Raw genomic sequence first — 70,273 nt, 5'->3', positions numbered from 1 at the left:
ATGTTGGTCACATGGCGATGTGACCTGTGAGTGTTAATCACATGGCAATGTGAACTAGATTATTGACTCTAGTGCAAGTGGGAGACTGTTGGAAATATGCCCTAGAGGCAATAATAAATTGGTTATTATTATATTTCCTTGTTCATGATAATCGTTTATTATCCATGCTAGAATTGTATTGATAGGAAACTCAGATACATGTGTGGATACATAGACAACACCATGTCCCTAGTAAGCCTCTAGTTGACTAGCTCGTTGATCAATAGATGGTTACGGTTTCCTGACCATGGACATTGGATGTCATTGATAACGGGATCACATCATTAGGAGAATGATGTGATGGACAAGACCCAATCCTAAGCCTAGCACAAGATCATGTAGTTCGTATGCTAAAGCTTTTCTAATGTCAAGTATCATTTCCTTAGACCATGAGATTGTGCAACTCCCGGATACCGTAGGAGTGCTTTGGGTGTGCCAAACGTCACAACGTAACTGGGTGGCTATAAAGGTACACTACAGGTATCTCCGAAAGTGTCTGTTGGGTTGGCACGAATCGAGACTGGGATTTGTCACTCCGTGTAAACGGAGAGGTATCTCTGGGCCCACTCGGTAGGACATCATCATAATGTGCACAATGTGATCAAGGAGTTGATCACGGGATGATGTGTTACGAAACGAGTAAAGAGACTTGCCGGTAACGAGATTGAACAAGGTATCGGGATACCGACGATCGAATCTCGGGCAAGTATCGTACCGCTAGACAAAGGGAATTGTATACGGGATTGATTAAGTCCTTGACATCGTGGTTCATCCGATGAGATCATCGTGGAACATGTGGGAGCCAACATGGGTATCCAGATCCCGCTGTTGGTTATTGACCGGAGAGTCATCTCGGTCATGTCTGCATGTCTCCCGAACCCGTAGGGTCTACACACTTAAGGTTCGGTGACGCTAGGGTTATAGAGATATTAGTATGCGGTAACCCGAAAGTTGTTCGGAGTCCCGGATGAGATCCCGGACGTCACGAGGAGTTCCGGAATGGTCCGGAGGTAAAGAATTATATATAGGAAGTGCTATTTCGGCCATCGGGACAAGTTTCGGGGTCACCGGTATTGTACCGGGACCACCGGAAGGGTCCCGGGGGTCCACCGGGTGGGGCCACCTGCCCCGGGGGGCCACATGGGCTGTAGGGGTGCGCCTTGGCCTATATGGGCCAAGGGCACCAGCCCCAAGAGGCCCATGCGCCAAGAGATCAAGGGAAAGGAAGAGTCCTAAAGGGGGAAGGCACCTCCGAGGTGCCTTGGGGAGGAGGGACTCCTCCCTGGCCGCACCCTTCCTTGGAGGAAGGGCCAAGGCTGCGCCTCCCCCTCTCCCTTGGCCCTATATATAGTGGGGGGAAGGGAGGGCAGCCTAACCTAAGCCCTGGCGCCTCCCTCTCCCTCCCATGACACATCTCCCTCCTCCCGCAGCGCTTGGCGAAGCCCTGTTGGAATCCCGCTACTTCCACCACCACGCCGTCGTGCTGCTGGATCTCCATCAACCTCTCCTCCCCCCTTGCTAGATCAAGAAGGAGGAGACGTCGCTGCTCCGTACGTGTGTTGAACGCGGAGGTGCCGTCCGTTCGGCGCTAGGATCATCGGTGATTTGGATCACGACGAGTACGACTCCATCAACCCCGTTCTCTTGAACGCTTCCGCGCGCGATCTACAAGGGTATGTAGATCCACTCCTCCCTCGTTGCTAGATGACTCCATAGATAGATCTTGGTGACATGTAGGAAAATTTTGAATTATTGCTACGTTCCCGAACAGATCTCCTCGCCATGTCAATGACGCAGACGGCAGACGCCATGGCATTGGGAAGCGTGTCAATTAAAGCTGGCTAGCCACATGCCAACTGATCGTGGCCATTCCCACCACATTTTCCCATCGGCCGCCATGTTTTCCCGTCGTCACCCGCGGCTACAAAAAGAGTGTCGTTGTGGCCAAATAGCTCACAACCTACACTTTCAACACCACTGCCCACAACCTCCATCTCCCTCCTCGTCGCCATGTCTGAATAGATCATATCATGATGTCCATAACCTCCACTTCCCACCCCGTAGCCATGCCACTTCCCCCGACGACCAAACTGAGTGCCACTTTTTGACGACGAGGAGGAGTGAATCCTGGACGGGGAGAGAATGGAGGAGATGGCTTCCCTCATTGTCGAGGAGAAGGGTCGCCTTTACACACTGGAGGCCATGCGGGAGGATCCCGTTTCCAATAAATGTCTGTATTGGGATCCCAAAACACATGTCGTTGTTTGGGATATCGAGCATGACTACGTGCAGATCATGTATGGGAAGGAGAGAGCCCACCCACGCAGATCATATCGTCCACCATGTTGCGACACTATTAATGAGGCACGTGATGAGTGCTAGGCCTACGCCTTGGCCGTCCGCCCCAGCGAAATCTTCAGGGGGACTGCCGACGGGAAGGTGTTGGCAGTGAAGAGGGACGGTGCCATCTGGCTCCATTACGGGGATAAATATGCGGACTTGGTTGTACAGAGGGAGCGCATCATATGGAGCAAACATTCACCAAGATGAATTGCCCCCCCCCCCCTCGTCGACCGCATGCGTGAATGGGACGAAGACGAGCTCACTCGACAGGCACACCACCGTTCCTATAGGACATGTTAAATCATCACGTATGCATGTGCCACCATCGACATGGTGTGGCTCAAAATCATGATATAGTCAATAAAAACAACAAATTTTTAACCTATGAAATGAAGATGTCACCAATCGATTTTCTCCCCTAGAATTTTGTAATGCAGTATTAGCTAAAATCGGTGTTTTAATCCCTCCAATTGAGTGTGTGACTATTGAATTGATGCAACAGAAAAATTGAAGATAATAAAATAAAATATATGGAGGCAGCCAATATGACGGCTCCAAGTTTGCGCGTCACCTCCGCAACCTTCAAATGCATTTAAAGTGCGCTCATATGCATTATGGCAACTCTGCTAGAGTTGTTCTAACATGATTAAAGTAGTCTATGCGACCGTAGATTAGCTTGGCCTATTTGCAATTATGCTTGTATCGTTTGTTTCAATGTTGTGGTTTAAAAAGGTGCATCTATAGCTTTTTAAAACTTTATGAGAAGGTAGTTGTAATATTTGTGTCCCATGTGCAAGCATAAATTATGTACGCAAACGAAAACCTAAGACGCACTTCCTCCGTCCGGTTTATTAGGCCCCATTGTATTTTGCATTAAATTTTAAATTAGATTTTTCTTTGAAGAAGGCAAAATATTTGTCATTACATTGATTAAGGAGATGTTTGGAACAAGACCTGCAAGGGGGTTGGTGGACTGTTGAATGTGAGCAAGGATGAAGCCATTACTCATATTGGTGCATGAAATCTTGAAGTTACTTGCTAGAGCTAGTTGGACCGGGGACTTCTTTTTGCGGGAGAGCTCGAAGATCTTAGGTGCAACGTCACAAAGGCGTAGTCCATGGAGCCACGAAGAGTTCCAGAATCAGGCAGTGTGGCAATTACCAATGGTGACGCGGGTGCAACCACAAAGAGGTCACGGTCTTCAGCAGTGCCGATCCAAAGGTTCGGTGGCATCCTTCCACTCTACCCATCCCCAGAGGCGAAGGGCTTTTGAATTGGATTTGGCTTGTAAAATATAACTGATATGACATAAAAATATAGGACCGGAATATCAGCGAAGGTCAAATTTTTAGACATGACAACTCGAATGTTTTTCATGACGAAATATGTTTGAAGACGATGACAAGGTTAGTTGACGAGCATGACAAACCCGCCTCAGTTCATTTTTTTATCAGGAAATTGCCGTACTTGCAAACTAAAATTATCATCATCGCGCCAACTTAAATTGCCATGAAAAACATTCAGTTTGCATGCCTAAAAATCCGACGCCAATTTTTAGCAATTCTGAAAATATATTGATCGTATTCAAAAGAACTTTTTAATGGTACTATTTTTACTACATATAAAACTTAATTATATTTACGTAAATGTATGATCAAAAAAATTCTTAAAATATGAGGGGACCAGTTGCAACCAGCTGCGGTGGTGGTAGTACGTACCCCCTCCGTTCGGAATTACTTGTCTCGAAAATGGATGTATCTAGAACTAAAATACGTCTAGATACATCCATTTCTGCGACAAGTAATTCTGAACGAATGGAGTAGTACATACCACATTATTCTTACAAGGAAAATGCTACCAGCTCTTTCTGTGAGCAGAAGAGTCAGAGCACCAGATTGGCCAATCCTACGGGCGACAGATCCGATCTTTTCAAACTCGATGTCCCGCCCAATACTAGCAACCCCTCTAGTACTACCGGACAGTAGCCACTAGCATGACTTGGAACTCGGAAGCACTCCCCCGCCATTCGCGTGTCACCGTGTGTGGCCGCCCGCGAGCCCACGTACCGCGGCCAGCCGTTGGACACTCAACGGACCCAACCAAACCACGCCCCACCTCCATGGCTCCATGCCCTCGCCGGACTTCTCCACGGAGAGAAAAGCTTTCCTCCTTGACGAGGCAACAACGTACTATTACGTACCAATCGGCATGATGTGCTGGAGCGCACGCACCCCGCCGGCTTCCCTTTTAGCAGAGGGATGAGACGGACGGGGCGGGGCGTGCAGGCCGCCGACCGATGAGTCATCTCGCCGTGTGATAGACAGTGTAGCGTGTGCCGGGCTCCCTCCTAACCGCACACGTCTTTCTCCAGCTGAGAGGTGAGACCAGGCAGGACAAAGTTTTGGATTCCTTTGTTTGTGCTAACTTTGGACGGTATGCGTAGGCGTGTAGCTTAGCTGGCCTGTACACGGTGCGTGGCCAGATGTGCTATCTATACTCAAACAGTCCAACCGATTAACAAGCTTGCTTGTTTGGATAGCACCAACGAGGGGAGAACCGGCCAACTCCTCTGCATAGTGTATATATACATGGTGAATTGGTGATGTAATAATAAGTAGATAAATGCTCCCGTGCGCTCCTAAGAAGTGAAAATTTTATGCTACAACTGAAAAAAATTACTTAGGACATGTACAATGATGCTATCTTAGAAGTGCCACATAGGATAAATGATGAGGTGGAGGAGAGAGAAGGCTTGTCTTCTCTTATTTAAGATAAGACAAGAGATGATCTCTTAGCACAATATGTCTCACCACATTTTTAGAAATTGCTAGTTATTGAAGATAAGGCTAAGAGATGACCCATTGTAGACATTTTTCTTTGTCATCTCTAAATTACATGCAAAACTTAAAATAAGACTATCTTATCAACCATTGTACATGCCCTTATATGTTAGTACATCAAGTGGAGGTATTTATGCTACGAGCATGAGTGCCGAGCTAAAATTTATACCACCACACCGTGGCCCCCTTCTGATTTCTTACTTCCATTTGGCTTTATCTCTAGCTCAACCAATATCATGTTCTTTTTTTTTTGCAGGGATAACCAATATTATGGTATCTTGTCCTTTCACTCTACTAGATAGCACTATAAATTAACGTAGTGTCTAGTCACAGTACATGATACTAGAAGGATTGAGTGCGCTTCGTTGCGTGGTTGGTGTTGTTGAAATGTTTAAAAAGAATGGTGAAGATGTATGTGTGTGTTGAGGAACGTAGTAATTTCAAAATTTTCCTACGCACACGCAAGATCATGGTGATGTATAGCAACAAGAGAGGAGAGTGTTGTCTACGTACCCTCTTAGACCGATAGCAGAAGCGTTAGCACAACGCGGTTGATGTAGTCATACGTCTTCACGGCCCGACCGATCAAGCACCGAAACTACGACACCTCCGAGTTCTAGCACACGTTCAGCTCGATGACGATCCCCGGACTCCGATCCAGCAGAATGTCGGGGAAGAGTTCCGTCAGCACGACGGTGTGTTGACGACCTTGATGTTCTACCGTCGCAGGGCTTCGCCTAAGCACCGCTACAATATTATCGAGGATTATGGCGGAGGGGGGCACCGCACACGGCTAAGAGATCAATGATCAATTGTTGTGTCTATGGGGTGCCCTCCTGCCCCCGTATATAAAGGAGCAAGGGGGAGGAGGTGCGGCCAGGCAAGGGGCGCGCCAGGAGGAGTCCTACTCCCATCGGGAGTAGGACTCCCCCCCCCCCCCCTTTCCATGTTGGACTAGGACTTGGGGGGGAGGAGAGAAAGAGGGGAAAGGAAAGGGGGGGCGTCGCCCCCCTCCTTGTCCAATTCGGACTTGGGGGGGGCGTGGCTGCCCCTTGGCCTCCTCTCTACTTCCTCCACTAGGCCTATTAAGGCCCATTAGGTTACCGGGGGGTTCCGGTAACCTCCCGGTACTCAGGTAAAATGCCGATTTCACCCGGAACAATTCCGATGTCCAAACATAGGCTTCCAATATATCAATCTTTATGTCTCGACCATTTCGAGACTCCTCGTCATGTCCGTGATCACATCTGGGACTCCGAACAACCTTCGGTACATCAAAACATATAAACTCATAATGAAACTGTCATCGTAACGTTAAGCGTGCGGACCCTATGGGTTCGAGAACAATGTAGACATGACCGAGACACGTCTCCGGTCAATAACCAATAGCGGAACCTGGATGCTCATATTGGCTCTTAATCTTTATCGGTCAGATCGCATAACAACATACGTTGTTCCCTTTGTCATCGGTATGTTACTTGCCCGAGATTCGATCGTCGGTATCTTAATACCTAGTTCAATCTCGTTACCGGCAAGTCTCTTTACTCGTTCTGTAATACATCATCCCGCAACTAACTCATTAGCTGCAATGCTTGCAAGGCTTTAAGTGATGTGCATTATCGAGAGGGCCCAAAGATACCTCTCCGACAATCGGAGTGACAAATCCTAATCTCGAAATACGCCAACCCAACAAGTACCTTCGGAGACACCTGTAGAGCACCTTTATAATCACCCAGTTACGTTATGACGTTTGGTAGCACACAAAGTGTTCCTCCGGTAAATGGGAGTTGCATAATCTCATAGTCATAGGAACATGTATAAGTCACGAAGAAAGCAATAGCAACAAACTAAACGATCAAGTGCTATGCTAACGGAATGGGTCAAGTCAATCACATCATTCTCCTAATGATGTGATCCCGTTAATCAAATGACAACTCATGTCTATGGTTAGGAAACATAACCATCTTTGATCAACGAGCTAGTCAAGTAGAGGCATACTAGTGACACTCTGTTTGTCTATGTATTCACACATGTATTATGTTTCCGGTTAATACAATTCTAGCATGAATAATAAACATTTATCATGATACAAGGAAATAAATAATAACTTTATTATTGCCTCTAGGGCATATTTCCTTCAGTCTCCCACTATCAGTAGAGTCAATAATCTAGATTACACAATAATGATTCTAACACCCATGGAGCCTTGGTGCTGATCATGTTTTGCTCGTGGAAGAGGCTTAGTCAGCGGGTCTGCAACATTCAGATCCGTATGTATCTTGCAAATTTCTATGTCTTCCACTTGGACTAAATCCCGAATGGAATTGAAGCGTCTCTTGATGTGCTTGGTTCTCTTGTGAAATCTGGATTCCTTTGTCAAGGCAATTGCACCAGTATTGTCACAAAAGATTTTCATTGGACCCGATGCACTAGGTATGACACCTAGATCGGATATGAACTCCTTCATCCAGACTCCTTCATTTGCTGCTTCCGAAGTAGCTATGTACTCCGCTTCACATGTAGATCCCGCCACGACGCTTTGTTTAGAACTGCACCAACTGACAGCTCCACCGTTTAATGTAAACACGTATCCGGTTTGCGATTTAGAATCGTCCGGATCAGTGTCAAATCTTGCATCAACGTAACCATTTACGATGAGCTCTTTGTCACCTCCATATACGAGAAACATATCCTTAGTTCTTTTCAGGTACTTCAGGATGTTCTTGACCGCTGTCCAGTGATCCACTCCTGGATTACTTTGGTACCTCCCTGCTAGACTTATAGCAAGGCACACATCAGGTCTGGTACACAACATTGCATACATGATAGAGCCTATGGCTGAAGCATAGGGAACATTTTTCATTTTCTCTCTATCTTCTACAGTGGTCGGATATTGAGTCTTACTCAACTTCACACCTTGTAACACAGGCAAGAACCCTTTCTTTGCTTGATCCATTTTGAACTTCTTCAAAACTTTGTCAAGGTATGTGCTTTGTGAAAGTCCAATTAAGCGTCTTGATCTATCTCTATAGATCTTAATACCCAATATGTAAGCAGGTTCACCGAGGTCTTTCATTGAAAAACTCTTATTCAAGTATCCAATTCTATATTATTTTCAATCAATAATATGTCATCCACATATAATATCAAAAATGCTACAGAGCTCCCACTCACTTTCTTGTAAATACAGACTTCTCCAAAAGTCTGTATAAAACCAAATACTTTGATCACACTATCAAAGCATTTATTCCAACTCCGAGAGGCTTGCACCAGTCCATAAATGGATCGCTGGAGCTTGCACACTTTGTTAGCTCCCTTTGGATCGACAAAACCTTTTGGTTGCATCATATACAACTCTTCTTCCAGAAATCCATTCAGGAATGCAGTTTTGATATCCATTTGCCAAATTTCATAATCATAAAATGCGGCAATTGCTAACATGATTTGGACAGACTTAAGCATCGCTACGGGTGAGAAGGTCTCATCGTAGTCAATCCCTTGAACTTGTTGAAAACCTTTTGCAACAAGTCGAGCTTTATAGACAGTAACATTACCGTCAGCGTCAGTCTTCTTCTTGAAGATCCATTTATTCTCAATTGCTTGCCGATCAACGGGCAAGCCAACCAAATTCCACACTTTGTTCTCATACATGGATCCCATCTCAGATTTCATGGCTTCTAGCCATTTTGCGGAATCTGGGCTCACCATCACTTCTTCATAGTTCGTAGGTTCTAGTAGCATGACTTCCAGAGTAGAATTACCGTACCACTCTGATGCGGATCTTACTCTGGTTGATCTACGAGGTTCGGTATAACTTGATCTGAAGTTTCATGATCATTATCATTAGCTTCCTCACTAATTGGTGTAGGTGTCACAGAAACCGGTTTCTGTGATGTACTACTTTCCAATAAGGGAGCAGGTATAGATACCTCATCAAGTTCTACTTTTCTCCCACTCACTTCTTTTGAGAGAAACTCCTTTTCTAGGAAAACTCTGAATTTAGCAACAAAAGTCTTGCCTTCGGATCTGTGATAGAATGTGTACCCAACAGTCTCCTTTGGGTATCCTATAAAGACACATTTCTCTGATTTGGGTTCGAGCTTATCAGGTTGAAGCTTTTTCACATAAGCATCGCAGCCCCAAACTTTCAGAAACGACAACTTTGGTTTCTTGTCAAACCACAGTTCATAAGGCGTCGTCTCAACGGATTTCGATGGTGTCCTATTTAACGTGAATGCAGCCGTCTCTAAAGCATAACGCCAAAACGATAGCGGTAAATCAGTAAGAGACATCATAGATCGCACCATATCTAATAAAGTACGATTATGACGTTCGGACACACCATTACGCTGTGGTGTTCCGGGTGGCATGAGTTGCGAAACTATTCCGCATTGTTTCAAATGTAGACCAAACTCGTAACTCAAATATTCTCCTCCACGATCAGATCGTAGAAACTTTATTTTCTTGTTACGATGATTTTCAACTTCACTCTGAAATTCTTTGAACTTTTTAAATGTTTCAGACTTATGTTTCATTAAGTAGATATACCCATATATGCTTAAATCATCTGTGAAGGTGAGAAAATAACGATATCCACCACGAGCCTCAACATTCATTGGACCACATATATCTGTATGTATGATTCCCAACAAATTCGTTGATCTCTCCATAGTACCGGAGAACGGCGTTTTAGTCATCTTACCCATGAGGCACGGTTCGCAAGTACCAAGTGATTCATAATCAAGTGGTTCCAAAAGTCCATCAGTATGGAGTTTCTTCATGCGCTTTACACCGATATGACCTAAATGGCAGTGCCACAAATAAGTTGCACTATCATTATCAACTCTGCATCTTTTGATTTCAACATTATGAATATGTGTATCACTACTATTGAGATTCATCAAAAATAGACCATTCTTTAAGGGTGCATGACCATAAAAGATATTACTCATATAAATAGAACAACCATTATTCTCTGATTTAAATGAATAACCGTCTCGCATCAAACAAGATCCAGATATAATGTTCATGCTCAACGTTGGCACCAAATAACAATTATTTAGGTCTTATACTAATCCCGAAGGTAAATGTAGAGGTAGCGTGCCGACCGCGATCACATCGACTTTGGAACCATTTCCCACGCGCATCGTCACCTCGTCCTTAGCCAATCTTCGCTTAATCCATAGCCCCTGTTTCGAGTTGCAAATGTTAGCAACAGAACCAGTATCAAATACCCAGGTGCTACTGCGAGCATTAGTAAGGTACACATCAATAACATGTATACCACATATACCTTTGTTCACTTTGCCATCCTTCTTATCCGCCAAATATTTGGGGCAGTTCCACTTTCAATGACCAGTCTGCTTGCAGTAGAAGCACTCAGTCTCAGGCTTAGGTCCAGACTTGGGTTTCTTCTCCTGAGCAGCAACTTGTTTGCTGTTCTTCTTGAAGTTCCCCTTCTTCTTCCCTTTGCCCTTTTTCTTGAAACTGGTGGTCTTATTGACCATCAACACTTGGTGCTCCTTGATTTCTACCTCCGCGGCTTTTAGCATCGCGAAGAGCTCGGGAATAGTCTTATTCATCCCTTGCATATTATAGTTCATCACGAAGCTTTTGTAGCTGGGTGGCAGTGATTGAAGAACTCTGTTAATGACACTATCAACAGGAAGATTAACCCCCAGTTGAGTCAAGTGATTATGATACCCAGACATTTTGAGTATATGTTCACTGACAGAACTATTCTCCTCCATCTTATAGCTATAGAACTTATTGGAGACTTCATATCTCTCAATCCGGGCATTTGCTTGAAATATTAACTTCAACTCCTGGAACATCTCATATGCTCCATGACGTTCAAAACGTCGTTGAAGACCCGGTTCTAAGCCGTAAAGCATGGCACACTGAACTATCGAGTAGTCATCAGCTTTGCTCTGCCAGACGTTCATAACATCTGGTGTTGCTCCTGTAGCAGGCTTGGCACTTAGCGGTGCTTCCAGGACGTAATTCTTCTGTGCAGCAATGAGGATAATCCTCAAGTTACGGACCCAGTTCGTGTAATTGCTACCATCATCTTTCAACTTTGCTTTCTCAAGGAATGCATTAAAATTCAACGGAACAATAGCATGGGCCATCTATCTACAATCAAACAGAAACAAGCAAGATACTGTCAGGTACTAAGTTCATGATAAATTTAAGTTCAATTAATCATATTACTTAAGAACTCCCACTTAGAAAGATATCCCTCTAATCCTCTAAGTGATCACGTGATCCAAATCAAATAAACCATGTTCGATCATCACGTGAGATGGAGTAGTATCAATGGTGAACATCACTATGTTGATCATATCTACTATATGATTCACGCTCGACCTTTCGGTCTCCGTGTTCCGAGGCCATATCTGTTATATGCTAGGCTCGTCAAGTTTAACCCGAGTATTCCACGTGTGCAACTGTTTTGCACCCGTTGTATTTGAACGTAGAGCCTATCACACCTGATCATCACGTGGTGCCTCAGCACGAAGAACTTTCGCAATGGTGCATACTCAGGGAGAACACTTATGCTTTGATAATTTAGTGAGGGATCATCTTATAATGCTACTGTCAATCAAAGCAAGATAAGATGCATAAATGATAAACATCACATGCAATCAATATAAGTGATATGATATGGCCATCATCATCTTGTACTTGTGATCTCCATCTTCGAAGTACCGTCATGATCACCATCGTCACTGGCGCGACACCTTGATCTCCATCGTAGCATCATTGTCGCCTCGCCAATCTTATGCTTCCACGACTATCGCTACCGCTTAGTGATAAAGTAAAGCATTACAGCGTGATTGCATTGCATACAATAAAGCGACAACCATATGGCTCCTGCCAGTTGCCGATAACTCGGTTACAAAACATGATCATCTCATACAATAAAATTTAGCATCATGTCTTGACCATATCACATCACAACATGCCCTGCAAAAACAAGTTAGACGTCCTCTACTTTGTTGTTGCAAGTTTTACGTGGCTGCTACGGGCTTAGCAAGAACCGATCTTACCTACGCATCAAAACCACAACGATAGATTGTCAAGTTGGTACTGTTTTAACCTTCGTAAGGACCGGGCGTAGCCACACTTGGTTCAACTAAAGTTGGAGAAACTGACACCCGCCAGCCACCTGTGTGCAAAGCACGTCGGTAGAACCAGTCTCGCGTAAGCGTACGCGTAATGTTGGTCCGGGCCGCTTCATCCAACAATAGCGCCGAACCAAAGTATGACATGCTGGTAAGCAGTATGACTTATATCGCCCACAACTCACTTGTGTTCTACTCGTGCACAACATCAACGCATAAAACCTAGGCTCGGATGCCACTGTTGGGGAACGTAGTAATTTCAAAATTTTCCTACGCACACGCAAGATCATGGTGATGTATAGCAACGAGAGAGGAGAGTGTTGTCTACGTACCCTCGTAGACCGAAAGCGGAAGCGTTAGCACAACGCGGTTGATGTAGTCGTACGTCTTCACGGCCCGACCGATCAAGCACCGAAACTATGGCACCTCCGAGTTCTAGCACACGTTCAGCTCGATGACGATCCCCAGACTCCGATCCAGCAGAATGTCGGAGAAGAGTTCCGTCAGCACAACGGCGTGGTGACGACCTTGATGTTCTACCGTCGCAGGGATTCGCCTAAGCACCGCTACAATATTATCGAGGATTGTGGTGGAGGGGGGCACCGCACACGGCTAAGAGATCAATGATCAATTGTTGTGTCCATGGGGTTTCCCCCTGCCCCCGTATATAAAGGAGCAAGGGGGAGGAGGTGCGGCCAGGCAAGGGGCGCGCCAGGAGGAGTCCTACTCCCACCGGGAGTAGGACTCCCCCCTTTCCATGTTGGACTAGGACTTGGGGGGAAGGAGAGAAAGAGGGGAAAGGAAGGGGGGGAGGGGCGCCGCCCCCCTCCTTGTCCAATTCAGACTTGGGGGGAGGGGCGCGCGGCTGCCCCTTGGCCTCCTCTCTACTTCCTCCACTAGACCCATTAAGCATTAGGTTACCGGGGGGTTCTGGTAACCTCCCGGTACTCCGGTAAAATGCCGATTTCACCCGGAACACTTCCGATGTCCAAACATAGGCTTCCAATATATCAATCTTTATGTCTCGACCATTTCGAGACTCCTACATGTCTGTGATCACATCTGGGACTCCGAACAACCTTCGGTACATCAAAACATATAAACTCATAATGAAACTGTCATCGTAACGTTAAGCGTGCGGACCCTACGGGTTCGAGAACAATGTAGGCATGACCGGGACACGTCTCCGGTCAATAACCAATAGCGGAACCTGGATGCTCATATTGGCTCCTACATATTCTACGAAGATCTTTATCGGTCAGATCGCATAACAACATACGTTGTTCCCTTTGTCATCGGTATGTTACTTGCCCGAGATTCGATCGTCGATATCTTAATACCTAGTTCAATCTCGTTACCGGCAAGTCTCTTTACTCATTCTGTAATACATCATCCCGCAACTAACTCATTAGCTACAATGCTTGCAAGGCTTTAAGTGATGTGCATTACCGAGAGGGCCCAGAGATACCTCTCCGACAATCGGAGTGACAAATCCTAATCTCGAAATACGCCAACCCAACAAGTACCTTCGGAGACACCTGTAGAACACCTTTATAATCACCCAATTACGTTGTGACATTTGGTAGCACACAAAGTGTTCCTCCGGTAAACGAGAGTTACATAATCTCATAGTCATAGGAATATGTATAAGTCATGAAGAAAGCAATAGCAACAAACTAAACGATCAAGTGCTATGCTAACGGAATGGGTTAAGTCAATCACATCATTCTCCTAATGATGTGATCCCGTTAATCAAATGACAACTCATGTCTATGGTTAGGAAACATAACCATCTTTGATCAACGAGCTAGTCAAGTAGAGGCATACTAGTGACACTCTGTTTGTCTATGTATTCACACATGTATTATGTTTCCGGTTAATACAATTCTAGCATGAATAATAAACATTTATCATGATACAAGGAAATAAATAATAACTTTATTATTGCCTCTAGGGCATATTTCCTTTAGTGTGTTTCTTTCTTATAATGCGGTATTTTTAGGTCTTTTTCTAGGGGTATAATTATGTGTTATTTGCGAACTATTAGCCCACATTTACGCGGAGGGTTTCTTGCAGTGGTGACCACATGTATTATATTGGTGTTGCAATGTCACATGTTGGCATTTATTTTTTAAGGTGATGAGAGGGTGTGAGACTAATGCATTTTTATAAGCTTGTTGTTGTGGATTGATTTGAGAAATCATTGACCAGTCAAAATGACACCTCACTTGAATGAGAGAGCTCCTTGAGATATTGTTGACTAGGTCAAAAATTGGGAATTCAATCCAAAATCATATTGGTGCTACAGTGTTGCATTTTGACATTTATTTTTTGTCAGGTGATGAGAGCGTGCGCGAGACAGATATATTTTTATAAGCTGGTTATTGTGGATTGATTTGAGAAATCCATGGCTAGTCAAAATCGGGAAGCAAATTTAAAATTGAGCACCTCACTTGGATGAGTGAGCCCCTTGATTTCGTTTTTTTACCAAGTCAAAATTGGGGACTCAATCCAAAATCAGTGTCCTCAATTGAATGAGAGGTCTTCAACCCTAGGAAACTTAGAAATATAGTAGATTAATATTTTTCTTGATAAACTTGATCGTATTTTAAATGGTTCGACTTAAAACAAAACAAATGAGCCATTTTTAGTGTATTTTCTGTTAAGTAGTATTAGAGATTAAAACCCACAATTTTGTGTGTAGCTGGGGAATACAAAAATTATAGCAGTTTGATATGTATATGTTTTATCATGTTGGCACCTGCAAGCTTCTGCGTAGATATTTATGTGTCTTGCACGTAAAACATACTAGGCCTGATATTTAACATCCAATTCTTTTCACGGGTGTGAATATAAAATAAGAGGTGGCGAGATCATAGTCGACTGAGACTTAATTGCATGCCCACGCGTCTACGCAATTACAATTGCATGTGCACCGGTCGGGCGCCCAAATCTCGCTGTAAGATACGATGAACATAGCATCTACAGAGACTTAATCAAGTCTAAGTCGCCAAAGTTAATTTTGGCAAACAGCTGTATGAATAAAAGAACACATGATGCTAAAACATCCTCTAGAACATGGATTTATTAGTGAAGTCCTGGAGATACACCGGGGTGAGTTATTATAGCACTAGCGTACTCTAGAACCTGGGTTTTATAGAGCCCAACTATGCATTTACGGAACAAATTACTGAGTTGGCTAGCAAGCTGGTTGGAGAACCACTTGAAATATGTGTTGCGTAGCCACGAAGTTTCTTGGCAGCTTCAATGATTTGAAACTGGCAAGATTTAAACCTTTTACTCTAATTAGATTCCCATACCCAAAGACTAATTAAAGAGCGTGTTCGTGTGGTTGAATTGACTAAACCCTCCGCTTGAAAGTGCTGGACACACATGGATGCACGCACCAGAAAACAAAGACAAAACTAAGTCAAAAGTTCAGACATGTAGATCCGTAGCTTACGCACACAAGAAGGGAAGAGAAAAGAACATTTTAGACCCTAACTAGACTAGACCTCATATAGAGGTTTTCAGCTGCATGTTTTGTAGAACTGAAAATTTTCTAGCTTCATTCTTAATAGTCTACGGACCTTGATGTAATTTCTGTTACTTTTGGTTTACTTTTACTGCTATGACAGTAGATGAATATATATGTAAATATTTGTAAAAAAAATACAGGGGTAAAAGGAAAAACAGAAATGTTGGAGCCGGCCGGCGAGACAAGCAGGATCTGTCCGTATCGCCGGCGATCACATGCCGCCACATGCGGTCCTCGCCTCGGCAATCGGCATCCCCGCGGCGTCGTCGTCGTCGTCGTCGCGCGCGTGCATGCATGTGCGCGCTGTAGCTACAGTACGGCACACACGTAAACTACTACTTACAAGAATTCTCGTGCAAAACAACGCCCTCTGCATCTTGTAACAGTGGTGGTGCACAGTAGCTAGTGTTCTTTACACTTCGCTCTCCTACTTGTCTACGTACGACGTCGACCAATGCCAGTGGGCGATATGCCTATTTCTATATGACACGCAACTGGCCCCGCATTGCCCCATTCCATGCCTAGCTAGCTTTGTTGGTTGTCTGCTCACTCAACACGGCCTAGATTGTGTGGCGTATGACGAGGAGCAGCTAGGTCGGCCTCTTTTCATGCTAGGGGTCATATAATATATACTCCCTCCGTATCTAAATATAAACATTTTTAGAGATTTTAATACGACTATGTACGGAGCAAAATGAGTGAATCTACACTCTAAAATACGTCTATATACATTCGTATATAGTCCATATTGAAATCTCTAAAAGCCTTATATTTAGAAACGGATGGAATACACAATGTTGCGAGTTTTCGTTCTTGCTGCACCATATCATAGTCACATTTACACTGTTTGCTTTTAGGTGATTAGGTTGGTAGCCACATTTACCATGCGGCTCGATTTCAAATGAGACCTGGTTGCACTTTTTGAATTGAATGAAATCATAGTCGACTTAGAGGTAGACGAACTACTATACACATTTTGCATAGTTGTTGATTTATCGAGTATAGCTGACATGATACCTCGACATAGTTAGCGGGTCGAGGGGCAGGATAGGGTCACTCTTTGTTGTGTGTGTGTGTGTGTGTTGGGGGAGGGGGGGTTGAGTTTGACGCAATATGTCCTCTAAATTAAGTGGAACTTTGAATGTATAGGAGCACTCTAAGAAAATGCTCTAAAAGATAAACAAACAAATATTTTATGTTGGGCCTTTTCCAAATTTTTGCAACAAAACTTGAAACTACAAAGTTAAAACAGGACAAACAAGAACAATGCAGTAGTCATGTACTACCCTCTGTAACTAAATATAACATCTTTTTTGATACTCCCTCCGTAAACTAATATAAGAACGTTTAAAATACTAAAATAGTGATCTAAACGCTCTTATATTAGTTTACAGAGGGAGTATTTAGTTAAAGAGGAGCAGTAAAAAAAATTGAGTGGGAAGTAATATGTACTCCCTCTGTTCCAAAATAGATGACCCAACTTTGTATTAAAGTTAGTACAAAGTTGAGTCATCTATTTTGGAACGGAGGGAGTACTTGGGTAGGGAAGTAATATATACAATCAATAATATCAGCAAATTGACTAAAGACTGGTGATGGGAAACCTTGAAACAGATAGGAATCGAGACATTATTATTTTTTGCGGAAAGGAATCGGGGAAATTAATAAAATGTCGTCCTCTTTATATTTACCAAAAGGAGACCATCGAATATTCTTTCACTCTCCACATTGGAGCACAAATTTTGCCAAGATGTTATTTTCACGAATCCACACTTGCTGATCGAGACGAATCAATCCCACCGTTTGACGCCGAGCGATTCTTTGGAAGTCCGAAAGTGAAGGCAGGGGTATATCCGATCCCATCGACACCAAATGGAATTAATTTCATGCCTCGCATTAAGCGACGTGCGATCTATCCATCCATCCTTTCAGAGTTTCTATGGCACGCAGGTTCATTGAACCTGGACGCCTTCTACCACTTCCAAAACCACGTCCAGGTCCATTCGGAAAGCCGGCAGAAACCCTGGGCCGGTTACTGCCTTTGAGCCTTTGACACGGCACGTTGAAGTTTTTCCCAAGATAAAGAAAATGAGCCTTGTGTCAGTTTCAAAAAATAAAATAAAAAGTGAGCCTTGTGATGGCAGTTTCGTACACCTCGGAAAGCGTGCTGGGCCGTTGTTTTCTGCTGGCCCGCGCGCGCAAATGGACGCAAAGGTGCCGGTGTCCGCGTCAGCGGCGGACACCGTGACACGAGTATCTAAACGGAATCGCTCCGTGGCAGACAAGTCGGAATGGCCCCGTCCGATGCACCAGCTGATGATGAAGGGCGAACCTCGACGCACCGATGATGCGGACCGTGGGGCTTGTCCTGTGCGCCTAAATGCACACTCAGCAAAAACTCAGTGCTACCAACACACACAAAGAGAAAGAGAAAGAGAAATAACCAAGAAATAGTTGCCAATTTTCTCTTCTGTCAATGCCACTACACTGTCAATACGTTTTGTTTATTTTGTTTATTTATTTTCGCTCAAGCAAAATATAGTTTTTTTTAATGTATGGTACTGCCAGTGCACACCAAGCAAAATGTGAGTGTTACGAAAACAGAAAAGAAAAATAACGAAGAAATGGTGTAGGAGCAAAAATTTCTCTTTTGCCACTGCTACAGCACTGTCACTGTGTCACACACACAATCGCTGGAAGGAAGTACTACTACAGTACTCCCTCCGATCCATATTACTTGTCGCTCAAACGAATGTATCTAGACGTATTTTAGTGCTACATACATCCATTTGAGCGACAAGTAATATGGACCGAAGGGAGTACGTAAATTAATTGGTCGCGTGGATTGAGCGGTCAAAACGGGGAGAAAATTAACCCCCAGAGAAGACGGCGGAGACTAGGGACGAAAAGCGAGAAGGAAATGATTTGAACCGGCCCGTGATGCGCTCGGGAGGGAGAAAAACGGCAAACCGCGCGCGGTAAACCGGAGTTACTGTGGCGCGGCACGGGAGAAACGGCTTTAAATACGGCCCCCTCATCTCCTCCCCCACAGCGAGCCAATTTAGCCAGCCAGCCAGCGAGCGAGCGCAATCCCTAGCGCCGAGGCCCATTCCCCCGTCGTCCTTCCCCGCCCATTCCACGATCCCTCGGCCGCGGTCGGGTCGCCATGGGAATGGGGCCGCTCGAGAACGCCGCCGCCGTCGTCGAGGGCGGCGTCGCCGCCCCGGTGGTGCCGGTGGTGACCGCGGCGGCGGCGGGAGGGGGGTCGTACGCGCTGCTGCAGTGCGGGGAGGACTCGGCGTACGTGCGGGACGCGTACGGGGGCTACTTCGAGGTGTTCCGCGCGCTGCTGGCCGAGGACGGCGAGCGCTGGCAGGTGTACCGCGCCGTGCGCGGCGAGCTGCCGTCGGAGGAGGACGCGGCGGGGCTCGACGGGTTCGTCATCTCCGGCAGCTGCAGCGACGCCCACGGCGACGAGCCCTGGATCCTCGCCCTCGTCGACCTCATCCGCCGCCAGCTCGCCGCCGGCAAGCGCGTCCTCGGCGTCTGCTTCGGCCACCAGGTGCGTCCCTCCGTCGATTCCGTCGTTGGATTTCTTGGTTTGGTCGGCCTCGGCGTCTGGTCCGGAGGGTAGGATGGTAATTGAGGCCGCGCCCTCGAGCTGGCCGGCCTTGTTCTTTCCGTGTGAGGTCGAGCTGGTGGGCTCCGAGGTTGGCGCCTCGCAATCGGACAGGCCGCACCGGCTGAGAGGAGTGGCGCCCTTCTAGGGCCTTCCATGCTTCTCCCATTTTCTTTACCACGCACTCGTCCGGTAAAACCAGCAGGGTAAACGTAAAAACACACGCTGATTCTCAGCGAGAAATGCAAAATGTTTTTGAAAGCGCTGGCACGAAGCTCAAATCTCAAGTAGAAAATAATTCAACTGGTAGACATTCACGAGGTTCTCTTAGTTTGAACTTTGAAGTAGATCAGAGGATCGATGCATCTAGACCGGGTAAAAATAAGTTTTGGGGCAACACAAAGCTACTTTTTTTAATAAACTTTGTGTCTGTAAATACACATTCGTAACTTGCTTTTACCAAGTGTTCATTCATGTATCGTTAAATAAAAATTAACTCAACAGGATTTGACAAGAGTGCAAGCAGAGCGAGATCTCAGCGCCCGTGGCCAGGAATCCCCCGGGAGCCACCAGCTAAGATTAATGACGTGCACTCCGGCTGGCTCCTCCGACCAAGCACGTGACGTGGCAGCTTAGATAGAGGTTAACAGCAATCCTGTCTATCCACGTGGGCCAACGTGGCGTTGCCCGCCACTTGTGCCGTTAATCAAGCATCTTCCCCATTGCTACCCACACCCAGTCAGCCAGCGCGCCAGTTGCACATTTGATTAGATTACCGCCGAGAGCCGCAGCCTAATTGTTCTGCTTGTTTGTTTGAACATTTGAAATGCTGCAACTTGCAAGCAAGCTAACATTTGAAATGATGCATCTAACTAACCGACTGACCCTTTCGAACCGACTGACCCTTTTGGCGTGCGAAGCCACAAGGACATGTCGGTGACGGGGCCATCCGGGCTTGGAAACAAATTTCAAGGAAATTTGGTCAAGGTCGCCTTCTTATACCCCTCCTGGCTGAATGTGTCGGCTGTTGCCTGTTGAGGGACCTGGCCGCCCCTCTCTATGATCCAAGAGGCGATCTACCGGGTAGGGAAGCTCGTCTTGGGTTGCAGCTCTTGGATAGCATTTATTCTAGCCGTCAAACTAATTTCCAATCTGTAGAATATTACTACTAGGACGAGCCCTGACCTCACCGTAGAGATGTTCTAAAGAAAAGTTTAGACTTGGGACGCAATTATACGGTGTACTTGTACGATGCAAAAGTCAGAGCTCCCTTCCCGGAGCCGTACAAGCCCAGCCGTCGAGTGGGGCATGGGCTCATGGCATGGCATGGCATGTTCGCGACAGCTGCTAGTGCAAGACCTGAATTCTTTTCTCCCATTGATCGAGTAGTACGATAGATGATGTAACTGCACTGATGCATTGGTTGCCCATGATTCACGGTCGCTGAACGCTTCTGTCAGAAGAAAACGACGCTGCTTAACCCTGAAAATAATGGCTCCAATCGAAACGGGTTGGGTTGGGATGCGATCTGCCGGCCGGGTCCCGTACTAGCAGTCTCTTTCTTCCTGCAAATGATGAATGTTGGCATAGACAGCGAGCGGTGAATTAACAGTAATTTTCTTCTTTGCATTGCAGATCCTGTGCCGGGCGCTGGGCGGCAAGACCGGGAGGTCCTGCAAGGGGTGGGACATCGGCGTCAGCTGCATCCACCCCACCGCCGCGGCGGCGAGGCTCTTCGCGCCCCTCAAGATGCCGGTGCACCTGCCCATCATCGAGTTCCACCAGGATGAGGTACACATACAGATTCAGATTTTTACTGTTTTGCTGCATGTCAATGTCGTTTTCAGTGTGCTGATGTTATGCTGTTCTTACAACTCTCAGGTGTGGGAGCTGCCTCCTCACGCCGAGGTGCTGGCCCGGTCAGACAAGACCGGCGTCGAGATGTTCCGGCTGGGCGACCGCGCCATGGGCGTCCAGGGCCACCCCGAGTACAGCAAGGACATCCTCATGAGCATCGCTGACCGCCTCCTCCGCCAGAACCTCCTCCTGGTAAACCTCGGCGCCGCTTGGTTTTTTTCTTCAGATACTTGAGTTGCAAGCGCCATTTCCTTATGTTTGAAAGCTAATCGATGGTTGTGTGTGTGCAGGACTGTCAGGTGGACGTGGCCAAGGCGAGCTTCGACGTGCGGCAGCCGGACAAGGAGTTCTGGAAGAAGGTGTGCAGGGGGTTCCTCAAGGGCAGGCTCCAGCCGCAGCAGCAGAAGCAGCAGCCGCCGCAGCAACATAAGCTTCAGCTATAGGAGTCGGAGGATGAGACGGTGGCGAGTCCGAGAAGAAGGCCGTCACCGGTGCCGCCGGAGGAGGAGGAGGAGGACGACATAGTAGCGTTACTGAGCTGGGGGGGTTGCCATTGCGAGCGTAGAATTAATCCTTATTTTTCTGCTTCGGAGTTTGACATCACCATCATCATCTTGTACAGAAACCCAAACCGCCTATCTAATCGAAGCATTAATAAAGAGCGATCGATGCTAATTTGGCAGCCTCTCGTTTCTGTTGGCGATGTTCTCTGCTCGGAGAAAGCTGTCTGTCGGTGCCTACTTTTGGATGTTGATGAAGAGGATGTTGGGATCGGACAAGGTGACGGCTCAACTGTCTTCAACAACAAGTCTGACCTCCGTGGAGGTTGGGGAAATGGAATGATCCAAGTCTAGCACTCTCGTGAAACTGAACCCCCTCCGGGACTAAGGGCATCCCGGACACGGATCAACAATCAGACCTGTTCGAATGTTTGTGGAAATTTGAATATTCAGTGCGTTGAAGGCCTAAAAGTATCCGAATCGCCCGATCCTAGCATTTTGGAGATGCACCGAGGCATTTCTGTCGATGACACTTGTGCTGGAATTGAGCTGCTCTTCTTATTCTATTCCCTCCGTTCCAAATTACTCATCGCAGAAATGAATGTATCTAGAACTAAAATACATTTAGATACATTCATACCTGCAACAAATAATTCGGAACGGAGGGAGTACATGTGTTGTGCAGAAATTGAGCCGTGTCCTAACATCGACGGTCCACGCCGAACTTGCAGGCATCAGTACCGATCTGCCGGTGGCCACGATTTGCACGACCGGCCAGCTGACAGTGGCTCGAGAACACTACTGCTACCGAATTTTCGCCGACTGCCACACATTGTTTGCAGGTAGGATGAGCGTCCAGGTTCAGTGAACGGCAGGCACTTGCTGTGCCGTGATGCGGTGCTGCTCAACTCCGGTGATGTGGGTAGAGGTCGCCGTCACGCTAACGGCGGAGCTGCCTGCCTCTTGCGAGTTGCGATCTGCAGAGGTAGAGGACAGCGACCCTTCGCTACCTTCGACTTGGGATATAAGATGTGACATGCACGGAGCCGACTTGTCAACAGCACACGTTTGAGTTTTATACTACCCAACAGCTGACTTATCAATAGCACCGGAAGTCCTGGAACTTGTCCAGAATGTAATGATTTAGTCCAAAACTTGAGAAAGCAAATTATTTCATCCTACAACTTGTATTTAATGTGCAAATTTGGTCCTATCCAATCAGACGACGACGGTGGAGCCAAGTCGGCACAGCCCACTCCATCCGGTCAGCGCCGCACCTTTTGCAATTACCCCCTGGCCTTAGCACTGTTAGAAATTTAGGATTTGCGGTCTACCCCCTAATTCCTCTGCGCTTATCCGTGGTGCCGCTCACAATTCGCATCTCTGAGGCTAGGGGGTAGGGACCTTCTTATATTGTTTTTCCAAAGAGTCCACCTCTTATACAGATATAAGATTCCTAGTCTTTTTCACTAGTTTCCGGGATAGAGTCCAGATCAAATTACCAACCACGATCATATTTGTCTGTTAATGGATTCTACCCGTTATGTCCCCGGAGCACACGCTTGTGAGCAACGCGCCATAATAGAGTGTAGATTCCTCTAGTTACGTAGATCAACATTAGGGCTGTAATCTAACTATACGATCTAGCTCCTTTCAATTATCAGTGTACCCGGGTAGCCTTTTCAATATAAATGATATATTGTATTCCACTGATAATCGACCAGCTTCCTTAAGCATATAACTTAAGTACGTTTCAACAAGTGATAATTTTCCATGCTAAACATGTAAAACAATTCCATGTACAAGTACATGTATAATTCCATAATGAGGTATTCCGAATATTTAACAATTCCAAGTAATTTGAATATAGTTGCTGGACACATAATTCCAACATCTCCCACTTGTCCAAAACGATCATTCAAATATTCGTAAACCCATAGCCTTAACATACTTGCCAAATACCTCCTGACTAAGAGGCTTAGTCAAGGGATCAGTAATCATATTAACACTATGTTGAAAACCCACAAATATATATACGGTGATACTTCCCTTCAATATGTTTTCTTGCTGTGACACTTATGATCACTAGAGACCTTTAGTTTCCGCCTAATTGTTCCAGCATAGCTGTCCTCGGCGCCTCGAGTATTATTTCCTCGAGTGTGATTCCACCTTTGTAGGCACCTTGAGTATTTTGTTTCCTCACGTGAAATTCCGCATCAATTATTTTTCATCACATATATAATAATATGATTAATTCCACATCGAGTCAAGTATATGATAACCACGTTGAATAAATTTTCAAAACCACATAAATATCAAATCCAAACAGTAAATGAAGTTCCATAATTAACCATGTTTTGAAAGAAATTCCTGACTTCGGTCAGTGAACCTGCACCATATTAGTACTACAACAAAAAAAACTGAATATGTGTACCTGGACTTATTTTTCATCTTGTAGATAGAGTAATAGCTTCCTCAATGTGTTTACCTTTAATATAAATTTCAGAATAAATGACAGGTTGTGATGCACTTTCCACAATCTTATATGATGTGTGAGATTCCCTTAGCTGCTCATCTTTCATTCCACTGCTTGAATGCAGCATAAATTCTGGTAGCTAAGGTATAATAATATAATGAAGATACATACGAATTCCAGTACCATTTATTATTCTATTTTCCTCGGGAGTTTAAATATAATTCCTCAATGAGTATGATTCCCTTTATCAAAGGTATTTTAAAAGATTTGCAACACTTCAAAATAGTTCGTTTGTAAATGACCGCCTTGCTTCATTTAGAAAGCCATATGACCTGCTATTCCATTGATGTGAAGCTTGTTATAAGACCATACATTAATATACTCAATTAGCAAACCATGTCTTTAGTTCCTCTTTCCCAAAATTCCAGGAGAAAGAGTTTCCACAAAGTATATTTCCCTCTGTGTGAATAATTGAATAATAAGAGTGACATTATAATAGTCCAGTGAGCCAAATATCCTTACAAAAAAAATCACTTCCAGACAATAGGCTTGCGGTTATTTGGTATGATATTAAGTTCCCAAACTATGCTCTTCCTCATTTGAGTTTATTCCTTCCTGCAATTTTTCCACCCATAGTTGACATTGATGAACAAACCTTCTGAAGAGAATTTAGTAATTCCTCTAGAATTTAGAGTGACTTCCCCAAAAAAGCATATAACAATTGTCAAGAGATGACATTCCAAGTTAATTCTTCCCACTTATCCTAAGCATGTTAGTGTCGGGAGTTTCACTTGTAGTTTCCTTTGTGGTCAAGATTATATTCCAGTATGATTGTTAATATTCCCACCGTTGACCATAAAAATAATTTTTTTTTACTTTCCACCAGTATTCTTTTTCCAGATAGCTAAGGAAACACCCTTTGATCCACTAGAATAACCATGAAAAAAAAATCCTGGTGTGCGCTTTGTAATAATCGATAATTTCATGCCAAAATAGAAGATTTCCTTCCAGTCAAGTGACTGTACTAGATGGAGAATGATATCAACAATTGACAGTATGCAATGCTTCTTTCCAAAGAAACAAGTGAGTATGCAAGACAATCAATTCCTCCATTATATTGTGGAGTGTATGGTATATTACAATGGTGAATAGTTCCATGCTCTTTACATACAAACGATATATTCCTGAAGTGTACTTCCCCCACCAATCAGTTGTTAAAACTATGATATTATTTGATCAACTGATTTTCCACTTCAGCATAACATGTGACTGGCACAATAAAACCTTCCGACTTGTATAATAAAAGATAAACATAACCATATAAAAGTGTAATCATCGAAGAGTGAGATGAAATAAATAATTTGACCTCTAGTGGGGATGTCCATAGAAATACCGTAAGTATATAAAAAACGATGTTAAGCCCTTTCATCTCCTTCCACCTTAATAAACAAGGTGTATTAAAAAAATCATATATGCTTCACATGTACCACAGTCCTCCCACTAAAGTTTAAAATTTCAGAATCAATAAGCCTCTTGATCCAGTTCCAAGATATGTTACCAAGTCGTTGATGATGTAGATAATAAGATTCCAAGCATGTGTTCCCATTGTCGATATTCCTCCATGTGGAGTTATCTTTGCCAAACATAAACAATTTGGTTTGCCAACTTCCAATGGACATCAAGAAGGATGTATCATTGTGTGAAAATCAAAAAATGCACTAAGTTAACCACTGAGCAATATTTCCACTCTTCCTTTTCCAAATACTATGTCATAATCAATAGATTCCAAGACGGGGCAATAAATTAAATCCCTTCTCATTGAAGTTAAATAACATGTCCTATAACAACAATAGTTTTCCTCCACAAGGGAGTTTGATGGCATATTTTCCAATCCAAAGTACATCAAAGTTAGCATTAATTCCCAAGTTCATCAATTTTCCGTTGGAATTGTTCTATGCCAACTCATTGTATTCCAATAATATATGAGGTATATATAAAAAAACACCATAATCCAACTATTTGAAAAAATAGCCCCAAATATATACCATTAATAGACATACCAACAAATGAAGATCAAATTTCCTTGTCCTTGGAGTGACTCTCATTTTCCTCCATAAATTAGTGATGCCCAATAATAACACTTCCATGAATTCCTTTTATGCAAAGATGGCATAATTACCACAATTTTCCTTCACTTCCTCTTTGCCAGTTCCATCGATAAATATTATGTTTTCCTCTCCAAGGTGTAGTCAACAATATTTGACCAAAACCATCCCCTGAAAGTTGTCTATATTTCTCCTTTGAAAAAATAGTATCTCATATGCATATACTTAACAACAATTCATGATGACAAGTGTATATAAATTATTCCAATCAACTTGGCATAGAGTTTAGGACAACCATGACTTGCACTTCCCAAAATAAACAAATATAGCCATAAAACCTATATCTATATTTTCCGAGAGATACCCCACCCCCCACCCCCCACCCCCAAAAAAAAGGTCTTTCCAATTGCACATTATTTTCCTTGCAATTTATTCACAATCAGATTAAACAGCCAAACAACAATAGAATGATCCCGAAAAATATGTTAGTCATTTGCTATCCATATTCCATGTGTCATATTATATATTTCCTTTTCCTTAGCAATGCTTGCTGTTCCGGTTTGTTTTGTCTAATAATGTGATCAGAATTCCACGTAGAAAATATAGCACAACTATGTTTTTCCAAACCGTGATAATATGAGCCATCAAATACGTGGGGGAATAAAAAAACTTTTGACGTCTGCCAAGGTAAAGTGTTACCGTGTGCGGAGGAGAAAAAATGACAAAGCAATTCATGAAAACCGGGCGTGCAGATCGTTGAGGTATACGGACTGATGCGTGTTATTTATTTTGCTCGATCTGCATGAAGTTAGGGAATAATCAAAGCAACAACTAGGTGTACCTCGATCTCCCTGCAAGAATTAATAGTACGGTGGCTCAAGTTTGGTTTCCACTCTCCAAGGTTCCTCGATGACGCGCGGGCAGAGCGTAGTTGGGACGGCGATGACGGCCGGGAACATCACAGACACTTGGGAGGAGACCGCTGGCACGGGCAAATCTGACGAGTACGTCTACAGACTCCAGTTGATTCACGTGTGGCTCTTGATTTCGATCATGGCTTGAACTTGCCACCAATCGTAGTTTTTCCGAGGAGCAGTCGTTCCGCGTATGGCACGTACGTTACGTTCCAAATTCCGATCGTGTGCAAGTTTCCGACGGCGAGTAGATTTGCACGAATAAATAAATGAGCTCCATGCATGGTCCCGGCCATGAGCCACCTACATGGTGTCCTTTGCGTAGCATGCATGGATCAGCTTGACGAGAGGCGCAACAGGAGGGGCGCCGCGTGACCACTAGATGCAGGCGGACCAATGGGCCAAAGCACACAGCAGGACAATATCGACTAGGGGCGGCGCTCCGGTAGAGTTTGCAGCGGATTAAGGGCCTCGAGTGACGACCATGTCGGCAGAGTCGCACGGCGGACGAACCTCGCTCTGGTACTAATGTTAGAAATTTAGGATTTGCGGTCTACCCCTAATTCCTCTGCGCTTATCCGTGATGCCGCTCACAATTCGCATCTCTGGGGCTAGGGGGTAAGGACCTTCTTATATTGTTTTTCCAAAGAGTCCATCTCTTATACAGATATAAGATTTCTAGTCTTTTTCACTAGTTTTCGGGATAGAGTCCAGATCAAATTACCAACCATGATCATATTTGTCTGTTAATGGATTCTACCCGTTATGTCCCCGGAGCACGCGCTTGTGAGCAACGCGCCATAATAGAGTGTAGATTACTCTAGTTACGTAGATCAACATTAGGGCTGTAATCTAACTATACGATCTAGCTCCTTCCAATTATCAGTATACCCGGGTAGCCTTTCCAATATAAATGATATATTGTATTCCACTGATATTCGACCAGCTTCCTTAAGCATATAACTTAAGTACGTTCCAACAAGTGATAATTTTCCATGCTAAACATGTAAAACAATTCCATGTACAAGTACATGTACAATTCCATAATGAGGTATTCCGAATATTTAACAATTCCAAGTAATTTGAATATAGTTGCTAGACACATAATTCTAACAAGCACAAATAAACCCACGCCTCTTCGGTCTCACCGCTCCACCAACTGAGGATGGACAGGCGAGGAAACCCAGCAGTCAAGGCAAACACTGGGAAATGGAAATCTTCCATCCCGCTGCTAGGTAAAGCCTTGTTTATTTGATGTTGTTCTTCGATCATATGCCACAGACAGTCTGTTTTTGTCAATGAGTTAACTTGATCTGGATTCTGATCGAGATTTCTTGTGCTGTTGATGATGATGCAGTTAACTATGCGCTTGTAACGTGCGCCTTCTTCGGCGTCGGGGTGAACCTGGTGGTGTTCCTCCGGCGGGTGCTCCACCAGGACAACGCCGAGGCGGCCAACAACATCAGCAAATGGACCGGCACCGTCTACATCTTCTCCCTCATCGGCGCCTTCATGAGCGACTCCTACTAGGGCCGCTACATCACCTGCGCCATCTTACAGATGATCTATGTCACGGTATGCAGCTCAGATCGGTCGTAGCACAAAATCATTTTTGTTTGGATTGGTTGCGTGTGTTGTTCTGATCTGAACTTGTGATACTGTCACTGGCGTCGTGGTTCCTGCTGATGAAGCCCACTGGGTGCGGCGACGTGGAGACGCACTGCGACCCGCCGTCGACGGCGGGGGTCGCTCTCTTCTACCTGTCGACTTACATGATCGCGTTCGGCAACGGCGGGTACCAGCCGTCCATCGCCACGCTGGGCTCGGACCAGTTTGACGAGACGGACCCCGACGAGGCGCGCTCCAAGGTGGCCTTCTTCAGCTACTTCTACCTGGCGCTCAACGTGGGCTCCATCTTCTCCAACACGGTGCTGGTGTACTACGAGGACGCCGGGCAGTGGGTCATGGGCTTCTGGGTCTCGGCGGGCGCGGCGGCGCTGGCGCTCATGCTCTTCCTCCTCGGCACCCCCAACTACCGCTACTTCAAGCCCACCGGCAACCCGCTCACCCGCATCGCGCAGGTGCTCGTTGTCGCGTGCCGCAAGTGGCGCGACCACGCGCCCACCTGCGACGAGCTGCTCCACGCCTCTAGTGGTGAGATCGAAGAGGCGCGGGTTTATTTGTGCTAAGGCCAGGGGTAATTGCAAAAAGTGCGGCGCTGACCGGATGGAGTGGGCTGTGCTGACTTGGCTACACTTGTCGTCGTCTGGTTGGCTAGGACCAAATTTACACATTGGGTGCAAGTTGTAGGATGAAATAGTTTGCTTTTGCAAGTTTTGGACTAGATCATCACATCCTGCACAAGTTCCAGGACTCCTGGTGCTATTACCTCTTATTTGTACTCCCTCCGTCCCATAATATAAGAGGAATAGTTCTTTGTGCCGTGACTCCATGACAACCCAAACAAGATCAGGGATCTCTAACCGATCCCTTAAAAACAACTTCAAAAGATTTTTTTTGTTTCAGAAGTTAACCACATATAACCGGACCCTCAAATTGAATGAGTTAACTCCCAAACCCAGCTCAACTCTCTCAAATTTACTCGGACATGGCTACTTCTTGAAAAATCGGTCTCTCCCAACTCCCGCTCGAGGCGCCTCCTCTTCCTGCCACTGCCGCCACCGCGGGTACCGACTGTCATGGATCTAAGGCTGACAGTAGAATGGGGGGCAGGTATGAGGAGCCAAGATCCTAGCTATGGAGTAGTTGTACGCACGAGTTTTACGAGTCCATGCCATTTTCGAAGGAAGTAACAGCCCTACGTCTCGGTGCCCTGAGGTGGTCGACTGGATTATACGTGTGTGTGTTTACAAAAGTGTGAACCCTTGTCCCAGAGGAGGGAGGTGGTTTATATAGAGTGCGCCAGGACCCCAGCTCCCCTCCGTTACGTAGAGTTCAATGCTCATAAAGAAAAGGCATTAGAGGTAACGTCTACAGTAAATGTCATAAATGCTCATAATGCTATGGTTTAAGTCTTAACCGTTGCAGAGTGGAGGGTTCCTCATCTTCTGGTGGTCGAGTGTCTTCAAGGTGGTCGAGTGAGCGCATCTCCACGGTCGAGTGGATGATGATTTCTCTTCGACTGCTTCTGATTCTTTGTAAAGATGTCCTTGGGGAGGGTACGCTGGACAGGTTCATAACCCTACCCTAGGTACATAGCTTCATCATTAGCCCCCGAATGGATCAGGGTTTGAGTGAGGAAGGGGTCGAGAACACTTTCGACCCACTCTTTGTGCTATGAATATGCCTTGTCCTGAAACAATGAGTTAAGGAGACGACGTCGACTCCTTTCTCAATCGCCTTGGTCCATTCTTGGTTGTTGTCGAGTGAACTTTCATGGTTGAATTCCGAATGATGATGTAGAGGGTGTTTGTCTTCAGTCTGACAGGTTGTTCCGCTCTCCGCGGATCTTGCGGGATTCGAATTTTGGGAATCGCGCCAGACGGGAGGAAACGAGGTTATCGGGACGGATTAGGTAAGTCTCCTCGATCCCCGCGCCACCTTTTTCGCCACGTACTGCGCGCGACTGTTGCGGGATTTGTTTAGATCGCTTGGGTCCACTAGTCAGCCACTCGGTGGAAGGCCTTATAAAAGGTCTCGGGCTAGGCCTTTGCTCCGCACACCCCCATTCTCTCTTCTCTTTCTCTCGATCCCTCCGCCACTCTCGCTTCCGCCTTGTCGCCGGACCTCCGCTCGAGCTCGATCCGGCACCATGGGGAAGGACAAGACGGCAGCGTTGGAACGCGCGAAGAAGGCGACCGCGAAGGCGAAGGGCAAGCGGACCAGCCGGGGCGGATCCTCGTCGAGGTCCGGCCTGCCGGCTGGCTGGATCCAGGGCGACTGGATCCGCTCGGCAATCACGCAGGACGACCTCGACGACCTGGTGGAGGGGGGGTTGATCCCCCACAAGTCGGCTCGGCTCCCGGGGGACGAAACTGAGCCGTAGCCTAAAGAGGGTGAGTGTGTCCTCTTAGCAACCCACGTAGATCGCGGATTCTCGCTGCCTCCCCACCCTTTCTTCCGGAGTTTTTTGAACTTCTTTGGGGCTCAGCTCCACCATTTCACTCAGGACACCATAGTCTATCTGGCCGCTTTCGTGTCCATGTGCGAAAACTTCTTGGGCTGTCGACCGCACTGGGGGCTTTTCAAACACATTTTCACTTGCCGTTCCCAGTCGGTTAAAAAGGCCAAGTCGAGTGACGAGAGGACGCGGGTGATCCAGATGTGCGGTGGTCTGGGGATCCAAATGAGGAGCAAGATTACTTTCCCAGTGATGATCCTTCCTGACTCGGTGCGGGGCTCGCAGTCGACTTGGTTTTACTGCAAGGATCAGCCAACCCCTGGCCAGTCGACTGGACTTCCTCCTTTCTCCTTGGCTCGAGTGGAGAAGCCTGCTCCCCTGAAGGTAGTTCCAGAAGAGAAGGCGCGGGTCAAGGAGCTGGTCGAATGGGTCGTCCAGCTTGTTCGCGACGGAGTGACCGGGATGGATCTGCTGGAGGTCTTTCTTGGTCGACGCATCCAACCTCTTCAGGCGCGCGACCATCCGATGTGGATGTACTCTGGGCTCGAAGATACCACTCGGATCCACCCGGAGGAGGTCAGCAAGGATATCTTGGAGAACTGGTTGAGGGGAATCACTGGCAACAAAGACAACCCTCGGGGATCCAGGAGGGTGATTCCATTCGACAACTCGCGCCGGCCAGAGCAGGTATATTTCTGTTTTATCAAGTATCTTTCCGATTCACCACGTGATGTCCCATTTGTGGTCGACTGAATGTCTTTTGATTGTTATCCTTTCAGGTCCTCATTGAAATGTACTCGATGCCCAACGGAGTGCAGGACCCCGGCGCTGAAGAAGAAGGGAGCGGGGGCGAGAGCGGCGACGAGCATTCGGAAGCCGAGGAGGACGAGGAGAGCGATGAATCGACCGATGAGGAAGAAGTCAACTCGCCTCCTCGCAGGGAGAGGAGGTCCAAGCACACTCATGACCCGGCACGCGCTCCGGACTTGGTGGCTGCGCCGATCGGGCAATCCTCGAAGCGCCCCAGGATGTCTTCCCCGACGCCGACTGAGAAGCCTCCAAAGCAATCCAAGGTCGCGCCGCTTCCAGCGCCGGAAGTGTCGAAAGCCATCTCTTCCAAACCGCCCAAAGCTTTGCCTCGGATCAAAGTGACCGTTCCTACTATCTCCGGGTAACCATCTGACTTGTCCTTTATGTGGATTCAATTAACTGGATGTAACCGATTGAATGCGGGCCTTTGCAGTGATGCTACGTCAGGGACCTCTTCATACCAGTACCGGGACGAGGAAATGGAGGATGCGGTAACCTCTAACCCAGGTATGAACTCTTACGATTTCGATTCTTGATCCTTTTAGGGTCGAGTGGTTCACTTGGGGTCAAATGTTCTGTCTTGCAACTCCACCCAACATCATTGACCTTCCGGACGACGACGAAGATGTGGCTCCTAAGCCTAGGAAGAGCAAGAAGGTAACAGCTGGCAGGGTGGCTTGGCAGGAACCAACTGCAACGCCTCCCGTCTGTCAGGCTGAGAATGCGGGCAGGGCCGCTGTGACATTCGCTGCACCCTTGCCGAGTGGGCACCCCATGCGGTCGACCGCGCCTGTGGTTCCTTCAACTATCCAACTCCACACCGCGGAGCCTCAAGCAGCTGCACCTGGGTCGTCTGCACATTTTTTCACCAGCTACCCCGTCCCAGACAACCAGTCGGAAGCGGCTGCGGAAGCCATCCGACAGGCTGATATGATGATGGAGCGGGTGAAGATAGTGCACGAGAGCAGTCAGGCTGCCTACGATGCTAGTGCCGCTCTTCGGGCCAACGTCGAGGTGAGTAGACTTTCCGACTGTTTTTGTTCTCAAAAAATCTTCTTCTGCACAATCTCCGGTTGTTCGCGTTGAATTAGAGCACCCACTGGGTGTTGCTGTCGTTTTTGGTAGTTTCGCTCTTCCACTCGGTCTGGGCGAGTGGGATCAGAACCGGTGGGGGCACGCCAAGTGCACCCATTGGGTGTAGTCCCCGAGTCCGCGGTCAACTGCTGGCAGTCGACTGTGGTATGATTTCTTCTTTTCTTGACGGCGCAATTGTTCTTTCTCTCTCTTTTTTTTACTCCTTGCACTCGACTCCGGCAGGCCGGGCGAGTGGGATCAGAACCGATGGGGGCACGCCAAGTGCACCCACTGGGTGTAGTCCCCGAGACCGCGGTCGACTGCTAGCAGTCGACTGGGGTCTGAACAGCTTGTTGTCCACTTCTTTAGGTTTTATTCTTTCGGAAATGAACTGCTTTCGAACCTATCGATTGACCTGTCTCTTGCCTTCTGCAGAAGTCTTGTACTCTTATCTCCAAGTTTGCCGAACTCGAAGAGAAGCAGAGGCAACTCAACTTAGACTTGGAATTGGCTCAGCAAAATCTGAAAAAAGCTCAAGACGAGGCCGCTGGTATGGAAGGTAACTGATTGCCGACTGAATTTCAATATATCTCTTTGATCTCTTTTTTGATTCGATTATTTCTTTTGCAGAGAAAATGAAGTTGGCTCTTGAACGGGACTCGGACCTCGCCGCCGCGCAAAAAGCAGCCCAAGACAAAACCGCTCTCGCAGAGAAGAAGCTTGCTTTAGTCGAAACGCTTGAAGGAGAGGTGACTAGACTGACATCTTGTCTTAATGAAGCTAACCGCGAAGTGACCAGCCTGAAGAAGGATAAGGTCGCCCTGAACGAAAAGTTGGAGTTTGCGATCCGCAAGAGGAACGACACAGAAGCCTATCTGAGGACCCTCGCCAAGAAGCTTTATCTCGTGCTGGGAGGTATTTCTTTTAATCCGACTGTGTTGATGTCGGCCATCGGATTTTGCTCGGTTGATTGAACTGACTCTTGGCTGCAGAACTTTGTCAAGACTTTGACGAAGAAACTGGGAGGGTCGAGACGGGCCTGGACCCTATCGCTTCCCTGGTCTGCGACGAAACTGCGATGAACGTGCTCCGACTGGAGTCCCGTATCGCCAGCGCCACAAGCTACCTCGCACGCCTGAAGGAGGTTGTCTCTCGAATCGACTCGACGCTTTGGCCGGAGGCGACGCTTCAGAATGATCTGGAATCTCTGATGACTCGACTGAACGAGATCCCTGACCGAGTGCAAGAATGGAAGAAATCCTCCGCCCGGTGTGGTGCTGACGTGGCGCTGTCCCTGGTGCGAGTCCATTGCAAGGAGGTTCGTGAAGACAAGCTGGCTGCGATCAAAGTCGCTAACACCAAAAAGCACGACTTCCAGTCCTTCATGGAGACTTTCATTGCTACTGCCACTCGGATCGCTGATGGGATCGATCTGGACTCATTCGTGGAGCCTGCCAGTCCTCCTCCGGCTGAGTGAACAATCTTATGAAACTTGGATACGCTTTAAATTTGCCTCGAAATGCCGAGTGGTTTCTGTAACCGTTAAACTCCTTCGGGCTTGGTGCCCGAGTATTTTTGATTCGCTGCTTGGAACCTTTTAGTATTTATCTGAATTTGGTTTATCTCCGAATGTGCTTGTGTTTGCCTTCAGATGCACTTTGCTTGCGGCACCTCTTCGTCCTTGTGGATAGGGATGGAGCGGACGTTGTATTTGTGCCGCAGCTCCGAAGGAGAAGGTGGCAGTCGACCTGCACCTCGTCTTCCTTGCGGATAGGGATGGAGCGGACGTTGTATTTGTGCCGCAGCTTCGAAGGAGAAGGTGGCAGTCGACCTGCACCTCGTCGTCCTTGCGGATAGGGATGGAACGGACGTTGTATTAGTGCCGCAGCTCCAAAGAAGAAGGTTGCAGTCGACCTGCACCTCGTCGTCCTTGCGGATAGGGATGGAGCGGACGTTGTATTTGTGCCGCAGCTCTGAAGGAGAAGGTGGCAGTCGACCTGCACCTCGTCGTCCTTGCGGATAGGGATGGAGCGGACGTTGTATTTGTGCCGCAGCTCCAAAGGAGAAGGTGGCAGTCGACCTGCACCTCGTCGTCCTTGCGGATAGGGATGGGTCTCAAACTTAGGCGAGTAGTGGACTGCAGCTAAGCCCCCGAGTGGGAGGATTGCTCTCCACTCGGTAGGATTTTTTCAAACTTAGGCGAGTGCTGGACTGCCGTTAAGCCTCTCAGTGAGAGAACTTAGGCGAGTGCTCGACTGCAGCTAAGCCCCCGAGTGGGCGGACTGCTCTCCACTCGGTAGAATTTTTTCAAACTTAGGCGAGTACTGAACTGCCGTTAAGCCTCTAAGTGAGAGAACTTAGGCGAGTGCTCGACTGCAGCTAAGCCCCCGAGTGGGAGGACTACTCTCCGCTCGGTAGGATTTTTTCAAACTTAGGCGAGTGCTGGACTGCCATTAAGCCTCTAAGTGAGAGAACTTAGGCAAGTGCTCGACTGCAGCTAAGCCCCCGAGTGGAAGGACTGCTCTCCGCTCGCTAGGATTTTTTCAAACTTAGGCGAGTGTTGGACTGCCGTTAAGCCTCTTAGTGAGAGAACTTAGGCGAGTGCTCGACTGCAGCTAAGCCCCCGAGTGGGAGGACTGCTCTCCGCTCGGTAGGATTTTTCAAACTTAGGCGAGTGCTGGACTGCCGTTAAGCCTCTTAGTGAGAGAACTTAGGCGAGTGCTCGACTGCAGCTAAGCCCCCGAGTGGGAGGACTGCTCTCCACTCGGTGGGATTTTTTCAAACTTAGGCGAGAGCTGGACTGCCGTTAAGCCTCTTAGTGAGAGAACTTAGGCGAGTGCTTGACTGCAGCTAAGCCCCCGAGTGGGAGGACTGCTCTCCACTCGGTGGGATTTTTTCAAACTTAGGCGAGTGCTGGACTGCCGTTAAGCCTCTTAGTGAGAGAACTTAGGCGAGTGCTCGACTGCAGCTAAGCCCCCGAGTGGAAGGACTGCTCTCCACTCGGTAGGATTTTTTCAAACTTAGGCGAGTGCTGGACTGCCGTTAAGCCTCTTAGTGAGAGAACTTAGGCGAGTGCTCGACTGCAGCTAAGCCCCCGAGTGGGAGGACTGCTCTCCACTCGGTGGGATTTTTTCAAACTTAGGCTAGTGCTGGACTGCCGTTAAGCCTCCTAGTGAGAGAACTTAGGCGAGTGCTTGACTGCAGCTAAGCCCCCGAGTGGGAGAATTGCTCTCCACTCGGTAGGATTTTTCCAAACTTAGGCGAGTGTTGGACTGCCGTTAAGCCTCTTAGTGAGAGAACTTAGGCGAGTGCTCGACTGCAGCTAAGCCCCGAGTGAGAGGATTGCTCTCCATCGTATCTATAATTTTTGATTGTTTCATGCCAATATTATGCAACTTTTATACACTTTTGGCAACCTTTCATATGATTTATTTGGACTAACCTATTAATCCAGTGCCCAGTGCCAGTTCCTGTTTGTTTCATGTTTATTGTTTCGCAAAAAATCCATATTAAACAAAATCCAAACGCGATAAATTTTTACAGAGAATTATTTTGGAATATATGTGATTTTTGGGACTTGGAATCAATGCAAACGGGGGCCCATAGTGCCCACAAGACACCAGGGCGCTCCCTAGGGGCCAGGCGCGTGGTGGTGGGTTATGCTCACCTCGTACGTCGGTTGGGGCTCTACTTCGGGCGTAAGGAAGCTTATATCCGAAAAAAACCGTGTTAAAATCTCAGCACGATCGGAGTTACGGATCTCTGGGAATATAAGAAACAGTTTTCGGCCAGATCTGGGGAACGCGAAACCGAAGTGAACAGAGAGACAGATCCAATCTCGGAGGGGCTCCCGCCCCTCCGCCGCCATGGAGGCCATGGACCAGAGGGGGACTCTCCTCTCATCTAGGGGGGAGGCCAAGAAAGAAGAAGGAGGGGGGCTCTCTCCCCCTCTCTCCCGGTGGCGCCGGAGTGCCGCCGGGGCTAGGATCATGACGGCAATCTACATCAACAACCTTGCTACCGTCAACGCCAACTTTCTCCCCCTCTATGCAATGGTGTAGCACCCCTTCTCCCCGATGTAATCTCTACTTAAACATGGTGCTCAACTCCATATATTATTTCCCAATGATCTATGGTTATCCTATGATGTTTGAGTAGATCCATTTTGTCCTATGGGTTAATCGTGATCTTGGTTGGTATGATTGTATATTTTATTTATGGTGCTGTCCTACGGTGCCCTCCGTATCACGCAAACGTGAGGGGCCCCCGCTGTAAGGTGTTGCAATACATTCATGATTCGCTTATGGTGGGTTGCGAGAGTGACAGAAGCTTAAACCCGAGTAGGTGGGTTGTTGCGTATGGGATAAAGAGGACTTGATACTTAATGCTATGGTTGGGTTTCACGACCTTAATGATCTTTAGTAGTTGCGGATGCTTGCTAGGGGTCCAATCATAAGTGCAAATGATCCAAGTAGAGGAAGTATGTTAGCTCATGCCTCTCCCTCATATAGAATTACAAGAATGATTACCGGTACTTGTTATCGATTGCCTAGGGACAAATGACTTTCTTGTTGACAAAAGCTATCTACTTTTACTACCTTGCAATTTATTCGTAGTTTTATTCTCGCAAAGTACTCGTAGTTTTATTCTTGCAAAATAGTTTCATACTTGTTCTAGGTAAAGCAAGCGTTAAGTGTGCGTAGAGTTGTATCGGTGGTCGATAGAACTTGAGGGAATATTTGTTCTGCCTTTAGCTCCTCGTTGTGTTCGACACTCTTATTTATCGAAGAAGGCTACAAATGATCGTCTATACTTGTGGGTTATCATCGGCCTCGGGGCCCAGATGTCCTGAGGGAGGTCCGACATCAAGACATATATCGGGGGTGGGTAGAGGCCAGGGGACCATCTTAGCGTGCAAGCAAAGATGACGGTGGCATAAGATTGGTTAGGTTACATGAAAGCCCTACCCCCACCACCTATATAAGTCGGGGCTAGGGGTAGACATGCCCATCAACTCTGGTAGACTAGTATCTCGGTAGCAATACTCATCATCATCCCTATAACCCCCTCGCATGAGGTGCTCCATCATCATTACAATCATAAATCATGATGTAGGGTCTTAGCTCACCTTGAGGTCCCGAACCTGGGTAACCCCCTTGAGGGAGTCATGGACTAAGGGGGCCTCGGGGCGACGGCCCATTGTACATGGGCCGGAGTGGTGGAGCCGCATATTGACACGAGATCTATGAAGTCATGGTGTGCCCCCCCCCCCAAGTCAAGAAGGCGCAGGATCTCTTTAAACCCTTGTTGTAATCTATCTTCGGTAACCCTAACCCTATCAGTGTCTATATAAACCGAGGGGTAGATCTACCCTGATCATTAGGGCTAGGGCTACATTCAGCACCTCATAGCCTTAGGGTTTAGCTCATGCTGCTCTCAAGGTAGATCTACTCTGTAACCATGTTATATCTTCAATATAATCAAGCAGGACATAGGGTTTTACCTCTTAGAGAGGGCCCGAACCTAGGTAAACACTGTTTTCTTTGTCCCTTGTTACCCATCGACCCTAGATCCACAGCTCGGGACCCCCTACCCCGAGGTCTGACGGTTTTGACACCGACATTGGTGCTTTCATTGAGATTTCCGCCGTGGGATCGCTCAGAGGATCGATGGCTCGCCTGATCATAGGAGAAGGCGCCGGATCTGGGGACTTCTTCGTCCCCAGTCAACTCTTCGCGTTCGACAGCATCGTGCTGCACGCCAACCCTACTGGTCGTTTGGATCAGATCGACAACCTCGCCCCCGAACACCGAATTCGATTCGGCAACCTTGAATATGTGGCGGACTCATGGGTCGATCTGGTCTTCGCCGGACTCACTACCCCTTCCCGCTCCCACGCGGGCCTCGTCGCGCCCGCCCCGGAGTCTCCCTCCGATCCGATCTACGGATCGGCCCCAGCAGCCTCGAGCCAGGAGAGCTCCGCCTCGAGCGGCGGCCAGACTCCACCTTCGCCCGAACCCATCATGTTGGCGGAGGACTTACCCCAACCATCGAGGCAGGAGCTAGAGGCAGAAGCCAGGCCGAACCGTCCCTCCACAATGCTCACCCAGCCTTGAGCTCCCACGACGGAGTGGCGGACAAGGGCCAGGAATTATCCTCGGCCCGAAGCAACTCGATCTCAAGCCCCGGCGTGGAATCCACACACAGGGATCAAGATTCTTCCTTAACTTCCGATTGACTGTCCGGACCCCTTTCGAGGATCCGGTTCCACACCCCGAGCTTAGCTCGGCCTGTAGAAATCAAGGATTGGCTAGGGCATTGACCGCCCCCGTCACAACGGAATCTGGCCCAAAGCCCTCAAGCTCGGCGACCCTCACTATGATAAACGAGGCGTTGGACCAAATTCAGAAAATGACTATCCAGGAGGACCTCTCCCCCGCTCACGATCGTCAACCCATCGAGGCATACTGTAGGGATTGGCGTAGGGGTGGACCTAGAAGTTGTTCTAATTGGACGCAAACTATAGGCGTGGGGCTCACCGTTGTAGAAATTCACATAGTTTTGGTATTTCTTTCTAAAATAACATAGAAATTATGTTGGAATTTCATAGTTTGTACAAATTCACAGAGTTTTGACATTTTTCTTCTAAAATAACAAAGAAATTCTAGTGGAATTTCATATTTTGAGTGGGGCACTCCTCTCTCAATGTCGATTCGCCCTTGAATTGGCATCAATGAGGGCGGCACAGGGGAAGCATTGCGGTCCTACCAGTGTACCATGGGCCAACATAACCACGAAACAAGCTTTATGTGGACGATTTGTCGAAATATGACTCGGCCTCCTGTATTTTGGCTATGATACCAGACTTCGATGGCATCGGAAGGACCACCGCAGGGTAAGAGCATCTCCAACAACTGCCCTATTTTAAGGAATCAAAAATCTGTTGGAGTAAATTTTAGGGCACAAAAGGATGATTTTTAGGGCACTAAAAAATAATATTGTTCAACAGCAACCCTAAATTGGAGCACTCATCCAAAAAAAATCAAACGAACATCACAACTACTATCACATTTCATAAATACAAACTTCCAAACATTCAAAGATTTAAATATGCAAAGATCTACACATCTAAAACATTAAAACTTAAACATAATACTCCTACGTACACACTACGCACATACTACTCGTCATCGTCAGGTTGTATGTCGACAGCGTTCACCCAGGAGGGGCCAGCCTCGTCCTCCTTGCGCTCATTGTCCCTCAGAACCACTCTGCCTCCGCCTGCACAAGGTGCAGATTTTCAGCGGCGAACCTCGTCATCGCCGCCTCATCACTCTTACGGGTGTCCCGCTTCTCCAGGAATGGAGGTGTCCCTCTCCCCGCATGGTATACTATATTCATCGACGGACCGATGAACTCAAACGCCTCCCAAGATTGGATTTTCTTTAAGTTCATCTCACTCTGAATCAATCGGATTCAGTCGTTAGGCAGCCACATGATCACGGCAAATGGGGCATTGTGGCAACATTAAAATGCAGCGACCACAGGATTTGATAGCAGCACATATATTTCCAACAACTGGTTGTATTTTTAGGCTGCCCAAAATATTGAGCAAACTTTACAAATAGGCATGGAGGATCCATGACAGGCTACCTTGGTGCACCAATAGAATATGTGAAACTACAACAGTCGTCATAATTTGAAAATAAAGTTTGATTTAGTGTCCTAAGTTTCAGGAAAAAAATGGCCAAGAACTTGTTTGTGATCCATTTTGCAAGATTTGTCCCACTCCATCTGGTGCTGCACTTGTGGCAAGCATATTTAAAGGGAACAACGGATTACAGATGCAACAGGCATATCAAGCTCTCAAAACCATACAAATAAATGAAGTCGCAACACACCATATTCAAACTCCATATTTATAAACCCACTGCCATGAAGGTAATTCCAACATCAATACAAGGAAATACTCCCGGGACAACAGAGACCACGAACTAGGGTAGGTAATAGACACAAGCTGTGGCATAGGTTCATAATATTGCCAATGAATTATTTAGGAGATATATATCATCATCATCATGACTGAAAACAGGTTCTGCCCAATTAAGCCCCAATCAAGCAAAGATAGTAGCTTAAAGAGTTGCTCCTCCACGGCGGCACTCGTTCAGCATGTCAAGGTAGAACTGGCACTTGCTGATATCGCTTCCGTAGTGGTTGATGCACTGCAATTACAATGAACAGTTAGTCCACATGACCACAAATGTACAGAAGTGATCAACTCAGAGAATTCCTCATTCTGACACAAACTAGCATGCTACACTGATCCTCATGCTGATACAAGTGCCATCTTACTTAAAAATGGGCATGCTGAAGTAACTTAATTTCTACTACCTCTGTACCAAAATATATGATGTTTTAGCAGTTCAATTTGAACTGCTAAAACATCCTATATTTTGACGGGGAGGATGTATGTGCTAGCGTGTAACTGATGTAGGAGAGAAAAACAGACAAATTAGTTGTGTACCTTAGAAGAATGATCAAAACATATGAAGCATGGCAATGACAATTCAACTAGTTCTTTTAAGAGACTGATCCAAACTATCAAAACATAATTAGCATGAACATCATTCTTGAAGTGTCTAATCCAAATGATCAAAACATGAAGCATATCAACAAATGAGGGAGCAGGAGGGGGTGAGGGAGGCATACATCTTGGAAGGCCTTGGAAGGGTTGCCACACTTGTCATCAGCAGCATTGTCCATTGGAGTCATAGATGCAGCAGCCTCACCGACAACAGTCTCATGCTGAATGGTACGGGGACCCATCACAGCATCAACAGCCCTGTGCGCCATGGCACTTCCAGTACCGAAAGCCATGCCTGAAATATTTGGACAAGAAAATGTTAGTGTCTGCATTGTGAGAGTATACTGGCCTTCATTGCAGTTAAAAGTGAAAAGAAACCAACCCTGAGCAATGGTGGACCCAATCCCGCTCATGATACCACCACCGCTGCTCTGGGTGGTAGCAGGTGGAGGAGCTGGACGGGCTGCAAAGAAAGCAAAGAGTTAATGTCTATTAGCAGTCACACTGAGGCAAAATACTGAATAAGAGCAGATGAAGAACAACATCAGATTGAATAGATTGTCATTGCAGAAAACATAAATTATGCAGGATGACATAATTACCTGGCGCTGGTGGGTTTCTCACTGGAGCAGCACGTGGAGCAGGGCGGGAAGACCTTCCTGTTAGGCAAGGGCAAAAAGTGAGTCTACCAGGAACATAAATACCAAGTAATATATTTTCATAGTAGGAAACTATAACAATGGCAACTACAGTTATCAGCAAGATTCACTAGAGAAAATGGGTACATTTCAATTATATAGGATTAGTTTTACATGGGATAGCATATCACATAAGTAACACAAATCAAGATGATAAATATGTGACAAGATAAATTATGCTGAAACCACTGACTAATAACAGCATGTCACTAGAACATTTGTACACAATAACAAATTAGTGTTAAAATCATTCTAAGAATGGATGAACAGAAAACACATCCATTCCCTCAAAAGATTGCATTTGTTATGTGCCCCCTGTCTGAACCAAATGCAGATATACAAATAGCTGCAGATGGTTGTTCAAGAGGCACATCACTTTGCTAAACAAAATTGTAAGTGCTGGAGAAAATTAAGAAACAGAAACCAGAGTGCAACTATGCTACATCAAAACTAATGAAACAAACACAGAGAGTGCATCTGAGCTAGTTCACTTAGATTGAGACTAATGAACAAGAGCTACACACACTGAAAACGAGAATAATAAAGGAGTAAACAATACAATGTGCAAGACTGCTCAAAAGAACAGCTTCTTAAAAGAATGATGTCCTGTTATGAAAAGCCCAAGTGATTGAAACACAAACCATTTATATATGCCCCCTAACTAAACCAAAATAGTATGCATAACTATAATGGCTACTCAAGAAGGCAAGTAACAGGAGAACGACTAAATTAAATAATCAATTGAAGAGCCCCGATACAGTCTGGACACTCCACTTAAATGGGGTACCCAAATATTCAACCATGATCAATTAAAACAATAAGCATATACTTGACAAGTTTGAGAATGAAGGAATGTTGAGGACTTCTTAGGACTCCTAGATAAGATAAATGAGGTTCCCACAATAAAATCCAACAGAATTATCTCTATATGCCCCTTAACTAAGCCAAGATAGTATTTACAACCATAATGGCTACTCAAAAAGGCAAACATCAAACTTCATAAACCAATCATGACAATAACATTAAAAAATTAAAACCAGGTCGGATACCTTGCCTTAATTGGAACATACAATGCAGAAACATGACAGTTATGAAATGTCTAAGGCTGCTTGAGGAGCACATCTAGTTAACACAGATGAGTTGCACCCTCAAATGGCCTGGATGAGCATCAGATGCTCATTTCATATGCGCCTCCTAACTAAGCCAAGACAGTATAAATGACCGTAATGGCTACTCAAAGAGGCAATGGTGTAACATCAAATGGAAACTACAAACCATATAACAAGTATATCAAATCCAATCTGGAACGCATGTAATTTATTACAGATCCTAACATAAAAGGGCAGACAACAAATTATTAGCCATACAAAGCTATATGAATCCATCTAAGAAAGGATCTACAGAAACCAGCATCCTTTTCATATTAAAAAAAGGATTCAGATTTGTATATGCCCCTGTCTGAACCGAATGAGAATGTGAATCTGCACCCAATTATTCGAGGGCAATGGACCTACTAATGATCAATAGAAATACAGTTCGTTCCTAAAATCAGCAAGTGGCAAATTACAGGTGTGAGACCCGACAATGCAAGGGACAGACGAAAATCAGGCCCTTGTTAAGAGAAAACAAACGGGTAACAATTTGTTCTATGCCCCTGTCTGAACCGCCTGGGAATGGGAAATCCGCAGCCAATTATTCGAGGGCAATCCGCTCTCCGATGACTACAGAAACCGTTCGATTTCACAACGGAAACCCCTATGCAACATCTACGACAGATCCAGCGATATCCGCACCGAGATGCGCAAACCAACCGCACTACCACACCATCTAAAAACCCACAACAAATCATTCCAACAAACTAACTCAGACGCACATATTCACCAAATCCGTTCGACCTAAGCACCAAATCTACACGCGAACGCCAGATCCGAGGGACGCCCTACGAGATATCGCGAACGCGGAACCATACATACAGGGGGGGGGGGGGGGGGGGGGGGGGGGGAGGGGGGCGGAGCAGGTACCTCCTCCGCTGCGGCGGGCCATGGCGGCGGGTGGGGCGGACGGGCGGCGGGAGGAAACCCTAGGCTGGAGGCGGCGCCGGGAGGGGGAATGGATGAACAGAAGCCAACGGATCGGAATGGGGACACGCTGAGGCGGACCTAGCCCTAGGGTTGGCCTTTTATAGCCGGAGAGGGGTCGCGAGTGGGGATTTTTTTTTTCTTTCGCCTACCATCTTCTTGCGAGGCACGCAAGCTGACGTGTGGGGCCTGGGATGGGGTGGGTCTCGATGACGGGTGGGGCCGCTATGCGTCGTGTGGCTAACGGGTGACGACCATTTCTCTTCCTTTTTTTGTTGCTCCGAACACTCTAGATCCCACCGGCCACCGGCTCGTTCGGGCCGTTCACGCACGAAAGATGATCGGTTTTTTTTTCTGTGGCAAACAATAACGAGGGACTGTGTGTGGCCTGAAGAAATCAAATGAAATTTCCAGTGAGATTCAAATAGTTAGAATTTTTACTTACTAGCGATGCCCGCGCGGCGGCACGCCGCGCCCCCGTTGATGCATCATGACGAAATATGTTATGCTAGTTTGCTATTTTTTTTATTTGACTAATTTAGATTGTAGAGAAAAATTGAGTGTGTGCAATTTAGGGGTTACAATAAGGCAAGCAATGTATAAAGGTGAATTGGAAAGCATAGATTTATTCATCACATGATCGATATATTTTACAAAGTACAAAGTACACATTGCTACTCTCGTGGTAAGATCTGTATTACTGTCATTCATTGCTTGTGTCATCCTAGTGCAGCATACTGCAGGATTGGCGTGTGCTTCCGGTTCGAGAACAGAGTAGAACTGCAAAGAGGGTCTAGAAACTAAAGACAAGTCTTCTACTTTCTTTGTGGAGGGCGAGGGCTTATTGGTGTGTCAATTTACCTTGTATTTTCTTTCCATCGGAGCCGGGTTTCCTCCGAAGGTGTAGGTGCACATTTACGCCTCTCCTTGTACTCGTGGGACGTTCATTGCCGATGGGGTAGCGATTGTATCATATGCTTCCTATCACACCCGATCATCACAAACACAATTGGCTAAAAAGGGTGAACTGTACTTTGCGGGAGAAAAAAGAGAGCAAGTTGTATGTTGAGATAAACAGCCACAACTCGAATGCACATTTATATACAGAAGCGTGCTCCGTGTGTAGTCTCCGTATTGGAATCTCTAAAAGGTCTTATATTTAGAAACAGAGGGTGTAGATGTTTGTGCATATGCCTAACCCTCGATGGTAAAGAAGAGTTAGACAGTTAGATTTGCAAACGGATATTGAGAAAAGCTAACTAAACTGAACTCGCTGATAAAAATACATGATCTGTTGCTGTTTCTATCTTCTTGCTTTCTGAATATAAACAATCTGCTATGCATGACTACATATGACCTTGATGTCACATCTTTGGTTACACTCCTGCAATGTACTGATTATTGTTGAGATGGCCATGCCTTAAAGATCTGAATATGCTATACATATAATCAAATCTGTCCGATCCCTTCCATTTTTAATCTGCAGGCGGATGCAGATAAAGGCAAACAAATGGTTGTACGATTCAGACCGGGGAATCGAGATTCCAAAGATTATGTTTAATTTCTTTAAAATATATTTATTTGAAACATCAAAATAGATGAAACTGTAAGGCATAGTAGTCGATGTTGATTAGCAGGTCATATCGTGTGGTGGATTGGAAGACCTCAGTGTCTGACCAGTTTTCATTGACCATACAGGAACAACAAAACATCCCTTGAACAGGTCAAGCGGATTAGAGCAGCAGGAAAAGTCCCTGGCCTATGCTAAACTACTGTACTTGTACCTTTAAAAGTATCACGATGCTTACCCGCACAAAAAAGTATCGCGATGTTCTGCAAATATGGACCTCTTTACTCCCACATACAAATAAGCATACTCCTTTTGTCATATAAGTTGTGACTGAGCTCTCTCTATTCAGTAATTGAAGCCTTCAACATGTTAGTCTCTCACTCCTGTGGTGAGTCTTGTTTTAACAACTCTGAACATTATTTGCAGATTCTTCATGGACCACATGACATAAAAACTAAAACTGCATGTACAAAGCAAATACGAAATAACTTCAGAATTATCTCTATTTGCAAGATTTAACGTGCTGTATAGACCTAGAAACACAAGAAGCATTACAAACCTGCAATCCACAAAAAGTGTTATACAAGTAAATCATATGTAGGATTATTTATGTACTACACTAAGCACATTCCGACAATCTGAGTGTCACCCATTTATTCACTACATGAATTACTTAATCTTAGAACTAAACTCTCGAGAACTACATTTCTACTGTTACAGAACAAAGTAGAACTTAGAATCAAATCCAACTATGTGCAACAATTAATAATTGAACCTATATAATTTTCTAGGCATATACAACAAAAGGATACTAAAATGCGGTTAATTTGTAAAAAAAACATGAGCTCAACTGAAGATAGGGCAACTGAAATAAACAAATTGCGAGAAAGAAAAAGAAAACTATACGTTCAAAATTATATACCTATTACTAAAGAAACTATCATGTAGCTTTCTTGGTGGGTAAGTGACTATGAGATAGAATCAATGATCTTTGTATACTATGCAGTCAGACCGTCTAACTTTCCTGGTGAGTAAGTGTCCAGAGCCGCGCTCTGATCATCTCCCTTCGGTCCTGCAGCATGATTAAATTCAGAGAAGATTATTAGGCCCATCGAGATCCCAAGCGAAATACGAAGAATTTGAGTAGTAACATGCATCTAGTAGAAATAACTAATAAGTGAAGCACACCAATTTCTAGCTAGAAAATCAGAAAGATAAGTGGCCGGCGAAACCTGCTTCTCTTGTGCGGATAGGGAGAAGCCGAACTGCTGGAGCTTCAACAGCTCCGCTGTGTTGTCGCCCCTCCGCTCGTGTGCTCGTGATCCTCACGGCCAGGTGCTCAACATACAGGATTTCGTGTTGTCGCTGCCCGCCGTGTTGATCGCCTCCTCCACCAACGCCATGGACCGTGACACCTGTCGCTAAGGAAGGCCGCAGGCCGCTAGAATCCGAACATGGCGGTGCATGCTCGGGGATGTGGCGAACGGAGCACAATTCCATCTCGGATGAAAGAAAAGAGAAAAGGATCGAAGAGCGGGTCGAGGCCCTGCGGCCACCATGAGACCGCCACTCAAATATTTTGTGTTGCATCTCAGCAGAGCTGTACAAGAGGATTTGATGGCCAGCTTCCAAAGCCAAACCGTACCACCGCCCCTCCTGATGCTGCACATCAATGATCTAAGAAGAAGGGCAGATAGAACAGGGCGACGTCCAGAGGTGCAAGGCGAGGGAGAGGCGGTGATGCCCCGACGCCGCCAAAAGGCATGAAGAACCGGCGCTGGAGGGGATAGGCTGCGTGAGACAGGCGGCGCTTCCCATGGGACGGCCTTGCCGGCAAGCAGTAGGACGCCGTCAAGATCAACCTCACCTGCTCGCCTTCGACGGTTGCGCTCTCCGCATGGTTTGATCGTTGTGCGTGAAAAAGGAACAGAAGAACACAACTTTGATGGAGAATTGGAGATCGAGCAAGGGCCGTGGAGACGATGCCAGGACGCTTGCCCAACCGGATCTCCTCCCTGCGTCGTCCAGCAGAAACATCACCACCTGCTTCCAACAACAAAGCAAAACAACTAATCCCAAAAAACAGCAGACACAACCAAACGAAAGAAAAAATAGAAACAAACCAGATTGCGCCACAAGATCCACCGAAGCAAGCAGGAGATCGCACAGAGCGAACCCGCGAAGAAATCGAACCCCGCCCAGAGCGACCAACCCGCGGAGAAGTCGAACCCCGCCCAGAGCGACCAACCCGCGGAGAAGTCGAACCCCGCCCAGAGGGACCAACTCTGAATATAAGCTATTTTCGAAGTCAAGGTATCTCTAATATGACTGAACTTATAGAAAAAATATCCACATCCACAATACCAAATCAATGTCATTAGATTCGTTATGGAATGTGGTTGGTGTTGTATGTGTTGATGTTTTTTAATCAAAAATTGGTCAACAAAATTTGACTTCACACGAAACTTATGCACGGAGTAAAAAGGACCGGATGGGGTATGTATCCATCTACAAATCTTCCTTTCTTGCGGGGGTCTTCCTATGAATCTCTCTACACGATGTTCAAGGTACATAGCTTCTCCACTAGGTCATATGGAAGTGCAGCAACAAAATTATGCGATATCCTTGATTTAGCTTGCTGGTCATATTGCGAAGTTGCAGGGCTGCGCGATCTCTCGAGTGTGATGTGCGGCGGAGGAACCGTGAAACGTACTCGAGGGGCTCACCAAGGAGGTTTGGTTGCTTACTCGCTCTCTGCCACTACTGACATGGTCGGCACTTGGCTGAAGGTGATGCATCGTCCTGTCCTTCCCCCCTTGCTGGTGTTGGTTGGGGTGCAAGGTTGCTGGTGACGGCAACATGAAGATTTGGTCCTCACTTGGAAAATATATGCGTCATTCTGTCATCGGCCTTGTTATATTTCAGTGACCGATATTGTTATTGTGATGTTTGTTGTTTTGATTTGCTTTTGTCTCAATTGTCTTAGTAGAAGGTATGCTTGCCCTTATTGGATTATGCGGTTGCACTTGTTACCCTGAGTACTATAACTGCAATATTGTGGTTGCTGAGCTCATTGTGTTTCATAAAATGTGGAGCCGGGCGAGGTCCAGTCTTCGTGTTGCAGGGCCCCTAAGGAAAAAGAAATTGCATCCAACTCCCTCCAAATTTTAAACATGACACTTTTCAGATAAAAATTCAAACGCGATGTCATCCTCGTGCAACCGACGGCCTCACGCGGAACTCCTTGTTGTCACCTTCTCCAACATGATTTATCACCATCATTGGGGTGAGGGACAAAAAGGCATCACCTTGGAGCTTGAAGAAGGCTAATTGTAATTGATTGCTTGCTTGATCTAATGATATGATGACCGCGGTTGGTGTAGCAGCATGAGATTGAACGAAGAAAACCCGAGATAACTTTCAATCCCAAATATGCAGCCTCGAGAGATAGCGAGCTCGATCTCTTCGCGTCCTCCCTTCCAGATCCATGACAATGAAGAAAGAGGAGTGGAATCCGCCCACCATGGATCTCCTTCTTCAACGGTCTTATAGAGGGAAATAGGGCACGTGCCTTCTTTTCTACCTCGCTCTGACACAATGGACCCTGAAAGGAAACTCAATTACATTATCATCTATTGTCGCTTGCTTACAATAGAGGGCATTTACGAACGGCATGAAACAATCACCCTTATGTCAAATTCAGGCCACATATCCAACTACATATCAAAGTCAGAGACGTTGAGTCCCATCTATATATCTAGTGTAATAAGAGTGCTTAGTTAACCTATTTGCTACCACATTAGCTTCTTTATGACAATGAACATAGCTAAAAGTAGCAAATTCTAGGACCAGTTGCTTGCATTCAACGGCAAAAACATCTAGACCCCAAAAGTCTCAGTTTGGTTCGCATCTTCATTCGCCAAAGTGCTATCAAACTCAATCACCAAGCGATTACATCCGAAGTTTGCTGCTAGAAAGAGACCATTATGGACCTTACATCCTTAAAAAGTTCATCTCCACTGCAAGCAATTCTCTCAACATGCACCATTCCATCTCACCATGTGTGCCATGTCAGCATCTAATAACATCATTTTCAGCCAAACATTAATTATTATTACAACATGCACTCTCCTCCATGTCAAATTAATCACATAATTACCCACGTCATACATCTTAGACAAACTAATGTCATCTTATCCACGCTTGCATGGAAAATTGAACGAAATTGATGCTAGATATTGATCGTTAAAATATATTAAAGAGTGAAAATATGGATGGAAGAAGACAATGCGTACATGCAAGTGCTGTTTGGTGTGTCGTCTATTCGCAAATACTAAAGCATGTCTTCTTGAAAAATCTACAATGCTACAAGACTTTATGAAGATACATTTATGAAAGTGAAAACAAAGGAATACCAAATATTAATCTCACAGTCTGACTTGAGATGTTTTCTCATTGGAAATATTAACTTAATTTACTTTAAAAATTGCACGAACCGCTAAGTCATTTTCTGCGTGAAAATTTTCAATCTATTCATCTTCAATCATGACAGTGCAACGAATAACAGAAGTTAATAAAATAAATGTTAGTATGCAGTAATAATATTCCATAGCTACACCCTACATGTCTCTTATTGCTTTCGCGACAACACATGGGAAATCATCTAGTTGCATTAATCTAAGCTGGTTCACCTTCTTGCAATATAATCTTAGCAACTCTCCTGCTAACTTTAAAAAAACCACAATCTTTTTATTTTTTGAGAGAAAACAGATCACAACTATTCATCTGAACCTTCCATTCCGTGTCCGACGACTAGACCTGGGCATAGGCAGCCCGGCCTGAGCCTGGCCCGAAAAGCCCGTCTGGGCCTAGTTGGGCTTGCGGTTTGGGGCTCGGGCCTCGTTTTCCAGCCTGGAAGGTAGTTTGGACCGGGCTCGGGCTTCTCCTTTTTAGTGTTTCGGGCCGGGCTTACATGTGCAAGCGCTGAAAAACAGCATCCAGGCTGGGTCTTTGGGCTTAATTTTGGGCCGGACTCAGACTTGAAAAAGTGTGTATTTCGGGCTCTAGGCGGGGCTTGGGCTTGAGAACATAAGGTTGGCTTTCACAAGCCCGGCCCGAAACCCAGCCCGGCGCAGCGGTTGAACGTGTTTTAGCGACGACACAGATGGCAGAAGCCCATGGGCAACACGACCCCACACGCAAACGCATCTCACAACACTGTAGCCCCGGCCCCGGCCCCGGCCCATGAAACCCATACCCCAATCGAGGGGAAAAAACCTTGGCAAAGGCGAAGCCGTAATTATTCTCGGGACGCACTTCCCCGGCGGCGACCACCGCTCGCTGCCGGGACCCTCGTCGCCGCCGGTCCCCGTGCGGCCTCCTCCGCGCCGCCGGCCATGGTGAGCTCCTCGCCCCTCGTATCGCGCCCCCTCGCCCCCCTTGTCTGATTGCTTTGCTTCTCACTCCGCCCCTCCGCAGTTCTCCATCGCGGCCATCAACGAGAGCGACACCGTCGGCCAGTGGGAGCCGCTCGCGCCGACCAAGGAAGCACAGGTACGAACTCCTCTCCCCGCCCTTCCTCCCGCCCGTCTCTCTCCGAGCGTGCCACGCTCCTAATGCCTGAATTTCCAGCGGGCTTGGTATGTAGCTCGTCACCCGGGCCACGTTAGGGTTTTCGATTTCTCCGAGCGCAATGTGATGGGTTAATTGGGGTATGTGATTCAGTTAAACGCGGCGTGGTAGATGAAACTACAGACTCCAATGCTTGCATTGCCAAGATTGCAGGCGCAGGAGGGCAATACACTATAGTTAGATCTTTCAGGTTTAGTGCAACTGGTCCTGACGCTGAGTTATGTAGTGTACACGCCATGTTTGATTCAAAAGGAGGACTTCCTTGTGGTTATATATAATGCACATAGCCTTGTTTTTGCTACCAAGGCTCAGTTTGCAGTTGCTGAACTGTGCTGCATTGTGCTTGTTTTATAATCTGCTGTGGGAAAATAGCCACGAAACTAGAGGTAAGTTGGTTAAACAAACATCAAAAGCTTTTAATATGGTTGGATGAGCTGGTTGATAAGCTGGATTATCATAATCCACCTCAATGCCAACCGCAGCCTAAAAAGGGCCAGAGTCTGATTTTTGAGTTGTAGAAGCTCTTAATATGTCTGTCAAAATATATTTGATACTAAGAAGGGGCTAGAGTGACTTTTGAGTTTTAGAAGCTCTTAATGTTGTTGTCATAATATATTGTATTATTGAAATAACCTTTTACTGCTGTCAGGAATCTGCACTTTCGCATAAATACCATGAGGGACTCCTCAAGTTGCAAGAAAAAGACTACACAAAAGCTTGTGAACTTTTGGAGGATGTTTTGAAGGATCCACTAATATCCGAAATTCAGGCAATCTCACTAAGAATATTTCAGATGTTCTTCCTTCGTAACAGCAAATTGTTCATTTCAACAATTGTTTATTTCAACAGGTTGAGAACATTGGCAGTGATCAGCATTTGCTGCAGCTAAGGTTCTCTTTGTCACCTTTTTGTAATGGTCATGCTATAAATGTACTTTTTTATTCGTCATTGAGAGGATTATGTGTCTGTCAAACTCCTGGACATAATGTGGATGTTACATGCAAAATTGGATGAAACTGGTCACTATTCACAAAACAATGTTATTGCAAAAACTAACCTGTACCCCTATAAAAAGATGTCAACTAGTGGCAGTGGTCTATTCACCATTGTCTACACCACATGTTGGATCTAGCATATATCGTTGACAAGAGGGCAAGTATGTCTGTATCCGTAGTTTGATCTGGCACAAGTGGCATATTTCCTATTTTCTTTAGTTCTATAGTGGCAGGGTTGGACCCTTCCCTGGACCCTGCGCAAGCGGGAGCTACATGCACCAGGTTGCCCTTTTTTTTTTCTATAGTATTTTTTTCAATCTGTCTCACTACACGGATATTATGCTAGTTATTTCAAATCTATCAGTATGAATCAGAATGGTGTGCCGGCTCTAGTAAGTAGCTAATCCTATGCATGTCATAATAAAATCATAATGCACTGCTTGCATGTCATAACATGCTGAAACCTGCAGGTTTATCGTAGAACACATTGCATAGTTTGTCTTTGTCTTTTTTTGTGTGTGTAAATGGTCGGTCTTTGTCTTGATCTTGAATTGGTTGACTGACTTGAAATGTGCGGCATTAGTATTTGCTGTTCAAAATGCTGACCTTCGTCCTTAATTGCACAGGTTTTTGACATTGAAAAACCTTGCATCTGTTTTCCTTCGACAAGGATCGAAATTTTATGATAATGCTCTCCGCTGTTACCTACAAGCTGTGGAGCTTGATACAAATGATTCAGTTGTATGGAATCATCTGGGAACACTCTCGTGCACAATGGGTTTGCTGAGCATATCAAGATGGGCATTTGAGCAAGGGCTTCTATGCAGCCCAAACAATTGTATGATGTCCTTCTCATTCCATTTTTCTTTTGATTTAATCAGCTACTTAGTAGTTTAACTACCATATCTTAAACTTGTGATGCCTTTTTTTTGTTTTTTCATTCAGTTTTGGTTGCTTTATACAGGGAACTGCATGGAGAAACTTTTGGAGATCCTTATAGCGATCCGTGATGAAGTTTCTTGTGTTTCAGTAGCAAATTTAATACTTATGAATTGGCCATCACATCATCGTGCATTACATGTAAAGAAGACCATTGAAGATGTGGAACCAGTGCCTTTTGCACCACGGGGTATCGACATCCTTGAACCCAAGCATGCCAAACTTGAATTTTCCAATAAAAGAAAATCTGCAGACAATGTATTAAATCAAGAAACAAGGAAGAGGAGTAAACGGGATGCAACATTGCAACTTGTTGAAGCCAAATGGACATCGGTTTTAGATGGCATCATAAGTCTCTTAACTGCAAAAAATGTGAAAGCTGATGAAAATCATTGTGCAAATACTGAGACTAGATGTTCAGACACTGAGGGGACTGTCAAGGGGCTTGCTTATAACACAGTGGATGTCGTCTTATCTATAGGTACATCCAAACCTATGGAATCTGCTGGTGAAAGTGAAAATGTTTTGTACCGGGATGGTGAAAGTTTACAATCGCATGATGGCACACCTACAGTTAAAGAGAAAGATGTTAATTCAGACAGAGAACATCCTCATGAAAGGCGAAGCAGACGCCTTGAGAGGCTGCGGAGTCGCAAACCCGAAAAAGATGAAAATGAATCCAATGGCAAAGATTTATCTCATGCAATAACTCAGTTTCTAGACTCATTTATCCTGAAGGGGGCAAGCACTGCATATAAGACTGATTCTTCTGGAAATGCTGACATTTCTAATCCAGAAATTCCCACATATACGTCCGACCGTGAGGCAGACGATGTTAAGCAATTTCTATTAAAGATATGCAAGAACAATGGTCCTTGTCATATTGGCTTTATGTTATTGGAGGAGATTGCTCATATCGACATACCTTTTCAAGATTACTTTGCTAACTTTGTTGAACTAGAGAAACTTACTAGAGGCTGGGCGCAAGATAGATCTGCGCTGTGCAGTTTATTTCTTGCTGAACTATACTATGATCGAGCTATATGTTCTGGAAGCCCATCAACATCCTCAGAACTATCTGATTCTTCTTACCATCTTTGTAAGGTCATCGAATCAGTAGCTATGGAATTGCCATTATCTGTTGAGAAAATGAACTCCACCAGCTTTGATTTGGACAAGGAAAACTGCAAGGCAGAAATACGTTCAAGTGATAAAACAGAGAGAAATGCTTCAGATACGTCCAAAAGCTGTTCAAACTCTAACGGATCAATTTCCAGTAACATGTTTTGTGATGAAACATCTTCAAATACTGATTATGTGTTCTGGATTCGCTTCTTCTGGCTGAGTGGCTGTCTGTCCCTTGCACAAGAGTGCAAAGAAAAAGCTTATAAGGAGTTCAATGTTGCTCTGTCACTCCTAAGAAGTAGCAGCAAAACGAATGGCAGTAGAGAGTTTATCCCTCTACCTCACAGCAAGCTTGTAAAGTTTCTGACAGCTGATAGGATTCTGCGTGAAATTAACTTGATCAAGCTCGATTATTTACTTTGGAAGAACGATGAGAATATCAACAACATAACTCATACAGAGTTCAAGGAATTGCTTCCTCCACTGTTGCTTTCCACCAATGATGTCTATGGTGGCAATGCATATGATTTGCCGAGCAAAAGTGAGAACGTGATTTCACTTGAGTTGGGTGCCTTGGATGTCTTAATATCTGCATGTGAAAAGGCTAAACCAATGAACGTCAATATCTATCTTGACTCTCACCGAAGGAAAATACAAGTTCTAACTGTGGCAGCTGGCATGGTTGGATCTATTACTCCCCACAAGGGAAACATTTCAAGTGATGCGGATTTTGTGGAAGCACTTAACAGAAATCGGCTGGACAGTGTTGTGGACGCAGTCAAGGACGTATCACGAAGTGTCAGTACAGCAAAAGACGTTATTGATCAATGTGATACTTCTGTAAGTCATCACTTCATTTGTCTATGAATCTCTGTACCAGTCATTTTTTGCCAAAATGTCATTTAGGGACAGAGGGCGTACTAGATATCAGCACGTTAGTGTTCTCTTAGCCAGAAATATTTAGGGCATTTTGGTTGATGCCAAAATATGGCAAGCCCAAAAAGATGGTTATCTGTTGATTGCCTACCAAATTACATTGCATATCTCTACAAAAATTGCTGAACATTGACAGGTTTTGGTATTGCCAAATATTGGCTTGCCAATGTTTTTGCTGCAGACCAAGCATACCTTTAACTATTTAAGATGAGCATAAGTGAGAAGTCATTGTTAAATCTTTAGAGTTTTTGTAGCCTTGATGATGTTGAAGGATATTTGGTACTCCCTCCGTCCCATAATATAAGATCTTATTACATCCAATATACTATGGGACAGAGGGAGTAAATATTATAGCTCTATGTAGGCTGCATAGATGGGATGTTGGAATATTTAAAATTTGGTGCATTTATGAATTATGACAGGTAGTCTAACTTTGGCCATTTATTATATGTTTTATTTATAAACACCTAGATTCACCATGGAGAAAAATAAATAAGCATGTTTGTTGTAAACATATACTTCGCACATTATTATCTTTTTTTTTACCACCATATTATCTTAGTAGTCAAACTACAGGACGGCATAGTAGATTGGCAAGTTTTCCAGACTTGCAGGCTGCAGCTGCAAAAAGTTACACATATGGTCATATTGATGCCATTATGTTATCCTGCTATTTTTAAAGCTCTGTAATTAGATATAATAGGAAGTTAATGTTATTTTGAATGTTGAAGCATTTCAGTGGTTAATTTCTTGTGCATGCAAGAAGTTCATCTGAGCTGTCTGCTATTCATTATAGGATCTAACCATTATTATGGTGGTATGGGGACTGGGGAATTTGCTATGCTGTTCATTCTAGGATGATTTATGTTGCGCTTCCTATGTGTTTGCTCCTTTGGCTGTCTCATAGTACATTGTAAAGTTGCTTATCAAAGGTGTGCTAGGATGGTGTATGGTATTATGTGTGTTGTAACTTATGACTATTCAATGTACTTAGTAATATGTCATGATTATCCCTGTAAAAATACGACACCCCACACCAGTCAGTAATTTAATGGATCCTAACAGTGTCACCAAAGTGACTGTTTGCTATTATTTGCAGGATTGGCAAGAGGGCTTGAGTTCACTAGTTCATATCATTGGCAATATTCAATCATTGCTTCTTACAATCATGTGTGCTGCTGTCAAGATGATTGTATGGAGAAAACTCTCGTGCTCTGGAACCTCGGATGAGGCTGACCAGTTGGAGAGTTCTTGCCTTGTAGATGCAGCCATTGCGTTTTGCAAACTTCAGCATCTTGATCCAACGATATCGGTCAAAACTCAGGTATGTGTTTCCTTCATATTAGTGATAAGATTTATGGTGTTTTTTTTTTAAAGTTCAACTTACTTTTGTTCACCTATGCAGGTTGACTTAATTGTCGCAGTCCATGATTTGCTTGCTGAGTATGGGCTCTGCTGTGCCGGAAGGGACGGTCAAGGGGAGGAAGGGACTTTCCTCAAGTTTGCAGTCAAACATCTCATGGCATTAGACGTGAAGCTAAAATCTCAACTTAGTAGGTTTTTCTTAGCAAACTTATTCTGGTGGACATGTTTCTTTGTCAGTTAACTACTTAACTGCTTGCACTGGTCTTCTCTATCTTATTATATAGATCCAAATGGAACGGAAGGAGATTCACTTCTAGAAAGTGGCAGAGCAGAGGACAGTGTAACTGATGACCGCCCTATTTGTGACGATAAGCATAACTCTGAGGATGAGGAAGAATCGGGTAGGCCTCGATTACTCTGACCATGTTTATAATTTGTGTCTCCTATAGTTCTATTTATTATGTGGCAGAGAACTACAGATGTTGTATAATGCCAGACAATGCTGGCTAGTTTTGTCTCTGTGAGCATATAGAACCGATCCTTACTCCTTAATTCTTGGTGCTGTAGTGAAAGTATATTAACAAACAAATAAATGTAGCCTTTTGTTGGTATTTATCCTGATAAATGCTCTGCCAATGCAGAGTTGGAGGAAATGCAATCAAGTATTGATAGTGCCTTGGACCAGGCTTTTTTCTGCTTATATGGTTTGAAGATAAACCCGGATTCTTGCAGTGAAGATGATCTAGCCGTACATAAGAATGCAAGCCGCGGTGACTATCAAACAAAAGAACAGTGTGCTGATGTGTTTCAGTATGTCCTACCATATGCAAAAGAGCTATCTGTGAGTAAATTCATAATGAGTTGTTAGTTTCAGTTTTGATTGTATGAAGCATTAAATATAGAGAATTAATGCATTTTCTGTTCTTAATTTATTATTTCAGAAAACTGGTTTGGTTAAACTACGGAGAGTGCTGCGCGCGATACGCAAACATTTTCCTCAGCCACCTTCTGAAATATTAGTTAATAACCCTCTTGACAATTTCCTGGACGGACCTGATTCATGTGAAAAGATACTCTGTGAAATTTATGATACCCATGGATCTAGGGAAGCAGTCCTGAATGTACTGTTTCCAGGTGAAACAGGCTATGAAGCATTCAAGAAACTTTCCGCTGACAGGTTTTACATTGCACCTAGACTCCCTTAAGCACTGAAACAGAATCAGTAGAGGATATACACCAACTATTTTTTCTGTGACTGATTCATGCAGCTCCGAGCCTTACTCAGATGTTTATGGAAGCCTGTATCACTACATCGCAGAAGCTGAAGATACAAGTCCCAGCGACAAGTACACAGGTTTTGTGTTGAAAAAGGAAGGAGGAGAATTTGTTGAACAAAGTGCAAATCTTTTCAAGTATGATCTGTTGTATAACCCATTACGGTTTGAAAGCTGGCAAAGGCTTTCAAGTTTATATGATGAGGTAATATTCTTAGTTAGGAATTGGCTGAAGTTTGGCTTGTATTATAGTCAATGCTGTTGTATAACCAGTGTTTGTCATGCTTCCACAGGAAGTTGACCTGTTGCTGAACGATGGTAGTAAGCATATAAGCATTTTGGATTGGCGAACAAATACAGCTTTAATTCAAAGGGTTGAGGCAGGCCGTAGACATAGTCGACGCAGCCTGATGATGAGTTTAATATTGGCTAAAACTATTCCTGATCAGGTGTATCCATCAGTCTATTGTTTTTCCGGTACTCACCAGCGAGATGCCTTTGTGTTGGGAATGACATCTAATCACCTTTTTTCAGGTTGAAATGCATGAATTGTTGGCCCTAGTTTACTATGACAGCGTTCAAAATGTGGTACCTTTTTATGATCAAAGATCTATATTGCCTGTGAAGGATGCAACATGGGACATTAACTGCCGAAATTCGCTGAAGCAATTTGAGAAGGCTTTTGAACTCATGTAATCTGGCACACAAAACCTGTACTCATCTTTTTATCTTCTGTTTTTGGAAACACAGTACAGACGTAGACTCTCACAAATACGCACACACACTCACCCCTATGAATGTAGCATGCACACCCTAGCTCTACCCCTATGAGCACCTCCTAGAGTCTGAGCCGTACATGTAATGATATGATGCTTATTTATCTTGCAGGTCTCAGTGGCTCCATGCATTTTACCTTGGAAAGCTGTGTGAGAAACTGGGGCAATCACCTGCTAAGGCATTTTCATACTACAAGAAAGCCATCACATTGAATCCAACTGCAGTTGACCCGGTTTACAGGATGCATGCATCACGCTTGAAATTACTTTATACCCGAGGGAAACAGAATCTTAATGTGATACAGGTTTGTTAAGATAACATATGTCAATTGATTTTTAAACAAATGGAGAGAAATGTTAGGCATCAGTTTAGTCTCTTCATTTGATGGTTTTAGTATACTCCTGTCCTCACCCGGATATGCTTTTTCATATTGACTGACTTGTGAGTGATGGTATGGAATGTTCCACCAGTGAAGCCATGCTCATGTTGATAATCAAATGGCTGAGTCTGTGTTTCTTCAGATGGTTTCTCTTTTAAAAAGGTTAATTTAGCACATTAGTGAAGTACATTTATAACTGTATCTTGGACAAGATCTGGCATCTTGATAGCTCAGGTGGTTACATTTGGTCACTGGATTTTAGGGGCTATGCTAGGCATTGCAGTTCTATCAGGCATTCTTATATATAATAAATAATGGTTCCATACAGGCCATATAAATAATTAAAGTTCTAGAACAACGCAAGTAATAGTTTCACTAAGTTCAACAACCACCAACCAAGTTTCTCATAGATAAACCCCCCCCGACATATGTGATGTCAAAATACCAACTAAACAAGTGTGGCCTTATGTTCTATAGGATAGATTAGATGTGGTTCGGGCTATATTACACATGAAACGAGCTAATGAGCTGCTGATGAACCAGCTTGGCTCATTAAGACAACGAGTGAAAAGACAAAGCAGTGCTCGGCTCAGCTCGTTCTTGCGAACTGAGCCACCGACAAGTGAGCCCAAGTCAGCTCAGGATCTTTGAGCTCTTTGGCTATATTGGGCAACTTGTCTGGCACCAAGAGCTCAATTTTAAGTATTATATATAACACCAAACTGTGAATTAGAATCTTAAATATTAAAATCTTGTAATGTCAAAATACTTTATGAGACCTTCGTCATTCTGGATTTCCAATCAGAGATGCATCCTTGTTGGTAGTTATGGTTTTATCTGTGTCATAGTACTTTAGTAATAGGTAATTAAATGTTAACTTTGTGGATTGTGTGGTTTGTAGGTAGTTGCTGATTACACATACAACCAGTCGACTAAGGAAAATGTCTTGAGCATGCTGGGGTCCTCTGAACAGAATGATAATGCTCTGGATGATGCGGAGGGAAATAAGTTAGTTAAGCCTGATTTACTTGATAAAGCATGGCACATCCTTTATGATGACTGTCTGCATGCCCTTGGTACTTGTGTGGAAGGGGAGTTAAAGCATTTCCACAAGGCAAGGTACAAGCTTGCTCAAGGATTTTATAGAAGGGGTGAAGCAGGGGACCTGGAGCGGGCTAAGGAAGAGCTCTCATTTTGTTTCAAATCCACTCGCTCTTCCTTTACAGTGAACATGTGGGAAATTGATGGTGCTGTTAGAAAAGGAAGGTAAAGCCTCTTTTGCTACATGTGTAATATTGTTGTGAACTTACATACTGATGTAATTGACTTTTACAACTTCTGATATTGATAGTTCCCCCAAAGAATTCTTATTGTCCGTTCTTTCTTTCAGGAGGAAAAATCCGAATATCGGTGTATCCAGAAAGAATCTGGAGGTCAGTTTATCAGAAAGTTCACGAAAATTCATTACATGCATCAGGAAGTATATGATACTATACTTGGACCTGTTGGAGAAGAACATGGATTTGTGGACTCTTGAGAGGGCATACACATACCTGCGAACCGATAAGAGGGTACCTCCTAATTATCAGTATAATGATGTTAATACATACTCCCTCCGTAAAGAAATATAAGAGCATTTATAGAACACTAAAGTAGTGTCTAAACGCTCTTATATTTCTTTACAGAGGGAGTACCTTTTTTCTGGATATACAATACCTATTTGTTCTCTTTTGTAGTTTGCTCTATGTTTGGGTGATATTGTTCCTGTCGGTCTCGGGAAGTATCTTCAAGTTTTAACAGCAGCGATCCATGATCCTGAGATCCGTCGAGTTTGTGGTGATGTTTCTACTGAGCAACTACTTGAGAAAATGTTTGGTGTATTCATGGACCATGCAAACCTGTTGGGTGATATAAGCACCATACCAGAGGTGAACAGTCCAGAGTTGTCAGAATGCAATCTTTACGGGTAAGTAACTCAATCAGAGTGCAATACACTATTCTTTAAGCTAGATAGTTGTCTTATTAGTGCTTCCTTATGGCAGCTATATCCACCAATATATCCATTTGCTCGAAAGTGATGTCCGAGTAGATGTTCTTGAAGCACTAAACGAGAAGATAAGAAAGCGTTTCAAGACACCTAAATTGACAAATAGCAACTTTGCGAAGATCTGTAAGCATGCTTCTCTGTCATGGTGCCGTTGTATACTCATCAAATTGGCCTCAATCACCCCGCTGCCTGAATCTATGGACACAGACAATCAGCCTGTTCCATTATCCAATGGCCTTCTGTTGTACGTTGATCTGCAACCTGATGAGCTCCTTATCTCATCCCCTGATGGGCCTACTCAATTCAAAGGTCTTGACATGAATTGGTTTGAGACACTCGCTAGAATTAAAAACATTCCGATCAGACAGACATCCGAAGATAACATGGAGACTGCAGTTACTGTAATGAAGAGCACTTACAACTTTTATCGGGACAGTTCTTGTGGAACATTTCCCTCAGGTATTAATCTCTACACAGTAACCCCATCCCATGCATCTGTTGAAGGGTTATTACAGCAAGCCCCCGGTATAGTTGACACCCTTGACCTAAGCATCCCAAGGAAGCTCCTTCTGTGGGTATATACATTAGTTCACGGTCGATATTGCAACATATCCGCTGTCGTAAAGTACTGCGATGAGATGAAGGTACGTCCTGCACTGCTCATCACGTCAGTACTTGCTGTGTAGCGTTTCATCCTTCACATCATTTCATTCCTTCTGCAGGCAAGAAATAAAAGAGGAACCCTAACGGCGGCAGCTTCATCACAAGTCACGCCTCCAGCACCGCACAGCTCTGTTTCTTCTCTGGGTATTTCGCGCAACTTCTCACATCTGGGCATGTGCTGAAATGATAACCACCTTCCCTCTTATTTACCTTGATATGCGTTGTTTGTTGTTCACAGTCACCTCCAAAGAAAAGAGTGCGCATACCGTGTCCAGTGAAGTTCAAGAAGCAAATGCCTCTGCTCCAGTAGCAGCCACTGTTCCTCTCCACCAAGAAGCAGAGGGCAGCGCATCGCTGATTGCCACCGAGGCACAGAAACCCAGCACCGCGGCATCTCAACTGTCGCGCAGCAGCTCATCTAGGACAATGGAAAGTGCTCCGGATGGCGGTCAAGGCAATGCCGGTGCAGCTTGATTGTACATCATGCTTCTGTACACCCATGTGAGCTCCGCGGATGGTCATGAGTTCTGATTAGATTGAAGGCTTCTTCCCTTCCAGCAGAAATATGATGTACTTACTGCAGTTGTAGCAGGACTAGGTCTGATGCCTTTCCTGGTGTATAAAACTAACATTGTATTAGAAGCTAATGTAACACTAAGGACATGCAAGTTCGGTGAGTGTTTGGTTGTAGCCAGAGTTGTGATGCGCCACACCTTTTTAACATTTTACCCCACTTTTCAGACTTGTTTTCTAGCCAACTTTTTCCACAGCCGTGAGAACCTGTGACGACCAATTTTACATTTTTGGATCTAATCCTACCATCTTGAATTTCTAGGCAGTGTTAGGAACTTGCAACAGATTAAAATAGAAAGAGTGAGATATTTGCAACAGAGTGGTTAAATGCAGCATTGATACATCAACTAGTCCCCAATGGCCAGTGCTCACTTTACTGCATCATCTTGCACATGCTACATTTTGAACCCTAAATTTTCCCATCAAAAAATATTTTGCACCCTAAACTTGTCCCAAACACTCGGATTAGTACAATTTTTTTTCTAGAACACACACAAAAAAAGATTCCCACCTTTTCTTCATTTCAAGCGTAAACTTTTTCTTCAGTCTCCAGCGAAAAAAAACTTATTCTTCATTTTTTTGACCAGTATTCTTCAGTTTTTTTAGGGGTGACTTTTTCTTCAGTTTTTTTAGTTGACTTTTTCTTCAGTTAAACAGAACTGAAAATGAGCGGACTAGGCTAACTTCTGATATCACCTTCCGGCCCAAAACTGTTGGGCCGGGCTGGGCCGGTCATCATCTGCTGCAAATCCACGTTGACATCGCCGCCGGCCACCCACCCACCATCCCTAACCACGAGACGCCGACCGGGCCGGAGGAAGAAGACATTTCCTCAGATCGCCCCCCCTCGCGAGCGAAAGAGAGAGAAGCCTCGGCCGCCATGGGATTCATCATGGAGTTCGCGGAGAACCTGATCCTGCGGCTGATGGAGGACCCAGACCAGCGCGACGAGGCGCAGCGGGCGCACGTCTACCGGATGAAGGAGCGGTGCGAGCGCACCAAGGCGGCCTGGGCGCTCCCGCTCCGCCCCTACGGCTTCTGGACCTTCGACCGCTTCAACTCCCAGCTCTCCTGGGACCCCCAGATCAGCCAGGCCGCCGGCCGCCGCGACCCCTACGACGACCTCCTCGCCCGCCACGCCGGCCCCGCCCCGCCCTCCTCGTCCTGAAATCCGAATCCGGTGCGTCACTTCCCCTCCCCTCCAGCAAGATCTACATGCTCGTTGTTCCTTCCGTCCATTTTGCCGTGTCCGCAGTCGTCTCTGCCTGCCTAGGGAGGGATTGGATTGATAGCGCAGGCGGATTCGAATGCGGCGATCCGTGGAGGAGAATTCGATGTAGGTTAGAATGCTCCAGCTAGGTGTCGTTTAGTTTGGGCCGCATAGTTTGGTATTGTATAAGTTATTAGTATGCCAGATTTTGGGTGCTGCTGGGTGAAGGACGGAGCAGTTCATATGGCTTACCATTTAGTTGATTTTGCGAAGCTGTACCGAATCGCCTTATCTCCACCGGTTATCCATTGTGAATATTACCAAAAACGTTGTTAAAATACTTCTACGAGAGGGTTTTATCGGGCTGAGATACCAGTATATTACTTTAGTCCGCTGGTTGGAGAAGCCTTTAGTGGATTTTTATTTCAGGTTTTGATGAGTTAGGCTTTGTGTTACCCCAGCCACTGGCATTCTGTTAACGTAGTGTGTTTCGTGTTGCTGTCTGGATCTCCAGTCCTGTTTAATGTTTGTTTCGTGAGTGGTGAGAAGGCCTGTAGGCATGCTAGAACATTCAAAGTACACTGCCTTTCGATAGTGTGCGCTTTTCGTTGGGCTGTTTTGATTTTGTTGAATTCATCAGCCTTAATTAGTTTTTGTTATGCAATTGCCTGACTGGGCTACTGGATCATTTCTGTCTCACATGTGAACTGCACTCATCGAGATGCTCTTACAATCTGGTTGTACTAGGGCATGCTTGAGTAATCATGCAAATGTTGGTGACATTGTTCTGTGAGGATCAAGGATAGATAATACTCTCTTCAAACTTGTAGGTTCTATCTATGTATTTGGTCATTCGTGTATCAGACTTAAATCTGTTACCTTAGGTCTTCTGTTAACCAAAGGGGGTGACAGATAAGTATGTTCACTTGAATTGAGCAACTTGCTGCTTGTCAAGGTTCTAGTTCATACACAACCCATTAGGCTTTGTTAATACCGGCACCATAAGCTCTGAGTGGCAATGATTAAGACCTTAATGCTCTTCTAACTACATCGATATTAGATGACCTGCTTCACAAATTTAGCATTGTTCAAAATTTCAAAATTGAACATCAGGTAGCTATCGTGCTGTCTATAGAGTGGAAACATATACTCATAAGACATACATAATTTTGCGTATGATACAACTCACTCCCTCCATTCTTAAGTATATGCCCTTCTACAATGCGCACAATCAGAATTTTGAAAACGTTGACCAATATAGACATAAGTATTTGTACTTGTTGTTGTATGGAAATGTATGGCTAAATGTGTGTATTGAGACCATCAATATCAAGGAATAGTGGGAGTAAGAGATAGTACTATTTACCAACTTATTACTCTAGGTGGATCCTGGATTTGAGAATTGAGTTGCTGATAAGTAACACCTACTTTTTGATGATTAGTTTGCCATCTTCCTTATTTTTTGATGATTAGTTAGTTTGTGCTTTGAACTTACTCTCCTTGTTTTACTATGAAGAAGCAATTCCATTGATTAGAAGAAAATGTCTATTGTGAGGGCCTTATGAGTTTTGGCTGCTACATAATCATAAAATTTTGTAGTTCTTTTTCCTGTACCCTTAGCTCAAGTATGGCTGCTACATAATCAAAGAACAGAAGGTTGCACCCTTGGAAATACCAGATGATTTTCAGTCACTTCTTGCATGATCATTCACTGCTCACTTTAAATCATTCGAACATTACAGTAGCCTAGCCTCAAAGATTCACATTTCTCAGAAATTATACCTCAGGTTAGCTATTGAATTGCTATCTTTCTATCATGGGAAGTCATGTTTGAGTGTCTATATACCGCAAGTGCACTTGGGAGTACCAGCTGATTGTCAGCCGCTGCTTTGCATGTTCATTCCCTGCTCGATTTAACTCATTTGAACGTTCTAATAACCTCGAAGATGCACATTTTCCAAGAAATTATATCATGACCAGGTCTGCTATTGAATTGTTATCTTTCAATCATTTGAAGTCGTGTTCCAGTGTCCATATATCCGTTTGTGCTGCCTGACAAATAATATATTGCTTAATCCATATGGTTGGCAAGTCGGCGCGTCGGCAGTATGCTTTTTTTGCTTAAAAAGCATCTGTCCACTTGTGCTCTCCAAGTTTTATTTCCGTCACGCTTGAGAACTCGGATGGTTTCATGACGTTTAATTCGTTTCCCCGCAGGCATCATCCGTGAGGAAGTGTGGTTGCACCGGATCTACGCGGGCAGCAATAAGGAACTCATTTCCCTCAAAACGACTGTGATTGCATTCCCTTCTGTTTCATATTTATCCTTGAACTGCCCCAGTTGGTTCATCTGCTGAATGGTTACTTTGACAAACTTCCTGTTCGGCAAGATACCTGAAATGCTTTGTATCTGTTGATTTTCAGTCTTTGTACCATGAAAGCTTTCAATAATCTCACTGTGCACATGTTTTTCCTTTTGGTGGTTTAATTATCTCGCCGCGCACATGCTTGAGACCTGCGAGTTCTTAGGCTGGCCTTGATGGTCTGCTTTATCAAATGTTAATGGCAACGAATCATGTGAAAACCGATTTTTGGTGCAAATCTGAAAATTCCAACCAGAGCCATCGGATCCTGAACGGATTCCTTCGCCTCAAACGCCCGGGCACGCTCGGGCGGACGACCCGGTCACGAAGATGCGTCCCAAACGGGCTCTTCAAACGCCCGGGTTAACTGGTGGCTCTCATATCCAGCTTAAACTTCAAACGCCCGGGTTAACTGGCGGCTCTCATATCCAGCTTAAATATTGGATGGATATGGGGGTGCCCAGGCGCGTCCACCACGTTGGACTGAAGTCGAAGCTCATCTCCTCCATCGGATTGATGGCATCGTATGGCGGTGCTTCGACCGGTTGCGTAGTGGCTATCCCGGCTAGTTAAGCCGACCGCCAACATCGAAACCCTACCCCGCCCATATTTTCCTTTCCTGTCCACTGTCGTCGTCACTTTCCACTCCCCATCCACCACCACTAGTAGACATTCCTCTACTCCGCCACCACTAGTAGACATGCCCCCACTCCGCCGGGTAAGGAGCCATCCATATCTAACATCGAAGCGCGGGCTGCAACTCCTTGAGCAGATTCGGGAAAGGTGTGAAGCCCGGATCACCGTGGGGCTACCTTCGAATGGAGTAGAATCGGAGGACTTGAGGAGGAGGAGGAGCCGGAAGAGGATGTAGGGGACGCTCGGGACGCGGATCTGTAGGCGGAGCAGCATGCCATCCTCGATTCCCCCCGCTCGGAGTCGAATGCGAAGGCCAGCCGCCGTTGTCGGGAGGAGATGGAGGCGGAGCACGCTGCAGAGGAGGAGGAGCCAGAGCCCTCCTACGCGTCCGTCCACCCGACGCCCGACACCGATGTCTTGGACATCTCCGACGATGAATTGTAGCTAGGGTACCATAGCACGTAGGTTTATTTTGCATGGTTTGTAGGACTTTATGGGGTGAAATATGAGAAACTCAGATGTAGAGGAGCAAATTTGAAACGTGACCGGTCTCTGTCCGCATAGATGCCCGGACATGTCCGTGGACATTTGAGGGCCGAATTTGTAAAGTCCGGCCAGCCTTAGGAAGACGTCAACCAGTTCCTCACCATAGATACATACGGGCACACAATCAGCACCGCCACATCCCCCGTCCCACCACCCACCCCCCACGTAAACCCACGACGAAGAGAATGGAGGGCGCGGGGAGTAACCGGCGCTGGCGGGCGGTCCTGGACGACTTGATGTCGCTTCCGCCGGAGATGCTCAACGACATCTCGCCCGGCTCCCCTTCGAGGAGCTGGTCCGCACCTGCCGCCTGTCCCGTGCCTGGCGCCGCCGCTGGGAATCCGTCCCCGACCTCGACATCCAGTTTGACCCGTGGTCCGGCGCCGCGCCCGACGCTCGCGCCTTGTGGCGGTGCTCCGCGCCCGTCGACGGCTTCACCGCCCGCGTCCGCGTGCGCCACTTCGACCGCGCCGCCCGCTGGCTCCTCGTCCTGGCGCGCAAGCGCGTCCGTGTCTGTTGGGATCCGATGAATTGCGAGTTTCTTATCATATCTATCTATGAATATTATTTGAGTCTTTGTTGAAATCTCTTATGCATGATTGTTATAGTCTCGTATTTCTTCTCCGAAACTTTGGCTTGGTTTGGCCAACTAGATTAATTTTTCTTGCCATGAGAAGAGGTGCTTTGTGATGGGTTCGATCTTGTGGTGCTCAATCTCAGTGACAGAAAGAGACATGACACGCATGTATCATTGCCATTAAGGATAAAAGGATGGGGTCTATTCCTATATAAATAGATCTTGTCTACAACATGTCATCGTTCTTATTGCATTACTCCGTTTTTCCATGAACTTAATACACTAGATGCATGCTGGATAGCGGTTGATGTGTGGAGTAATAGTAGTAAATGTAGGCAGGCATCGGTCTACTAATCTTGGACATGATGCCTATACATGATAATTGCCTTGGATATCGTCATAATTATTTGCTCTTATATCAATTGCCCAACCGTAATTTGTTTACCCTGTTGGGAAATGTAGTAATAATTCAAAAATTTCCTACGTGTCACCAAGATCAATCTAGGAGATGCTAGCAACGAGAGAGAGGGAGTGCATCTTCATACCCTTGAAGATCGCTAAGCGGAAGCGTTACAAGAACGCGGTTGATGGAGTCGTACTCGCGGTGATTAAAATCGCGGAAGATCTGATCCAAGTGCCGAACGGACGGCGCCTTCGCGTTCAACACACGTATAGCCCGGAGACATCTCCTCCTTGATCCATCTAGGAGAGAGGAGAAGTTGAGGGAGAGCTCCGGTAGCACGACAGCGTGGTGGCGGAGCTTGCGGTTCTCCGGCAGGGCTTCGCCAAGCACTACGGAGGAGAAGGAGGTGTTCGACGAGGGAGGGGCTGCGCCAGGGGAAGGGGTGCGGCTGCCCTCTCTCTCCCTCACTATATATAGGGGGAAGGGGGGAGGAGGAGGCGCCCTAGGGTTTCCCTAGGGGAGGGGCGGCCGCCACAGGGGAAACCCTAGATGGGTTTGGGCGCCCCCACCCCTAGGAAACTTGCCCCCCAAGTCGGAGGGGCGGCTGCCCTAGGGGAGGCACCCCCACCTCTCCAGGTTAGGTGAGATTGGATGGGAGGGGCGCACAACCCCTTAGTGGGCTGGTGTGCCCCTCCCCTTGGCCCATAAGGCCCCCCAACGCTTGCCGGGGCCTCCGAAACTCCTTTCGAACACTGGTCGTCACCCGGTACTCCCAGTACAATTCCAGACTCCAATACCCTTCGCCCAATATATCGATCTTCACCCTTGAACCATTCCGGAGTTCCTCGTCATGTCTGGGATCTCATCTGGGACTCCGAACAACCTTCGGTAACCACATACTATTCCCATTACAACTCTAGCGTCACCGAACCTTAAGTGTGTAGACCCTGCGGGTTCGGGAACCATGCAGACATGACTGAGACACCTCTCCGACCAATGACCAATAGCGGGATATGGATACCCATATTGGCTCCCACATGTTCCACGACGATCTCATCGGATGAACCACGATGTTGGGGATTCAATCAATCCCGTATACAATTCCCTTTGTCCATCAGTATGTTACTTGCCCGAGATTCAATCGTCGGTATCCCAATACCTTCTTCAATCTCTTTACTGGCAAGTCTCTTTACTCGTTCCGTAACACATGATCCCGTGACTAACTCCTTAGTCAAATTGAGCTCATTATGATGATGCGTTACCGAGTGGGTCCAGAGATACCTCTTCGTCACACGGAGTGACAAATCCCAGTCTCGATTCGTGCCAACCCAACAGACACTTTTGGAGATACCTGTAGCGCACCTTTATAGTCACCCAGTTACGTTGTGACGTTTGATACACCCAAAGCACTCCTACGGCATCCGGGAGTTGCACAATCTCATGGTCTAAGGAAATGATACTTGACATTAGAAAATCTCTAGCGAACAAACTACATGATCTTGTGCTATGCTTAGGATTGGATCTTGTCCATCACATCATTCTCCTAATGATGTGATCCCGTTATCAACGACATCCAAGGTC

At 45.5% G+C, this 70,273-nt stretch overlaps 4 protein-coding genes, 3 non-coding genes and 1 pseudogene across 7 annotated transcripts; 4 read left to right on the top strand and 4 right to left on the bottom strand.

Annotated features, from left to right (window-relative positions):
• The first annotated feature begins 18,918 nt into the window (after nucleotides 1–18,918).
• LOC123087255 (gamma-glutamyl peptidase 5) lies at nucleotides 18,919–22,045 on the top strand. Its single transcript, XM_044509220.1, has 4 exons — nucleotides 18,919–19,449; nucleotides 21,142–21,297; nucleotides 21,388–21,555; nucleotides 21,654–22,045. Exons 1-4 carry the CDS (start codon nucleotides 19,054–19,056, stop codon nucleotides 21,804–21,806), a joined length of 873 nt encoding a protein of 290 aa, XP_044365155.1. The 5' UTR covers nucleotides 18,919–19,053; the 3' UTR covers nucleotides 21,807–22,045.
• A 6,478-nt stretch (nucleotides 22,046–28,523) lies between these two features.
• Nucleotides 28,524–29,547, top strand: LOC123083957 (protein NRT1/ PTR FAMILY 7.3-like; annotated as a pseudogene).
• An 11,679-nt stretch (nucleotides 29,548–41,226) lies between these two features.
• On the bottom strand, nucleotides 41,227–44,797 carry LOC123087254 (uncharacterized protein C6C3.02c). Its single transcript, XM_044509219.1, has 5 exons — nucleotides 44,627–44,797; nucleotides 42,510–42,566; nucleotides 42,290–42,370; nucleotides 42,033–42,202; nucleotides 41,227–41,545 (listed from the first exon to the last, which is right to left on the bottom strand). The coding sequence occupies exons 1-5, from the start codon at nucleotides 44,646–44,648 to the stop codon at nucleotides 41,456–41,458; spliced, it is 420 nt and encodes a 139-aa protein (XP_044365154.1). The 5' UTR covers nucleotides 44,649–44,797; the 3' UTR covers nucleotides 41,227–41,455.
• Nucleotides 42,822–42,977, bottom strand: LOC123089035 (small nucleolar RNA snoR138). Its single transcript, XR_006442226.1, has one exon. It is a non-coding gene; the product is annotated as a small nucleolar RNA snoR138 (small nucleolar RNA).
• On the bottom strand, nucleotides 43,699–43,814 carry LOC123089010 (small nucleolar RNA U19). The gene has a single exon (XR_006442205.1). It is a non-coding gene; the product is annotated as a small nucleolar RNA U19 (small nucleolar RNA).
• Nucleotides 43,975–44,111, bottom strand: LOC123089034 (small nucleolar RNA snoR138). Its single transcript, XR_006442225.1, has one exon. It is a non-coding gene; the product is annotated as a small nucleolar RNA snoR138 (small nucleolar RNA).
• A 6,686-nt stretch (nucleotides 44,798–51,483) lies between the features above and the next one.
• LOC123087253 (calcineurin-binding protein 1) lies at nucleotides 51,484–63,137 on the top strand. Its single transcript, XM_044509218.1, has 21 exons — nucleotides 51,484–51,652; nucleotides 51,732–51,806; nucleotides 52,534–52,653; nucleotides 52,734–52,774; nucleotides 53,506–53,717; nucleotides 53,844–55,783; nucleotides 56,979–57,203; nucleotides 57,285–57,432; nucleotides 57,529–57,645; nucleotides 57,886–58,085; nucleotides 58,186–58,421; nucleotides 58,513–58,723; nucleotides 58,812–58,967; nucleotides 59,053–59,210; nucleotides 59,407–59,599; nucleotides 60,576–60,940; nucleotides 61,065–61,245; nucleotides 61,411–61,640; nucleotides 61,717–62,365; nucleotides 62,444–62,528; nucleotides 62,623–63,137. The coding sequence occupies exons 1-21, from the start codon at nucleotides 51,650–51,652 to the stop codon at nucleotides 62,856–62,858; spliced, it is 5,781 nt and encodes a 1,926-aa protein (XP_044365153.1). The 5' UTR covers nucleotides 51,484–51,649; the 3' UTR covers nucleotides 62,859–63,137.
• Nucleotides 63,138–63,737: 600 nt separating this feature from the next.
• LOC123087252 (uncharacterized) lies at nucleotides 63,738–66,618 on the top strand. Its single transcript, XM_044509217.1, has 2 exons — nucleotides 63,738–64,137; nucleotides 66,385–66,618. Exon 1 carries the CDS (start codon nucleotides 63,838–63,840, stop codon nucleotides 64,123–64,125), a length of 288 nt encoding a protein of 95 aa, XP_044365152.1. The 5' UTR covers nucleotides 63,738–63,837; the 3' UTR covers nucleotides 64,126–64,137; nucleotides 66,385–66,618.
• The last annotated feature ends 3,655 nt before the right edge of the window (nucleotides 66,619–70,273 follow it).

Source organism: Triticum aestivum, chromosome 4A (genome assembly GCF_018294505.1).
Source record: "Triticum aestivum cultivar Chinese Spring chromosome 4A, IWGSC CS RefSeq v2.1, whole genome shotgun sequence".
In the NCBI taxonomy this organism is placed as follows: Eukaryota; Viridiplantae; Streptophyta; class Magnoliopsida; order Poales; family Poaceae; genus Triticum; species Triticum aestivum.
The sequence above is the reverse complement of the archived record's forward strand: the minus strand, read 5'-3'. Positions and strand labels throughout refer to the sequence as shown.

Bases quoted from the DNA above. Each gene is read 5' to 3' on its own strand.
- LOC123087252 (XM_044509217.1), top strand. From the start codon at position 63,838: ATGGGATTCATCATGGAGTTCGCGGAGAACCTGATCCTGCGGCTGATG.
- LOC123087254 (XM_044509219.1), bottom strand. From the start codon at position 44,648: ATGGCCCGCCGCAGCGGAGGAG. The intron at 42,567-44,626 runs GTACCTGCTCCG...CTTGCCTAACAG, and splicing joins GGCCCGCCGCAGCGGAGGAG to GAAGGTCTTCCCGCCCTGCT. The intron at 42,371-42,509 runs GTAATTATGTCA...CTTTCTTTGCAG, and splicing joins GAGAAACCCACCAGCGCCAG to CCCGTCCAGCTCCTCCACCT.
- LOC123087253 (XM_044509218.1), top strand. The intron at 58,086-58,185 runs GTGAGTAAATTC...TTATTATTTCAG, and splicing joins CATATGCAAAAGAGCTATCT to AAAACTGGTTTGGTTAAACT. The intron at 59,211-59,406 runs GTAATCTGGCAC...TTTATCTTGCAG, and splicing joins GAGAAGGCTTTTGAACTCAT to GTCTCAGTGGCTCCATGCAT.
- LOC123087255 (XM_044509220.1), top strand. From the start codon at position 19,054: ATGGGAATGGGGCCGCTCGAGAACGCCGCCGCCGTCGTCGAGGGCGGC. The intron at 19,450-21,141 runs GTGCGTCCCTCC...TTTGCATTGCAG, and splicing joins GCGTCTGCTTCGGCCACCAG to ATCCTGTGCCGGGCGCTGGG. The intron at 21,556-21,653 runs GTAAACCTCGGC...GTGTGTGTGCAG, and splicing joins TCCGCCAGAACCTCCTCCTG to GACTGTCAGGTGGACGTGGC.